General features: G+C 43.1%; 2 protein-coding genes and 1 non-coding gene across 7 annotated transcripts in view; 2 read left to right on the top strand and 1 right to left on the bottom strand.

The window, feature by feature from the left end:
* LOC109687292 (tripartite motif-containing protein 26-like) overlaps window positions 1–4,807 on the bottom strand; it is a 12,286-nt gene extending 7,479 nt beyond the window's left edge. The window contains exons 1-3 of one of the 2 annotated variants that reach the window (XM_020165123.1): window positions 4,367–4,807; window positions 1,044–1,139; window positions 598–828 (exon numbers count right to left, since the gene is read on the bottom strand). In XM_020165123.1, the coding sequence (XP_020020712.1) occupies window positions 598–828; window positions 1,044–1,139; window positions 4,367–4,807 (768 nt within the window). Of the gene's footprint in view, window positions 1–597; window positions 829–1,043; window positions 1,140–4,366 lie in introns of those variants that run through there. The other variant, XR_012450474.1, reaches the window with a different exon arrangement.
* A 10,132-nt stretch (window positions 4,808–14,939) lies between these two features.
* LOC141426058 (U6 spliceosomal RNA) lies at window positions 14,940–15,046 on the top strand. The gene has a single exon (XR_012451167.1). It is a non-coding gene; the product is annotated as a U6 spliceosomal RNA (small nuclear RNA).
* A 7,832-nt stretch (window positions 15,047–22,878) lies between these two features.
* On the top strand, window positions 22,879–46,703 carry LOC109687297 (tripartite motif-containing protein 26). 4 transcript variants are annotated; one of them, XM_074082625.1, is made up of 8 exons: window positions 22,879–22,985; window positions 36,813–37,299; window positions 37,483–37,578; window positions 38,850–39,080; window positions 43,175–43,197; window positions 43,667–43,782; window positions 44,015–44,047; window positions 44,587–46,703. In XM_074082625.1, the coding sequence occupies exons 2-8, from the start codon at window positions 36,862–36,864 to the stop codon at window positions 45,267–45,269; spliced, it is 1,620 nt and encodes a 539-aa protein (XP_073938726.1). In that variant the 5' UTR covers window positions 22,879–22,985; window positions 36,813–36,861; the 3' UTR covers window positions 45,270–46,703. The 4 variants fall into 4 exon arrangements, with proteins under 4 accessions (XP_073938726.1, XP_073938727.1, XP_073938728.1 ...); XM_074082626.1 differs by having other exon boundaries at window positions 22,918–22,985; window positions 36,709–37,299; XM_074082627.1 differs by having other exon boundaries at window positions 22,950–22,985; window positions 36,701–37,299.
* The last annotated feature ends 14,245 nt before the right edge of the window (window positions 46,704–60,948 follow it).

Consider the following 60,948-nt stretch of genomic DNA (forward strand, 5'->3'; position numbering starts at 1 on the left):
GGTTTGAATAGCCACATGTACTGGCATGGGTAACAGGTGAGGGACTTTTGGGAGGTGATTGGATCCTGAGGACTCTGGTCTAACCAATGGATTAATCCCTTGCTGGATTCATAGTATGAGGCATTATTGAGAGATGGTAAAAGGTAGGAAGTGGGGCCTACTTAGAGGAAGTAGGTCACTGGGGATGTGTCCTTAGGGCTTTTACCATGCCCTCACTTCATCCTGCATTTCTCTTTCTGTCTCCTGTCTGCCATGAGGTGAGGAAGCTCCTCTGCCATCTGCTCCCATTGCCATGATGTTTTGCCCAAGCACACAGGCAAGTAAGTATGGACTGAACCCTCAGAACCAGAGCCCAAATAAATCTTTCCTCCCTTAAGGTGTTCTCTCCAGTGTGTGGTCACAGTGACTAGAAAGCTAACTAATAAAAATTCCCTGAAATTTAGGCCTTTCAACCTATTGGTTGACTGATTTAAATATTAAAGGATTCAATAGATAAGAATAAAACATTGTCTTTCCTGACTCCTGGTCAAATCTTTTGCTAATGAAGATATACTGCACCTTGAGCAAAAGATTGATGCAGTATAGTTGGTCCCTTACCTGCAAAAGTTCAAGTGCTGGCTGCTGAACCTTCTTCTCTAACTCAGAAATCAGGGTCCCAAGGCGGATCTTCTCCTCAGAGCCTTTAGTGATATGGCTGCTCCTTCCTTCTGTGAGCTCGTGCTCCAGACCCACCAGCAAGTCCAACAGGTACTGCTCCCTTTCTCTCAAGAACTGATGGCCCTGCTCAAACACTGATACAATGTCATGCCTGTGGTCCTGCAATTTTGTCTACAATAAATGCAGAAAGAGAAGGACGATTTCTTTTGGGAGGACAGAAAACACTAGAATATTTGTGAGCTCTTCTGGGAGGCGTTCAGAACTGGCATCCCTTCAGTCAACCCCCCCTCTTTCCCTGCTCCATCACACACACACACACACACACACACACACACACACACATGCATGCACGCACACCCCGATCATTCACTCAAGGTTTCTCTCACCAACAGGGCTTGAATCTCATCTTCTCCTGTAGATTGAAAATTGTGAATTCTATCCCTATCTCCCTTCAGAATCTTCAGATGGTTTAGAATTTTGCCCTATGGAAATGAACGTGAATAATGTCAAGAACAAAATGAAAATGACCTCATGAAAAGGAGATGCAAAGCAGTTCCACCAGGAAATCAAAGAGCATTTGACCCTATGTACTAAAAAAAAAAAAAAAAAAAGGCATGTGGAAGAGTTTCCATTCTAGTTAATGAAGCAGAAGCACAGTGAGAACTGTGTGGGCTTAGAACGGTTTCTTCAAAGTGAAGTAAAACAGTCTAGTATACAGAGCTGGGGCTCGGCACACGAGGTAGAGTGCTTGCCTAGCATGTGCAAGGCTCTGGTCAATCCTAGTGCCACATGTATAAAAATATCTACCTCATTAAGTATTAAGACTTATGCTATGGTTTTTAGTTATAGTCACATAATTCTTTTGCACTGAAAATAAAGATAAAATTAATTAAGAATATAGAAATTGAAAAAGAAAATCAATACAAAAAGTAAAGGAAAGTATATATGTTGTTTTAGCCCATTTCTACCACTATAACAAAGTACCTTGCAATGGGTAACTTTATAAAGAAAAGAGACTTAACAAGCTCGCAGATCTGGAAGCTAAAGGGCATGGCACTGGCATTAGCTCAGCTTTCATAGGGATCTCATGACAATGACATCACGATGTTAGGAGCACATTTGAGAGGGAGAGCTCACATCACCAGACTGGAAGCTAGAGAGCAGAAAAAGCAATTTCCTCCCCTAGGCTCCACCTCTTAAAGGTCTACACTTCCTGTCATTACCACACTGAGGATGAAGCCCCCATGCTTTTCCATGTGGCACAAACTTAAACCATACCCAAACCGTAGCACATTCAAAGAATAACTAGTTAATTTTATGATTCCCATCAGTCAAGGACAAAAGAGAAACAATGGATTGCATATTTTGTTTGTGGTGCTGGGATGTAACCCAGCACTTCACACATGCTAGGCAAGCCTGCTACCACCGAGCTCCAACCCTGGCCAGGATAATTCTTCTTAGGCACAGGAGAAAACATGCCAGTACATCAGAGGAAATAATATTTTCCCTGGTATTAAACTCTGAAAGAAAACTTATAAGGAGATTTTATACAGAATAAAATAGCGTCAAAAATATTTTTCAACAATTATATGCTGCAGGACAATCGGAAGTTATGTAGTAAGAAGGCTGGTATGCTGCGTTGCTGATTGACATGTGACTCCAATGCCTCAGAAACCATTGGGATAGACTTAGTATTACAAAAGTATGGCAACTGTTATGTTAGAATGTGTCCCTCAAACTTCATATGTTAAAAAGTCGATTCCCAATACAGCAATGTTGAGCTTGTTTTGAGGTTCTAGCAGGGAGTACACTACTTGTATACCCTTGACCAAAGAATGGTCCTCCTCTATCAGGTATGGTCAGCCTCTTCCACAAGGAGGAGAGGTAAGGGAGGAAGGAGACACTTGCCTAGCCAGCCAGATCAGAGGAGTCAACTCTGGGGATCAATGGGGTGACAGATGTCGCAGCCAGATCACCCTCACATCCTGCAGCAATGTTCAGAGGTGGCACTTTTAAGAGGTGATTAGGTCATTAAGATTCTACCCTCATGAATGGATTGATAGTGTCATCGGTGTGGGTTCCTGATAAAAAGATGAGTCTGCACTCTCCCGCACTATTGTTCCCTCCCTCTCTCTTTTCCCACCTTCCCCAAACACTGCCATTTCCCTCTCTCCCTTGTGATGGCTTATGCAGGGTTATAATGCAGCAAGAAGACCCTCTCCAGATGTTGGCGCATTCATCTTGGACTTCTCATTCTCCAGAACCATGAGCCAATAAACGTCTGTTCATTTTGATTGCCCAGACTGTGTTATTCTATTATAGCAGCACAAACAGATTCAAACAGAAATAAACCAGTTTTATCATACACATTCAAAGGATGAAGTTACCAAAACTTTCCATGCTAAAGCTTTGAACCTCACACCCATTAGAATAGCTGTTATTAAAACAAACAAGCAAACAAACAAACATTCATGAGGATGTGCAGAAAAGTGAATCCTGGTACACTGTTGGTGAGAAATAAATAAATTGACAACATCATTATGAAAAAAATGTATAGAGCTTCCTCAAAAAATTAAAAAGAAAACTGCTGTATGTCTAGCAATCCTCTACCTCCTTGAGCAATTATCCCAGGAAGAAAGTAAAATCAGGATCTCAAAGAGATATCTTCACTCCCATGTTCCTTGCAGCATTATTTATAACAGCCAAGGTATGGATCAACCTAAGATAAATGGATGAAGAAAATGTACTATATACATACAAGGGAATGTTACTCTGCCTTTACAAAAACAAGGAAATCCTGCCTTTTATTTATTTATTTTTTTGGTATGGGAGTTTGAACTCAGGGCCTACAACTTGAATTATTCCACCAACCTTGTTTTGTGTTGGGTATTTTTGAGATAGGATCTTATGAACTACTTCCCCAGTCTGGCTTCAAACTGCAATCCTTCTGATCTCTGCCTCCTGAGTAGCTAGGATTACAGGCATGAGCCACTGGCACCTGGCAAATCCTGCCATTTACAACAAGAAGGATGGATGTGGAGGACATTATGCTTAGTGAAATAGGCCAGACACAGAATGACATATATCATACAATCTCACTTGTATGAGGAATCTAACATGGTCGAACTCATATAAGCAAAGAGTAGCATGGTGGTTGACAGGGACTGGGGGAGATGGGGATGTGATGATCAAAGGGAACAAAGTTTTAGTTATGCAAGATAAATGACTTCAGGAGACCTATTGCATAGCTTCACGTCCACAGCTAACAACACTACGTGGTCTTCTTAAACTCTGCAAAAAGGAACCAGGCATGGTGCTTCACCCCTGTAATCCCAGAATTTGGGAAGCTTAAGCAGCAGGACTGTGAGTTCTTGGCCAGCTGGGGCTATGTAGTGAGATCCATATCAAAAACACTTTTTTTTGTAAAAAAGGATAACTCTTAATAAAGTTCTTACAAAACACACAATGACAACAACAACAATAATAAAGGGGATGGAAGGAAATTTGGGGCAGTGATGGATATGTGTGTAGCTCTGATGGTGGTAATGATGTCTGGGAATATATTCAGGATTTGTACACATTAAATAAGTACAGCTTTTCACATGTAAACCATATCCCAATAAAGTAGTTTAAAAATCAGACCCATCCTAAAGGAATGGCAGAACTCTTTTGGCAACAAGAACAGAGTGGGGTCCAACCAGATTCTTACCCGATAAGGCTGGGCAGCCTTCTCCAGGAGAACAGCAGTGTGGTGCCTGTGCTCTGGGGATTCCCGACACATCACACACAGCATCTGCTGGTCATCCTTGCAGTAGTAATGCAGCTTCTCCAGATGTCGCCCACACAGCTTCTCTGCTCTTTGCTCAGGTAGTCTTTCCTCTCTGGGTTGTCTTTCCTCATCCACCTTCATCCTCCAGATGTTCTCCACCAAGCTGGCCATCTGCCACACATGGCGGATATTCTCTTTCTTAAAAGCTGTCTTGCAGAGAGAACAATATAATGGCTGCCTAGAAGATTCACAGACCTTAATGATGCAGTGGTAGCAAAAGACATGGCCACAGTCAATGGTCACTGGTTCTCTCAAGTAGTCAAGGCAGATGGAGCACAGCACCTCATCCTCCAGGTTTCTCAGAGGGGAGGCAGCAGCCATGGTCACTATGCTCAGACTGCAGAGAGTTCCCTCTCCAAGTGAGGAGTCGCCTTCTAAGAAGACACAGAGATAAAAAGGAAATTGTGAGTTTAAGACGCATCCAATAGAACTATGAGAAAATACTTTTTATATCAGATTGTTCCTAACCTTTTTTCCTCAAAATTCAAAGTTCCTTCTAGAGCATTGGTCAAGATAGGTTCCAGCCTGCAGCACTAGATGGGTGTTAAAATGAGGCAGCTTGCTTGGTGTAAGCATTTCAAAGGTGCTCATAGATGTAGCTAAGTGGGGGGTATTTGAGAAGATTATGGGAAAATAAATTCCCAATAAACCTAAAGAATTGTGACTAGCTCTTAGATAATCTCAGTAAAAAAAAAATTTTGCTGTAAATAACTCAAAATAAAGAATAAAAATTACATAATTTAAGGCTGTGTTTTAAATTCATCTGAGAATATAAGACTTAGATATTAGAATCATTGATCTGTCATTCATATTCTGCCTAGGAAATCTCTTCACTATAGTTTAAAGTAATTTTTTAACATTTTTTGAAACATCACAGTAAAAATGCATTCACATTTAGTCTAATATATACACATATGTACACATACATATATACACACATGGATGCACACCAATGCACATTTCATTGAATACTGTACTATTTATTTTTAATTATTTGTAACTCATTGTGATTTTTTACTACAGCCCATTTTGAAAAATTTTATAACCTACAAAATGTCACGATACAAGCAAGGAACATATACCTTGAAAGATACTAGTGTAAACTACCACTTTATTACTAATCCTTACCTCTACCTGCAGACACAAGGGAGCTGGGAAAGCTGACTGTGTCACCATTTGAATGTAGCACTAGCATCTTACAATCACGTATTTAAATTCATTAATGTCTCTCATTCTTCTCATTCCTCAGGAATAGATAGTAAAATCTACCCACGACTCAAGACATACCACCCCCCACATCTGGTCACCAAATAAAATAACACAGTATCTTAAATAAAAATTCCACAGCATGGCCTCAAAAACAGGAGATGAGCAAGAAAAAGCATTAGTGAACTTGAGGATATGTAATGAAATTATCTAATCTAAATAAAAGAGAGAAAAACAATTAAAAAACTAGAAAACAAACTCGGTCATCTATGAAGTGATATCAAAGAGACCATATTTATGTCATTAAAGCTCTAGAGTAGCTAAAGATATTGGTGGAAAGATGAATATTTAAAGAAAAAGCATGAAATTTCCCCAAACATGGCAAAAGATATTAATGTCAAGAAGCATAGTAAATGTCAAAGAGGTGATGACTTGAAGGAAAATCACCCCTAGACACATCAAAATCAAGTTGCTACAACAAAGAAAAATCTGAAAGTAGGCAGAAGAAAAATGACATAGTACATCCAGGGGAAGAATGTCTCAAATGACTGCAGATTTCTCATCAGAAACCACAGAGGTCAGAAGACAGAGGGAAAACATCTACAAAGTGCTGGGGAAAAGGAACTGTAAACTCAGAATTCTAACCACCAAAAAATGTTCTTCAGGAATAAGAGCGAAAAAAAATATATTTTCAGGTGAAGGAGTACGAAGTAAACATGCTGTAGAAGAACTGCTAATGGAAGTTCTTCAGGCCCTCATGAAATGGTACCAGTGGGGAATCTGGAACCTCAGAAATGAAGGAAGAAGAGAAGTAGCAAACATTTGCATATGTATCATTGTCTACTTTACAGCTCATAAGTTCTTTAAATATACAGGACTGTTGGAAGCAGAAATTCTACCACTGTTGGAAAGGGGTTTGTGTATATCACAGAGCACATAGATGAGTACAGAGAAAGGGACCTATATGGTTGTAGGGCTTCTACACTTACTTAAAGTCATAAATAATTAACTCTAAATATTCCATAAAATGTTAGGTGGGTATATTGTAACACATAAGCCATCTATTAAAAACATAAGTGCCAACAGGTATAAATTAACTTGAAATACTAAAAAAAACCCAATAAACTAAGAGAATGCAAGAAAAGTGAAACAGAAAAGTAAAAAGGAAAGATTAAAAAGAAACAATAAAATTGTAAGTCTAAACTGGGTGCTCTTGGCTTATACCTGTAATCCTAGCTACTTGGGAGGCTGACATCAGAAGGATCATGGTTTGAGGTCAACCTCAAGAAATTGTTTGTGAGAACCCATCTCCAAAATAACGAGAGCAAATGGATTGGTGGCACAAGTGGGAGAGTGCCTGGTTTGCAAGCACAAAGCCCTGAGTTCACACTCCAGCCCACAAAATAGAAAAAGAAATAGTGAGCCTAAGTTCAACAGTATCCATAATCACATTTGGGTTGGGTTAGTTCAGTGATGGAGCAGATGCTTAGTATGCATGAGAACCTGAGTTCAATCTCCAGCACTGTTAATTCACATTGATTATGAGCCATTAAAACATACTCATTAGAAGACAGAGATTGTTAGACTGTTGTTGTTTTGGTAGTACTAGGGTTTGAACTCAAGTCCTAACGCTTACTAGGCAGGTGCTCTACCACTTGAGCCACTCCAGCAGCCCTTCAATATCCTTCAGATGTTAGTGTTCCTCTATCTGGTCTATTGTTTAGATGAAATTCCTACTAAAATCTCAGAATGTTAAGCTCAGCATGTTGTTTCTAAAATAGTTACAAAAAGGCAGAGAAACTAATTGCCAAGATAAGTTTGAAAAAGAATGAGTTAGAGTATTCATGCCACACGATTTCCAGGTTCCCTTCAATGCTATGTTATTCAATATAGTGTAGCGTTAAAGAAAGCATATACATAGAGGTCAGTGGGAGAGAACAGAGATTGACCCACAAGCATATACAATCAGCTGATTTTTAGCAAAAAATTCAGTAGAGAAAGGATTATGTTTTCTAAAATGGTATGAAACCAACTGGATATTAAGTGCAAAAAAAAAAAAAAAAGAACCTTGATCCTTTTCTCCATGTCATGCACAAAAACTATTACAAAATGGATCACAGATCTAAAAGTAAAACCTAAAATTATAAAATTTCTAGAAAATAACTTAAATGAAAATCTTTGTGTCCATGGCATAGGCAAAGATACTAAGAAGATATAATGACAAAAACACAATTCTTATAAAGAAATGGTAAACTGGACTTCTAATCTTTAAAAGATTAAGATTGTAAAAATTCAAGTTGCAGAATGGGAGAAAATATTTACAAATAATTTATTCAATAATGGACTTATCCAGAAAATTAATTGCTTAATAAAAAGTATAAGCAACAGTTTGAACAGATGATTCACTAAAGAATTTGAAGTGGGAGAGAAAAAAAAAGAATAAATATAAACTCAGACACACACACAAACACAAAGAGATGTTCAACATTATTGGTAATTCGGGAGATACAAAATATAACCACGAGATATCAATGTATCTGCTAAAATGACTACTATTTGAAAAACAAAAAACCAAGGGCTAGTGAGGGTGTGAAGCAAATGGAACTCTCATACAAGGCAAATGAGATTGCAAAATGGTACAGTCATCTGTAAGTGGTTCTCAACAGTTAAGCACATGCTTACCACATGAGCCACAAATGCCAGCCTTAGGAATTTACAGACTAAAATGATTACTTATGTTCACGCAAGTGTTTCTGGCAAATGTATTCCTTCAGCTAAGGAATGGATAAACAAACTGGTACATCCATGCAACAGAATATTATTTGGTAATAGAAAATGATAAACTACTGATACACAAAAACCTGAATGACTCTCAAATGCATTTAGTTATATAAAATAGGCCAGACTAAAAATTGTATGAATCCAGTTATTTGACAGTCTTGTAGGGCTGGTACATTAGGGGAGGAAAGGAGATGGATTATTGTCCTATGCTGGGGTGAACACTACCAGGGAGCACATGGGAACTGGGGAGCAAGGAGGCAGTGATGGATCAGTTCTGTATCTTTATTTTGGTGATAGTTTCATACATCTCTCAAAATTCACAGTTCTATACACTAAAAGGGTGAGTTTTAATATGTAATAAAAATGGAGGGAGACCTAAAAACTCAGGATTACATGGTTCTTCCACAGCACTATGTATAAAACCCCATCTTAAGTATTAAAATTGTTATTTACAAATGTTGCAATTGAGATTCTGAAGAATGAGAACGTTGTCTTGTTTTTGTCCCTAGCTGTTTGCAAAACTGTCCTGAATAACCTTGAGAAAACACTTTAACCCCCACATTTCTTATCCACAGGGGGACGAAAAATATTTTTTTTTTCTGAAGGGTAATATTTTTTATGCTACCATCACCGACATCTCTGAGAGACAGGCACCATCTCCATTTATTATGAGAGATAATAAAGTCAGATTGCAGAATTGTGGGAAATCAAACAGCTACTAAAGGTAGAAGCCAGGTTCTGACTTTGGATCTGTCCCTTTCCTAACTCTGGTTTAACTACTGACAAAATAAGCATGGCTTGGGACACTGAAGGAAGGAATCATCAGAGTTTTGTTCCCCCAGCTGTCATGTCTTTAACTCTTTTATCGCCACATGTAACTTTAGCAGATTTTTTTCAAATTGCCATGTTCAACTTTAAGGTGCATTTAAAAACAACACTTTTTATTGTTCCTGGGCATGATCGTCCATGTCTGTAATTCAGCCCTCATGAGGTGGAGGCAGGAGGTTCCCAAGTTCCAGGTCAGAGAGAGAGAGAGAGAGAGGTTTGAAGAAGTTTGTCAGAAATCTCTTTTGCTTTGGTGACACCTTAGCACTGAAATGTGCACAATGTGGACCCTCAGGCTCTTCGTGTGAAACTGGGAAGGCCGAGGAGGAGGTTGGGTAAAGGTAAACTTGAATCACCTCCCCAGCCCCATTAAAGGGGGTGATGTTAATGATCCCCACTGCAGAAAGCATCAAAGGAGATCAGGTAAGTAAATGAAAGTCATTCTGCAAAGCAAGATGCCCAATATTGGCTACACCAGCAACTCAGCACTAATAGTTTGTTTTTAGCTGTCACCCTGTGCCTCTGGGACCCTGTGTGGCCCTCCACTTCTCTCTCGGGGTCACCCCACCGTCGCCCTCAGGCCCGCCGCACTCACTTGGGCCGCTGTGCTTCGCGGGCCCCGCTGGCCCGGCGGCCGGACTTAGGGACAGACGTCGGTCCCGGCTCTGCGGGAGCCTCTGCGACAGCCCGGACCCCAGCCCCTCGGTTCCGCCGTTTGGGCGCTCGGGGAAGCGCTGCTCCGGGCAGCCGTTGCTCGGGGACCCGCGCGTCCGCCTCCTGCCCCTCGTGCCCGGGTCCCCTCGGCTATGCCCGGGGACTGACGGTCTTCGTGTGCCTTTACAGCGATTGCTGCTGGCTCCACGTGTGGCGCTCAACAGTCCTGTGCAGCAGGGCGCAAAGACGCCAGCACTTCCATTTCACAGATTAGTGGAGGACCCGGGGGGGCCACCGCGCGCCAAGATGGCAGCTCCGAGTGGAGCCTGCGGTTGCCCGGCAACGCCTGGCGTCTACACTGCCCTTCAGGCCTGTCTACCAGACTCCACGATGGCGAGTTTAGCCTCTATGTCGGGGTTTTACCCATGTGGTGGTAGGTGCGTTGGACCTTCTGAATGTCCCAAATGCCACCGCCTCCATACGCATACCCATTTTGGGGAGTCGTGGGGCATTGAATGAGTTTGGTGGAACTGCTCAAGAGCAAGAGCAAAATTCACAGATGGAAAACTAGGACCTGTGGTCCACCTTCGGAAACAAGGCTCATTTTCAAGCAGAAATGAAGGCCTGTGACCTACGTGGGACACAAAGGTCACAAAGACTGACTCCAAGACGTTTATATCTATTGGTGTCCTAGAATTCTTAGCCCACATTTTCCTTGGAGAGATATGAGAGGCCTTAGCAACTCTGCACAGGCTGCCAGACATCCTACTTTTTTTCCTATCAGACTAGGCATGCATGGTGGCAAAGTGCAGTGTTACATAAACAATCAGAGAAGACAGATCTGAAGTTTCCCAACTTCAAATAGGAGGTCAAAAGATGGACTGTGCTAGTCGTTGTGAAAGTGACTTTGCATGGTGGGCTTATATCACTACTGCTTCTAGGCCAGACAAGTTTTTAGGCTCATTACCTTGGAGCCCAAAGTCATTGCCTCCACAGAAGCCTCTAATGTAGTGTTTGAACACCTGGGATAATTCTCACCACCAAACATTTTTCAATGTCTAGGAACATTTTTGGTTATCACAACTAGGAGAGGAAGTGCTACTGGCATCTACTTAGTGGGTAGAGACTGGGGTGTTGCTGAACATCTCACAACCTACAGGACAGTCCTCACCCTCAGTACTGTGGGGCTGGGGAAATCCTGCTCTAATGGATACAAGGGATATAGCTCCAAGGACTTAGTTTCAACAATTATCAGCTCTTCTTTCATCTTTTCATCTATATACTCATTAACACCACCTCCTACTTCCACCAACAGTTATTTTTTTAGTATAATTTTCATTTTATTTTTTCCCAGAAGACAGTTTTACTTCAATTTTTAAGAATCCAGCTCCATACATGGGCCTTGGGGCTGCACTAGCAGGTCTAAACCAGGGTGAGGATGTTCAGTCCTTCTGAGCGTCACTGAGATTTGGATTCCTGATCACCTTGCTGTGAACGGCACAACTCATGCACTACTGCAGCTTCACATGGAGCTCGGGAAGCACGTAAGCGTTCAAGACACTCGCTTCGGAGGTGTCCCTGATGGCTGCAGCGTCTACTATGTTTCCAGTGACCCAAACTTCTTAACTGCCTTGTCCTTGGACATGCATTGGGCAGAGTTGGTGCGGCAAATAGGCTACACATAGCCATGGCTCTGTTTGGTATGACGATCGTTCCTTTCCTTTTTTTTTTTTTTAATCTTGGAAGTACAGACCACAGAAAGAATCATCATCACAATTATTTTGAAGAAAATCCAGACATCATATGTAGGCCACAGAGCCTACATTAAATATTAAATGATCACTACCATACAAAGTCTTTCCTTGCAGTACAATAGTATGGAATGAGAAATCATTAACAGAAAGAAAACTGGAAATTTCACAAATATGGGAAAACTAGAGTTTTAATCAATGATGGAAGAAATCCCAAGCAAATTAGAAAATACCTAAAGACAAATGGGGAAAAAAATTCCACAACATACCAAAGTTAATAAGATGCAATGAAAACAGTTTGGAGGGAAAATTATAGCTGTAATACCTACATTAAAAAACAAGAAGAAGAAAGAGCGCAAAGCAATAATCTAACTTTACACCTGAAGGAACTAAGAAAAGAAGAGCATACTAGATCAAAACTGGTAGAAGGGAGGAAATAACAAAGATTAGAACTGAAATAAACAAAATAGAGAATAGAAAACCAATAGAGAACTCCCCTTAATGGTGCAGGTCTGTAATACCAGAAGGATCATGAGTTTGAGGCCAGCCTGGGTTGGGCTACATAGTAGGACCCTGTGTGAAAAACAACAACAACAGCAACAAAACTAAGGTTTTTTTTTTTTATAAGATAAACAAAATTGATAAAATGTTAGCTAGGCTGATAGAGAGAGAGAGAGAGAGAGAGAGAGAAGACACAATTAACTAAAGTCAACACTGAAGAACTTTGGGAGACACTTCTCCAAACCATTGGCCAGGAGGGGAGGTTGGAGAAAGTCCTGAGAGAAGTACATGCTATGTGGCAAGGCAGAGGCTACCACATCGCCTTTGAGCAAGGAGGAATGTATTTGTTTCCTAGCCCTACACTCTCTCCAGAGGCTCTAGGAAAGATTTTATTCCTTGTCTACTCCAGCTTCCCTACCTCTATTTTTGCATTGCCTCCTCCTTTTCTCTTATTTCTCACAAGGACAGTTGTCATTGAATTTAGGGTCCACTCTGATGCAGGAAGATCTTATCTCAAGGTCCTTAATTACAACTTCAAAGACTCTTTTACCAAATAAGGAACACTCACAGGTTCTGGGAATTAGAGCATAGACATCTGGGGGAGGGAGAATACCTTTCAACCTACTACTGGGAAGACAGCCCATAATAGGATGGAGTAGTCCACTTCTGTAGACCTAGAGGGTTAAGGAATCTGAGTAGTTAAGGTTTTTGTTTGTTTGTTTGTTTGTTTGTTTTTTAGTGCATTGACCCATACATTCCCCATCCCATGCCTCAGGATTCCATTCTTTCCCAAACATGGCCCCAACATTGGCATAACAGACCTGGTAAGGCTGAGAAGTCACTCTTTCTAGAGCTCTGCTTATCTTGTAGCTAAGTCCTGGTTCTCAGCTTTTTCTACCTTCCTGCTGCAGAAGATAAGTTTCTTTGTAAGTTGCCAAGAAGGTCCTCTGGCTTTCACACTTAGTTTTTAAACACTAATTTATTACCTCCAGCCTTTCATTATCTTTTCCTAGTGCAATGATTTTTTCCCACATACAGCCATAGATTCTGTGAAAAATACTGTCTACTTTTTCTGTATTTTTCAAATGATTCATACATTTTATCCAATGCATTTCCTCCCAATGGTTCATTATGCCACTTCATCACTGCTGGAAAGTTTAACAATTCCATTCCTATCTATGTAGGAGCAGTCAATGTTTCACCAACCATCATGAATGAGGACAACCAGTGATTAGTTAATATATATCTCCCAAGTCCCATTTTAGAGTCTGCTTTCTGAGATCCCACTTTTGGTAGCCTCTTCCAGATGGGTTCTGAGTAGCAGACTCTGAAACAAAGAGAAAATTAGTAGGGAGTACTTTCAGGATCTGTAACTGGAAGAAGTGAAGGAAAAAGGATTCAGTAGAGGGAGAAGCTGGGCTGTGATACAGTCTTGACAAAGATAGTCACAACTATCTTGAGCAGCTATGGATCCGGGATGGTGCAGCAGAGTTATCCCATGTCGGGGCAAAGAGACTAGGTCTTTATAACCCCATACTGACAGTCATGACATGCAGGCTGCCCTTAGGAAAGGGGCATAACTGTGACCCAGACAGCTCTCTTTAGCATAGGGCAATCATTGGTCACAATGACTCTTAGCAGCTGGGGGAATAAGTGCTAATTTTGGAGGGGAGGAGACTCTGGAAGAACCTCTCAGCATATATTATAATGATCCATCCTGTAATATCAATTATCTTGTGCTTTAATCAGTGATCCCATTTACAAAATGGCCATGGTGGCAAGGATGAAAGTTATACCAGGCTCAAGAAAAATGTACATCTATATATTAAAAGCTCCAGCTAGTAAGCTCTCAACCTCTAAGCTAACTCTTAGCTCCCAATATAGCATCACTCCTGAGAGGGACCAGCTAAATACTGGATTATAGGTTGATTCTCTTGGACCCCTTTCTTCATGGAAGGGTGTCACTTAGATCTTGCAGGGATAGATGCTATGGTAGGAGTCCATAAGACAAGCCTCATGCTTGATGATTCACTAGAAAGACAAGAACCAAACATTGTTATGTTCACAGTTATGATTTATTAATATAATTATTGAACAAATAAATCACATTAAACAAGCTATTAATTACTTTAAACAAGTAAATCACATCCTCTCCCAGAACCAGGGGCCACTCCACCATCTTGGTACTACAAAGTCTTCCTCCCACAGTCACTATTCTCAAATGCAACCCCCACATGGCCCACAGGGGTTAATACTATTATTAATGTAATGACATACATTATTTATTATTAATTTAATGACATACAATATATTAACATAGCAAAGTAATACAAAGTAAAACAAGCAGCCAGGCATGGTGGTAAACAACTGTAATCCCAGCACTCAGGAGACTGAGGCAGAATGACTGTGAGTTCAAGGCCAGCCTGGACTATATAGTAAGACTCTGTCTCAAAACAAACAAATACAATAAAAGTAAAATCAGCAAAGGAAACTGGCATATGTAGTAAAGTCCAGAGAAAATTGGAAGTTCAAGTTTCCAAGAGTGCTCACCCAAGTACAGTCACACTGAACATGCTTAATTCCTGCAGCAACACGTGTGACAAATGTATAAAGTGTTACCAGTCAAGGAAAGTCATCTGAGCCTAGGAGTACAGGGTTTTTATTGAAGGTCAATCATACAGTGTGCCTCCAGAGGAAAAGCAACTGTCCTCTATAAAACACAGGAAAACACACATGTGCTCACTTCAGTAGCACATATATTAAAATTGGAACAATACAAAGAAAATTATCATGGCTGCTATAGAAGGATGACATGCAAATTTGTGAAGCATTGCATATTTTTAAAAAATGCAGTGTTAGTATAGACCATCCAGGCAACTGGCACAGTGCGGATCAGAATCCCAGGCATGTGTTTTGATCAACTCTTATTCACCCTGTTGGTAAGTGAGAAATCCTCACATTAGGGTTATGGGGGTGAGAAAATACACAATGCTGGAAAGAGAAGTCCATCAGCAGTTTATTAGTCACATATACACATCACCCAGGGAAAATGGACCATGCAGGGCCATATGGGAGCTGTATGTGGGAAAAGTGAATAATCAGTGGCTGTGGGAGGCAGACTTTGTAGTGTGAAGATGGTGAGATACCCTGGCTCTGTGGAAGATGTGATTTACTTGTGTGAATAATTCTTCAAGTTGTCAGGGAACTGAAACCCATTACTCAAGGACAAGTAGGAACTGTGTTGCCACTTTTGGTTAGGAAGGTCATTTGGTTAGGGGACTTTATCACAGGAGCAGGGTGGGAAAGAGAGCTTGCAGTTAGGCCATTTGAGGCCCTTCCAATTTTACCAGATGTTAAGATAGCATATAATGTTAAGCTTATAATAATTTTATAATATTAAGTATATTATTTTAAGCCTTATATCACAGCATATACAATACTCTTATCAGAACATTTCAAGCACCCAGTACCCAGGAGTTGACCCAGGACCAGTTAAAAAAACAGGCCCTTCTTGGTAATATGCAGGGTTTGAGTAGCACAGGCCTACTGAGTTAACTTTTTCCATCATGGACACTGACTCCAGGATGGATTTGCCTTCCATGGCTCATTTACTTCTATAAGCTTCTTTACAGAATGCCTTATCCATCACCATGGCATTCCATGCAGAATTACATTTTGCAAAAGCGCATCTTTTGCAGTAAAGGAAATGTGGAAGTGGTTTATGCCCATGGATTCACTGATCTTAACACATAGCCCATCACCCAAAAGAAGCTAGCTGCTTAAAATGGTGTAGATATCCTACCCAAGTTTCACAGAAGCAACTAAAAGGCAACCCGGCTATGGTTTGCACAGTAGTACCCCAAGGCCCATGCATCAAGCCCAACACTGGTCTCAGTAAGCTAAAGTTAAGGTGTTAATAGGGCTGGGAGCCTTCTGGAGGTTTTGGGATGAATCTTGTCTATTGCATTTTTCCAACATCTAGAGGCTGCCTGCATTTCTTGGCTCCTTCCTCTGTCTTCAAAGTCAACATTTCTCATCTCTCAAATTCTTCTTTCCATCAACACATTTCTCTCTCTCTCTCTCTCTGTTTCAGGTTCTCTGTTTTTAAGGACTCGTGTGATTAAATTAGGCCCACTAGGCTAATCCAGGATGAGCTCCCCATTTCAAGGTCCTGATTCTTAGTCATATCTGCAAAGTCCTTTTGTCCCCTCCCTGCAAGAGCCCACTCTTTCCTCAGAGAAACCTCTGACCCTCTGACCCACCCCCTCCCAAGCTCTAAGGAGCAAGGTTCCTCTTATCCTACAGCATCCAACCCTATTTTATATAACTTTTTATCTTAATTGACTTTTTTTTTGGTGCTGGGGATTGAACACGGGACTCAACATGAGCTCTACTGTTGTGCTACATTCCCAGCCTGGCTTTGTTTTCAATACTAGAATCAGGCAACCTTTCATTCCATAAAGAAGAATAAGTGTTCTTAAGGCTTGAGCAGAGGAGGTTGATTTTATAGACAAAGAAAGGCTTGAAGAAAGCAGAAACAATATCTGGGCATGGTGGTGCACACCTGTAATCTCATTGTAACTTTTGCCTTGTAAGGTGACATGTCTTCAAAAATCTCTTTATCCCAAGTACGCTTTATCACTCACTTGTCACAAATTGTTCACAAAAGAACAATTCACAAAAGAATTGTGAATAATGTGAATAATGATTTTTCTGCAAAATGTTGGAGAATGTTTCAAGTAGTTGAATTGTATGCTATGCAAATAGGGAAATTTTAATTGGATATTAGGTTTTCTAATACCTTTCCAATCATAAAAGTAACAAATACGCACTTGGAGATTATTGGAGAGATAGAGGAAAACCTAAAAACAATGCTTTTCAGACTTTGTTGCAGGAATGTCATGCTTGTTGAAGTGTGGAGTTCTAGGCAGCACCTCAGGAGTGGGCATCAGGAAGACTGGAGTGCTGCCTGAAAATCTGGAAGTGAGAAAAAAGGGTAGCCATCAATAGTAGTTAAAATGAATTGAGCGCCTACTCTACATCTCTGCTTGGATATTGTTACATCAACTTTCCAGGGATGTGTAAAAGAACCTGTGCCTCCCAACTGGGATGGAGGCCACAGCCCAAGAAATGACTCCAACAATTTCAGACTGAATGATTAGGTAAGGGATTACTGACAGAGCAGTGGACTGCAAAGGACAGTATTCACCCCAGGCCCATAACTCGTAGCTTCCTGAGCTGTCACCTGGACTCTTCAGAACCCCCAAACCACAGCTGCTCTCTGCAGAGCTCTAATTTATATGGCTTTAGATGGGTAGCAGAAACCTGAGCTGGAGCACCTCCTCTGTAGAACAGAAGTAACTACAGACGACACAGGACAATAGGGCACAGACCATAGGAAAGTCAGGTTTCTGAGTGCTCTGCTCTTGCTCTTTCCAGGGGTCTCTCTGACCTTGTATTAACACAAGTACCAGTAAAAAGAATGAGTTTGAACAGAGTTCAAAGGACTGAACATAGCTGGGCTGTCATCCTAGCACTTAGGAGGTTGTGGCAGGAAGATTCAGAGCTCAAGGCCAGCTTGGGCTACATAGGGAGTCCCTATCTTGAAAAACAAAAAGAATGAAAAACAAAACATAACAGAAAAAATTGAACATCAATATTGATCACTTTTCTACAAGTCAACATCTATACTTAAAGAGTATTCTACCCTAAAATAGTAAATCAAAGCAAAGATATCCAAAGAATTAGATATTAGAAAATGTTCCAGTGTCACACAGAAAGGACATACAGTCATCATTTTACCTGTTTCCAAGTTTGGGTTTTTTTTTTCTCTTAGTCCTGTGAACCTTGTTTGGATCTTAATTCTGACAATTAAACTGTAAAAAGACTTCTTTGATAAGATTCAGGGAATTTGAATATGAACTGGGTATTAAATGAAATCATGAATAATTATATGTGAATAAGATTGTGTGGCATGGTAGTGACATTTTGTTATGTAAGCAAAGTCCTTGTCTATTATAAAAACATGTGGAGCTGGGCCCTGCAGCTCACATGTGTAATCCCAGGTACTTAGGAAGCAGAGACAGGAGGATTGTGGTTGGAACCAGCCTGTGTAAAAAATTATCAAGACCCTATTTAGAAGAACAAGTTGAACATGGTGTGGTATATGTCTGTAATACCAGGTACTCAGAAGATGTAGATAGAAGGATTATAGTCTGAGGCCGGCCAGACAAAAACCATGAGATCCTATCTGAAAAATAAAGTAAAAAGGGCTGGGAGTATGGTTGAGTGCTCATCTAGTAAGTTCAAGGTGCCATGTCAAAACCCAGTACTGCCAAAAAAGAAAAGAAAAGCATATGAAGGCAATTTTATAGGTGAAGTAAAATATGCCAAGGATTTTCTTTTTAAAATACTCCAGTTACACATTTAAAATCAGGAGAAAGGAATAGCAATCAGTAAAATCTAACACAAAATGTTGATAATTGTTGAAGCCAAGTGGTTCACAATATTCTTTCTATTTCTGTATAGGTTTGAAATTTTCCACAATAATTTTAAAAAATATGAGATGACAGTATTGAATTTTGCATTCTGGAGTAACTGAAAAATCACTGTACAAGGCTTAAAGTTCTTAGAAATTTTAAAGTCAAAGGCTAATTTACCATTTTTTATAATATATTTTCACTAACTTTTGAACAAAAACTACTTAATAGTCACTAAATTTGGAATGCAAAGTATTTTAAAAGAGAAAGGCATATGAAGATTGGCTCAGCCTATGCTTTCTTTCTGACCAAAACCCAGAAGTTAATGCTATTAGTGTTCAAATACCTTTTTCTTTTTAAAAGGGACAGTTAAACCTGCCATTTTTTTTTAGCTTGCAGCCGGTTCTTAGCACAAGAGCAGTAAGTTGTTTATAGCAGAAAAGTTGTTTAGTAGTTTAAACCTCTGCTAGAAAACAAAAATATAGATTTAAAACTCAGTTTAGTTTACACAAACTTCTTTTAGAGACAGTTGTTCATTCATTCATTCACTCATTCATTCAGACCCTAATACCAGAGTGTCCTTCACAGAAAGATTCAAGCAGATTCCTTTTTGTTTTCTTTTTTGGTGGGACTGGAGTTTGAACTTGGGGCTTTGAGCTTGCAAAGCAAGAGCTCCACCACTTGAGTCACACCTCCAATCCATTTTGTTCTGGTTGTTTTGGAGATGGGAGTCTCTTGGCCTATCTGCCCCGGCTGGCTTCAAACCATGATCCTCCTGATCTCAGCCTCCTAAGCAGCTAGGATTACAGGTGTGAGCCCCTCACCTAGTTCAAACATTCTTTCCATCTTTACCAATGGGAACTCACTGATTGCCTGGAGGCCCCTTCCAAGCATTCTGGCATTCTTAAAACCTTGAGATTCTATATACCATATTTTAAGTCAATAAGCTTGTACTATGTGTAGGAGAAAAAAAGAAATGTCTTTTCCTCACTCATCACAAGGTTCATGGCTAATGCTTTTGTAACAAAAGACAGATTAACAAGAGAAAAAATATAAAAATTTATTTAGCCCAAGTTTTACACGACATGGGAGTCTTCAGAAATGAAGAGCTAAAGAATCGGGCAGATCTGTGTGTTTTCATGGACAGTCATACAGAAGTACGACTGGAGGACAAAGGGTAAACTGGAGGAAACTTGACAAGGTCTGTTCTGTTTCTTCTTGGCATTCCTTGTGGCATTGTTTCCTTCTGGGAATAGGGCAGGACACCTGACACGTGAGGGTCTTGGAAGAAGAATGTCAGAGTCACCTTCCTAGGTTTACAGCCTCATCAGGAAAAGGACAAGGGGAATCCTGGTTTCTATGTCCCACTCTAGGAGAGAGCAAACAAGAGAAGTTCAGAGGGACTTTCTGCTGTTTTCTCAATTTCTAAGGTACCATATTTTAGGGTATTGTTTCATGCACCCCATCATACGCAAACTCATTCTTAGAGAGCGGTTTCTAGTTCTTCCTCAGGTAACAACACCTGAACTGCCCAAAGAATATATCTATAATTCTTACTTGATTTAAGATTCTCATTTCAATTGCTAGTAAATATACCATCTCCTCAGCACTTACTCTACTGCTTACAGCCCTGAGTCTACTCAGCACTGTTTTTTAATCCTCACAACATCTCCATAAAGTAGATAGAATTTCCATTTCACAGAGAAAAACCTGTGACACATAGAGATGGGCAACTTGCCCAAAGTCTCATAGAACATGACAGGCAGGACAATTGAAGTCATGTAATTTAGGTTCCTCCTAAAGAGCCCTCTACACCGCCCTGAACTCCATCTGCTGTAACCACAGGACTGGACAGCAGGAGGCAGGAATCTTAACTCCCTTCTTAGAGTCTTGAGGACATCCGGGCAGCCAGAGTCAGCAGCTGGGGGGTATCCCTACATGCTGCTACAAAGGTGCCTCAACTACAAAGCAAGCCTTGGAGCCACCTTTGTTCCCAGTGTCCATTTCTATTGTCTTTATTTAGATTTGAGAAGCTGCATCCATGTGGTAGAAGAGGGGAGAGCAAAACTGAAGCCACACCAGGCAGGGCCATGCAGCGTTAGAAAAAGCTCAGAAAGCCCAAGCTGAGCTCACTCATTCAACATTCATTTACTGAGTGACAGCCCAGTGCACAGAAGATCCACCACGTCTCAACTCTCATGGGGTTTGCACTGAGAGGGAGAAGGATGGAAAATAAATATGGTGACAAAGAAACAAACAAGATGCTTTCAAATGGTGACAACTGCACAAAGAAATCAACACAGAATAATGCATGATGGGGCGTTGGAGAAAGGCCTTTCTGAAATGCTGATTGAGAAGACATGACTGACAAGAAGAGGGCAGCCGTGCAAAGGACTGCAGCAGGCCATTTCAAGACCAGGAACCAAGAGAAAAGTGGCAAAAGGGGATTGGTGAGATATGGTCAGGCCCCTAGGCCCTGAAGAGGACTTCTATGTGCTCTATGAATGTTGGGAAAGTCCTGTGTGGTAGCACCACGCTTGTTACCCCAGCACTCTGGAGACTGAGGCAGGAAATTGTGAGGTGGTGGCCAGCCTGGACTACATAGTGAGACCCTGTCTCATAACAAACAAGTAAACAGAGTGCTGAGAACATAGAGACATTTGTTATTATTATTTGCAATACTGGGGCTTATTATTTGCAATACTGGGGCTTGAACTTGGGGCTCTACTACTTGAGCCACGCTCCAGTACTTTTTTGTTTCTAATGTTTTTTCAGATAGGGTTCCGTGTTTTGTCCCTCAAGCCTTGGACGGCGATCCTCTTGCCTTTGTCTCCTGAGTAGCTGGGATTACAGAGTGAAACACCATCCCCAGCCTGAAGACAGAATTTTAATTGGGGTGGGGATGGGCTGCTAGGGCTGAAGCACCCACGGAACGGCCAGCAGGCGGGGCAGGTACCTTCTGCGGACCGGGAGAGCACAGCGCATTATTTAAGGAGCATTTCAAACCCGCCGTCTTCCCGCAACGCCAGCGAACGGAGCAGGCGGGTTTGGATAAGGTGAGACCCCGGCCAGAGCACAGCCCGCAGAGATGCGCTCCCTCGCCTTCACCAGCGCTCAGTTTTCGCTTCAAATTTCCGGCACCCCACAACGGGGAAGGGGTGGAGGGTGACAGATTTAGAGTTAGCTCGCTGAGCTCTCTCGGTCAGGCACCTTCCCCACCCCGACTATGCCGGAGCCCGCGTCTTTGCCTCATCCCACCACCCTTAGAAGTGGACTGGCAGCTCGGGAGAGCCTTGGTCGCCTCTTCCCCGCCCAGCGCAGGGGCTGAAGGACTGGGGATTTTCACGCAGCGGTGCCACCGCCGCACGGCGGTGCAGGGGAAGCCAGCGCAGGCCAGGCGACCTGGACGCCCGCAGGTGGCCCCCCAGGGCATGGGCGGCGGGAACGCGCCCGAGCCTTTGGAAAACTGCGCCACCAAGGACCCTGGGAAACCGAGTCCCCGTCCGTTTCTAAATTCAGCGCCGAGGAGCGGAAACAGCCGCACTGAGTCCGGTCCAGGCCCTAAGCCTACCGAGCCTCAGTTTTCTCGTCTGTCGAATGGGGACAATGCCCGCTACAGAATTTTTTTCGTAAAGCACCTTACGCATCATAGGCGCCTGCCATAGGAAATGGTAGTTAGTTTTTGTCAACAGGCCCCTTGATACTATTTGCTTCCTATTATCCTGTCTTGTCCTAGAGCAAATTCAAGCCACTTTGGGGGCAGAGAGCCATTTAATGTTGAGCGTCTGGCAAGCGCCACTTCGCCTCCAAGTACCAACGACCCTGATCCAGAGCGTGGGAATCCGGAAGTCGAGTCCCGGAAGGTGGGGAGGGGATTCTTGAACCCCCGTTCTACACAGGGACCTAATTAGGCCTCAGAAGTGGCTCCCTTAAAGCCCGTTAAGTGGGCACCAACATTATGCGCCAAACTCCTGCTGCGGCCGGGGTCCGCCGCCGCCCCTTCAGATTCCAGTTTCTTTTCTCTGGCCCTGCTGCCCCACCCCCCGCAGCTGCCTGGGGATTTGCCCAGTGATCAGTGACGTAGAGGAGACTAAAGTTTCCATTGGAGGACGGAGTTCGGCAGGGGCCAATCCCAGGGCTGGCCCGAGAGAAATCTCGGCGGAGGGCTCCGGGGAGCCGGGAGATTACGGGGCGGGGACGCGCTGTCGCGCTGGTTGCTCGTGGAGAAACGAGACCCGGAACAGACCGGCGCGGGAGAGCAGCGGCTCGGGCGCTGGGTTCGCGGCCCGGAGCTCGGGACTGGTGAGTGGGGGTATTGACGAGAAAAAGGTAGCGAAACAGCAGTCTCTCATACGCACCCCACGGTTGGGGCGAGCGAATGAGGCCGTCAGGCCCCGGGGCAGAACCGGGCCAGGCCGCGGGGCGGGGCGGGTCGGGGAGGGGGCAAGTTCGCTGCGTCCTCCTGACCAGCCGGATCCGTGCTGCTTGCTTTGCCCTCCATTCGCCCCTCACTCGTGAGTCTTCGTCGCTTTCTGTGTCCAGCTCAGACTCCGATCCCCCGTAGTCCCCAGAGCCAGAAGTAAGCGGGACCCGGATGACGGTCTGGTGGTTTGGAGCGTTGTGAATAGATGGCCAATCCCGCTGCACGACCAAAGTCAGGTTCCCTTTCCTTTTTTCTCATTTTTATTTTTTCTTATTTTTATCAGAGTAAGCCGATTTGGGCACCTACACTTGGACCTGTTTGGTTTTCCTCCACATTTTCTGGCTATTTAGCCTTAGGGAAAAAAAAGTGCATAAATTTAACTTTGTGAAGTAAATGGGAGGAAGACTCTTAAAAATTCCCAGTAGATTCCAGATTTTGACACCACCACCATTTGTGTGTGTTTCAAAAGAGAGAAGAATGACAATTGTTCATGCATGCCTGAACCTACTGTTTAACTGTTAGCTGAAGTCATAATCCCTAGCATATTTTCCTCCAAGTTAAAAAAGAGAAAACACCATTTCTAAAAACAGGTTTTCTTTAATGTTCCCAAAATTTCTATTTTTAATATACTTTATTTTTTAGAATGATTTTAGATTTACAGAAAAATTGAGAAAATAGTTCAAAGTTCCCATATAGCTCAAACCTGTTTCTTCCTTTGACATTTTACAACGATCTGGTACATTTATTGCAATTAATGAACCAACAGTGGTTCATTATTACTGCCAAAGCCCACAGTGTATTTGAATTTCCTTTTTCCCTAAGTACTTTTCCTGCATGATCCCACCCAGGTTACCACATTGCATTTAATTATCATGTCTCTTTACGTTCCTCTTGGCTGTGGCAATTTCTCTGACTTTATTTTGATGACCTTGACTGTTTTGAAGAATATTAGTGTGTTAGTCACCTTTCCTTCATTGCAATAAATACCTGAGATAATTAACTTACAAAAAGAAAAAGTTTACTTTGGCTCACAGTTTTGGAGGTTTCAGTCCAGTACTGATTGACCTTTGTTCATTTGGGCCTGTGGGCAGGCAGCTTAGCATGGTGGGAAGCACATAGCAGAACAAAACCACTCACCTCATATGCCCAGGAAGTTAAAGAGAGAGAAAGGAATTGACTGGGGTCCCACAGTCCTCTTCTAAGGCACTCTCCCAGTGACTTAAGTACCTCCCACTAATCTCTACCTCTTAAACTTTCCACTGCCTCCCAATAGTACCAAGGTGAGGAGTGAACCTTTACCACATGTGCTTTTGGGGGATATTTAACATCCAAACTGTAGCAAGTTGATGTTTATATTGTAGAGTGCCCCTCTATCAGGATTTGTCTCATGTTTTCCTCCTGAGACTGGGCTTACAGATCATCCAAAGGAAACCACAGAAGTAGATTGCCACATTCATCACATCCTATCTAGGGTATCATGCCATTCTTGTGATTTATGACTTGATGTTGATCTTGATCACCTGGCTCAGAGTGTTTGTCAGATTTCTCTACTGTGAAGTTACACACTATGTTTTTCTCTCTTTGCATACTGGATTCTTTGGAAGTTACTGTGTTCATTCCATGCCTAAGAGTGGGGAGTTATGTTTCTCTGCCCCTGAGGACAAGTATCTCCATATTTGATTTCACGAGATTCTTCTTCATGGGAGATTTGTCTCATCTCCCCTAATTATCCAGTCATTTGTTTGTATCAGTATGGCTTCATAGATATTTTATACTTTAGGTTATAATTCTGTAGTAGATTATTTTCTTGCTCAAATTGTTGCAGTTTTAGCCATTGGGAGTTCTTTCAAGTTGGCTCCTGTGGTCCTATTTTAATTGTGGTTTTTTGCAATAGCAGAAACATTTTTACTTATGTGACTGACCTCTCCTGAGCTTCAGACCGGCTGATGAACTTGACAAAAAATTTTCTTGTTAAAAAGTAAGGAAATTGAGGTCCAAGAGCAGTGGGAGACTTCTGAGATAGTCACTTGTACAGGAGAATAATGGGCAGTACTTAGACTGGGTCAGACGTCACAGAAGACACTGCAAACTTCAGGTATAGCTTCTGAATTGAGACTTCTTCAGGTAACTTCAAACTTAGATCCCCAGGATGAGAATAGAAAATACATGGAAAATGGGAAGAAGTTATTTTTGGAAAATGAGGCTTAATTTGGCTGGAATCTAGGATGAAATAGAACTTGCCAACTTGGTAGAAATGGATTATTGACATTCCCCGCAAAATTTGTGTGTGTGTGTGTGTGTGTGTGTGTGTGTAAGGAGGCCCAGGGAGACCTGGGTGATTGTAGCAAAGAATATCTAACCCTCAGAACCTGATGCTGAGTCAAGTCTGTGAAGTGGGAAAGGGGAATGTGGTAAAGGTGGGGAGAGAGGGAAGGGGAGACAGTAGAGTGGTTCTGATTGAGAGGATGACATTAATTTCAACAACAGTTACCTAACAACAGACTTTTACTTTGGGCCAGATACTCGAAATAAAAAAAAAGAAGTAAAAGTCAATGAGGCATGACCTTTGGCTTACATGCTGGTTGGGTTAGAAGACAGGTAAAAATACCTATTATGGAGCCAGGTACTGGTAGCTCACGCCTATAATCCTAGCTACTCAGGAGGCAGAGGTCAGGGGGATTGTGGTTTGAAGCCAGGCCCAGGCAGATTGTTCAAGAGACCCTATCTCAAAAATACCCAACACAAAACAGAGCTGGTGGAGCGGCTCAAATGGTAGAGTGCCTGCATAACAAGTGTGAGACCCTGAGTTCAAACCCCAGTACCACCAGGATACATATTTATCAATTATGAAGCAGTGCGATAGTGCTATCATAAATATACGGTGTTCAGAACTACAGGGGCAAACTGAAGGAGGGACACAGGAAGGACCTCACAGATAAGGAGACCAGTCCTGTTCAGGCCTTCAAGGCTAAGCTGGGCCTGAGAGTCAGGTGAGGAGAGTGGGAAGGTGAGGGGGCTGTCTTCCCTTTACACCTAGCTGTGGAGCATTAGGCAGGGTGAGGCCACATTGTGTGAGGGGGCTTGTGTGCCCTGCTGTACAGTTTTGACCTCAGCTAAGAGTTTTGAAGCAGGAGAATAACAGCAAGAATAACAGCATGAGATCAATGTGTTAGAAAGATAATCTTGGCAACACTCTTAGGAGATAGGCCACACCTCACCAAGTCTGAAGTGCCATCAGATACTCCATGTGCCTTTAGTTTATGTTTCATGTGAAAAAAATATTTTTCCAGTTAAATTCTCATGGGCCATTGATCACATTTCAGAGACACTGAGACGCGATTGCATGGGTAGCTCAACATTGATGAAAAATCGTAACTCCTTGGCTGCTGGCTTAGATGACTCTTGCCTGGATATGAGTAGTTAGAATATCTATCTCACTAAACCATTCATGTTGAGTTTTCTGGCTTCACTTGCCATCTTAACACTAAATTTGATATGCTGGTCTTTTCCTGCCTGATAGCCAAATTGTCAAAAATTGGCACCACAACATCAGGGATTTCTGACCCAAAGATTTCAGCTAAGTATATTCTACTTTGGTTGCTTTTGATAACAGCAGTAACTTTATGTTGCACATTGAATATTGTGGTGTACCTGCCAAACACTACTTTTAGTTTGTTCTGTGAATGGCCTTTATATTCTCCCCACCTTTGTTTCTTCATGGTGTTTTGAGACCCAGAAAGGTCAAGAATCTAGCCCTGGGCTACACAGCAGAGTAGCTGAGGCTGGCTGAAAATCCAGGTGTTTGAGCCTTGACATAGGACTCTTTGCTGCAGACTTTGGGTTAGAATGACAGCTGAAGGTGGAAGAAGATTCTGCTGTGTTTTCTTAGAAGTTCTAAGAGCTGTGGGGAGGGACCATGGTGGCTGAGAGCAGGTTGGAGGTCTGTCATGTCCTAGCAAGTTGTGTCATATCTGTGAGGACCAGGGAGAGAAATGCCACTTGCAAAACCTCTGTCTACCTCAGTTGGCTGATGCTTCTGAACAAGCTATTTGTGTATTTCAGCCTAATAAGATTCAGTAACTTCTCTGCTGTATCAAGATCCTTTTTTCACAGGTTAACAGACGAGTTCAAGCTGTTTGGGCAGAGAGTTTACTGACTCACAGGACTGAAAAGTTCAAGGGTAGGCCTAGCTTCAGGCAGATACTGACACAGTTTGAAAAGCTGCCATCGGGACCTGCTTTCTTTCACTTCATCTCCCTAGGTTGGCTTCATTCTCAGAGACTAAACTGGTTAGCAAGATTGCTGTAATAGCTTCGAGCCAAACTACCTTACCTCTTTTTTTTTTTTTTGTGGCAGTACTGGGGTTTGAATTCAGGGCCTCATGCTTGCTAGGCAGGTGCTCTTACTCCTTGAGCCACTGCACCAGCCCCTACCTCACCTTTTGCAAGTTCTTAAGAAACTAGAAGAATTCCCTCCCCACCTTCCCATCTAGCTCTCCTTGTGATTGCCTGTAATGGAGTCCTATTTTCCCCTGAAGCAAAGTGGGGTGATGGGGGAGGTCATTAATGGGCTTAAAACTGATTCCTTTGCTTCACACTGGAGCTGAGGGAAAGCTCAGAGGGAATTCTGAAAGGAATTGGGCAAAGGAAGGAAAAATGGAAGCCCTTTTCCTCTCCCCCACAAAACACTCACTGTAACTTACTAGTTGGATCATCGAGTGCAGTATCCTCCACTGCTGCAGGATTCTGTAACCAGGCCTCTCTCACTTTGGTTTTTTTTCCTTTGTTTGTTTCTTCTTTTTTTAGTGTTAAACATGTATACACAATGGGATTCTATTTCCATTCATCAGATTGGTGAGAATTACCAGGTGTTGGCAAGGCTGGGGAGCAACTCAAGCACTCCTTGCCTGCTGGTGAGAGCACTCCTTGCCTGCAGTCACTTTGGAAGCAGTTTGGCCTGTTCTAGTCAAGTTGAGGATACCTCCATTTGCCTGTATGTGCAGACTCATGGGAGCAGTGTTTGTAATGGTCCCAAACTGGAAATAACCCAGATGGCCATGGCATAAAGAATTGGAGTCATAGAGCAGCAATGAAAGTGAACAAAATCAATCATATGAATGAATGTCATCAACATGATGTTAATAGTAAAAACAAAATGAACAAACAAACAAAAAATACCATGCAATATGATTCTACTCATTTGAGACTGAAAATCAGACTGAAATTCCCTGAATGTGCCCGATCTTTTCTCATCTAGGAAGCTAAGTAGGGTCCGGCCTGGTTAGTACTTGGATAGGAGACTGAAAATCAATATGGTGTGAATGCATACTTACGGCAAAGACTCAAGAAAAGGGATGGAGTGTTCACCACCAATATAGTTTATGCCACCACAACTATTTTTGTCAGACATAGCCTTTTCTGTACTTGTTTTTCTACCTTCTTGGAGCCAACCTTAGATACCATGACCTGATGATGGTGTGTTCTTCTGTTCTTTGTTGTCTGTAGCTAGTAATTGCTGGAGAGAGAGAATGGGAGCTACAATTGCTCGCATTCCTTCAGCAGACACTTGAGAAGCACCTTTGCTCCAGACATGCTCTGCCCATGCTGTATGTCTTGGCTTCCTTGGCCAATTTTCATATTATTACATTAGGACTTGGAATTGCAGAGACATACAGGGTGCAACGTGGGGTCCTTTCAAGGTTGTATGAGGGGAGCACAGTGTCCCCCAGTTTGACAAGTTAGGAAAGAGTAACCAGAGGAGATGGTGTTCAGCTGAGAACTCAAGCTGAAAGAGAAATTTGCTAAGTGGAAAAAGGATGGTGTCCTAGGTGGAAGGAACAGCGTTTTCAGAGAGGTTGGCTGGGGAAGAGCTTAGCACTTTTTTTAGGGCCTGGAGAGGGGTTTGGTTTGGCTGTGGGTTGAGATGGAATTGGAGGGGAGGAATGGCAGGAAATGAGCAGGGAGACAGGGTCAGGCCTACATTATCTGGGGACTCCCAGAGGAAAGGAAGGAAAGGAGTTTTGACTTTATCCCTGGGCACTAGAAAGCCATTTAGGGGTTTTAACCAGGGTTGTTGTGATCATACTGCCATTTTATATCCGGGCTTGTGGGGAGGTCTAAGTACATCGAGAAACCCTTGAGGGTTTGATAATCCCCACTGTTGGATCCATCAAAGCTCTGAAGGATACTCGGTTATCTGTGGAATGGCAGAAACTTTGTCATTATTTAACCTATTTTAAAAATTTTTTAAAATTTTTTGGCAGTACTGGGGTTTAAACCATGGCCTCATGCTTGTTAGGCAGATGCTTTACTACTTGAATCACCCTCCGTCCCAGACTTTTCCAGTTTTATTCCTGCTGTGACCTTAGTACCTGGCACATAATAGCTACCCAATAAATACCTTTTAATTGTTGAATGAATTGACACCCTCCTGTTTCAAACCCTCAGTGGCTTCACAGGGCTGTTAGGATAAAGTCCAGAGTTTTTATCAGGGCCCCCCAGTCTTGCATACTTTTTTCCTCCTATTTCAAGCCCTGATAGTTTATCCCTCCACATCTTCCTCCACCTCTGACCAGTCCAGTCAGTTTCTCAACCTGCTGCCACACTCTCCCTCCTGACAGCTGTATCTCTCTGCCTGTGAGACTCTCATCTACATCACTCCGTAGGGGTGAGGGAAGTTTCATTTTTCAGGCACCAAAATCTAGTGGAGAGAGGCTTCTCTTACCATCTCTGCTATCCGGCAAACCAAGGCAAGGCTCTGACCTTCACAAGTGGTTTGTTGTCCTGCCTAGACATTAGAGTCACCTGGAGAGTTTTTGTTTGATTTGAAATACCAAAGCCTGGATCCACCTTCAGAGACTCTGATTCTGTTGGTCTGGCTATGTGTGAAGCCATCCCAGGTGATTCTCATGTGTTGTCAGGGTTTTGAACCTTTCTGTCAGATGATAAAGAATTCCTTCTTACATTTGCTGGTGCTGAGCACCAGACAATTCTTGGGACTATTGTAGGCAAGAGAGAACTTGGTTCATGATTCAACATTTGGTGGATGTTCAGGCATAAACACTCAGCAAAAACTGAGAGCTCTCAGTTTTTTCCCAAGGCTGGACTGCGCAGCAGGTCAGTGGCAGGACAAGACCACTTTAAAGCCTTGTCTCACCCACCTCCTGTGGTGGCTGTCTCTGAACACTGTGGGAATTTCCACTGTTCAGAACATTACAGAGCATGTCTGGAGCCTAGCCCTGGTGGTGCATGTGGCCTGTTCTGCCTTCAGAGCACCATTGTTGCTTGGCCTGTGAGAGAAAGTGAAACTCAAATGGGACCACAGAAGTGCACTGTACAGTTACTAGGATCTCTTGGGACAGCCTGGTGGCCAGTCCTCAGCCATGGCCAGGGTTATAAGATTAAGGAGCCCCAGCCTTTAACCTCGTAAGCAGGGTATAGCCATTCCTCTAGTTTGCATATCCAGATCACTTGCTTTTTTGCTTTGAATTCTGTCCTCTCTAGGTTCATGAGAGGTGTCTCTCAGAATTTTACCTCTAGGAGGATTTACTTATTTCAGATTAAGAAATGGCCTTAATCTGGGGTCCCAAGCATCCTTAAATGGGGTTTTCACAGGGGTTGGAGTCCTGGCATGACAGGAAAAATGGCTGTTATTTAGAGGCCAAGGTGCATGCTTGAGAAGCAGCCTGGGGAAATCAAAAGAACCTTGAGCCTCTAGCCTGGAAACCTGGGTGCAAACACACACCTTCACACTTTCTTTTCTGGGCCTCAGAGTTAACATCTAGAACTCAGTGTCTTTTACCATACCTTTCTGAGGCATGTCAGAGTCCAAGGCAGCAAGAAGCAGGGATGGAGGCACTAGATGTGCTGCAGAAAAAGCCACAGAACATGGAGGAGTTGTTCAGCACGCATAGGAGAATTTGGTTGCTATTGAAATGTGGAGCCAGACCGTGGACCCTTTCCCTGTGGAATTGGGCCAGAGCAGGGTTGGATGCAGGGAGTGTGAGTGTCTGCATACAAAGTGTGGACGTTCATAGTAACTTTCCTCAGCTAGTTTTTGCAGTTTGCAGTGATTCTCACAGCCAAGAATTGGTGCCCAGCATCCACATGCTGAAATGTACTGCCAGGAATTACAGTGTCACCTGCCAGTCTGTGAACAAATACGGGTTAGGTATTTATGCAGTCCCTCGACTTTGTAGGAGAGAGGTGCATTACTGGGAGAGGGGAAGTCAGTAAAAGATACACATGTCCGTAGTTCACAGAACACCTCAGGCCTTGTCTTTCCGAGCATTTTCATGGTTTTGCAGAAATGCAACTAGCTTCTGCCCTTTTTTTTTTTTTTTTCCTCAGTACTGGAGCTTGAACCAAGGGACTTGTACTCGCTAGGCAGGTGCTTACTACCCCTTGAGCCACACCTCCAGCCCAGCTTCTGGCTTATTGAAGGGACAAACTGCTTCATGGGGCGGTGGTATTTGACCTTAGGTACAGTATAATTCAAGAAGTGGCTTCCTCAGTGTTCAGAATTCTCATTTGAGTGAAAGGGAGTGGAGGTGGACCATGCTCTGCCTTCTATAGCTTCTGTCTGTACAAAAGCCAGGAATGGAGGGGAGAGAAGTACTTTTACCCCTTCTTGTAGAAACCTGTGGAGATAATCAGAGAGAATATGCTGAAGGCAAAAATGATAAAAGGGGGAAATCATAGGGGAACATTGTAAGTGTGGGGAGAATTTTTGGAAGCTGTGTGTGGTGGTGCATGTCTGTAATCCTAGCACTTGGGAGGTTGAGGTACGAGGAGCTAGAGTTCAAAGCCAGCCTGGGTTATAGCAAGAACCCATCTCATAAAACAGAAACAAACAAAAAGAGTTTTTGGAGAAGTTGAATTTTGCATTGCACCTGATAGAGTGTGGGGAAAGGTTTGGATGCAGTTTGCCCACGTCTCTCATACTCAACTGCATTTTCTCCAATACTGAAATCTTGAGAGTCCTCCTTCCATCACGAAAAAGGAAAAAGTGCTATCCAACAGGAATGCCGTATGGTACAGATTGTGATAGGAGAGGCTAGGGTGCTTTCAGTTAGTATCAGCAGAACTTATGCCTCTTTTCTTTTGCCAGCACTACCCAGCTTACAGAGCCTTCCATGCAGATGACCTCACAAGAGCATCCTACCAAAGGAACTGGTATTAGACCCCATTTTACAGGGTACTTGGGTAGGAAAGGGAGTGTGATGGATTGGGCTGAGGTGTTGGCACTAGGCATTGCTTCCTACCCATGTGCCCTGGGGCAAGTTGCTTAACCCCACTGAGCCTCAGTCTTCTCAGGAAAGTATTCCAAGCATGAAGTTACCCTAAGATTCATAAATTGCAGATATCAGCTCGGTACTGGCATTTAATCCTAGCTACTTGGGACGCTGTTATCAGAGGATTGTGGTTTGAGGCCAGCCCAGGCAAATAGTTCAGAAGACCCCCATCTCCAAAATAACCAAAGCAAAAAGGACTGGAGGTGTGGCTCAAGCAGTAGAATGTCTGCTTTGTGAGTGTGAAGCCCTGAGTTCAAATTTCAGTTATATATATATGACAGATGCCATTGTCAGGAAGTTGTTAGTTATCTGGTTATTGGGTTGCAGAGCCTAAAGTTAAACCTGGGTTGTTCAAGTGCTGGATTTATACTTCGAGTCTTAGCCATACTCCTTTTCTCAATATACATGCTAAAACATCCATGAGAGGATAGGCTCTCAAATACAAATGGCTATATAATTAGCATTGTTTTCATTTCCTCTGAATCCATTCATTTGTTCAGTACATGTTTATTGGAGCATCTACAAGATTTCAAGCACTCTTATGTATGGCAGTGATTTAAACAATTTAAACCATTTTTAGAACATGGTAGAGCAGGTGCTAGTAGCTCATGCCTGTTATCCTAGATGCTCAGGAGGCAGAGAACAGGAGAATCATGGTTCAAAGCCAGCCCTGGGTTTGTGAGCCCCTCCCTTGAAAAAACCCATCACAAAAAAAAGGGCTGGTGGAGTGGCTCAAGTAGTAAGAGCGCCTGTCTAGCAAGCACAAAGTCCTAAGTTCAAAGTCCAGTACTGTCAAAAAGTTTTCAAAAAAAAAAGATATGGTACAAAACTATAGTCCCTTACCCTACAAAATGTTTCTCTTTCTTTTTGAACCATTTCAAAGTAGGTTGTAGTCATAAAGTTCTAACTATTGCAGTATCCACTGCTAAAAATACAGACATTCTCATACTTAGTCTTAATAAACGTCATTAAGAAAATAATTTCCCAATGTATTTTGATGTATCTGTTAATAATCCCAAAACTATTTTTATAATTTTTTAAAACCAGGATCCGGTCAAGAATTATGTTTTGCATTCAGTTGTTATTTCTCTTTTATGTCAATAACTTTTTAAAAGACCAGACCAGTTGTCTTATGGAATGTCCTACATTCTGGATTTATCTGATTGCTTCCTCATGATGTGGTTTAACTCCTTTATCAGCACTTTTTTTGTGGTAACAACATCCCTCATATTATCTATAAACTTGAAGTGAGTTCTAAAAGCTTGATTGGTTTCATTCAAGTCAAACATTTTTGGCAAGAAAATTTCACAGGTGATGCTGTGTAATTCATATTGAGGCTTCATCAGGAAACGTGTGCCTGCTTGCCTGTCTGTTATTGATGCTGGCTTTGGTCACTTGGTTAAGGTGACCACTGGACTTCTTTCTCATCAAGGTACATTAGGAAGTAATCCATTGGGTGGTACTTTGGCACCAGGGGAACTATCTTGTTCCCCAAAACCTTTCACCTAGTGGTTTTAGCATCTTTTGATGATCTTTGTGTTATAACGGCAATTTTAAAATGTTTTTTTGTTGTTGTTGTCAGGTGTTTTATTTTTTTTCAGTAGTGGAGATTGAACCCAGGGCCTTTACTTGCTAAGCAAGTACACTTATCTCTTGAGCTACATCCCCAGCTCAAAATGGTGATTTTCTTTCCTCTCTCTCTTTTTTTGGGTGGTGGTAGTGGTGTTTGTTGCTGAGGTCAAACTCAGGACCCCATGCATATGAAGCACATGTTTACCACTGAGCTACACCATCAGTCCAAAACAATGTATAATTCTGTTATTCCTCTTCTTACTAGCTAATGTTCTTCATAATTTTTTTGGTGGTACTGGGGTTTGAATTTACAGTCTTACACTTGCTAGGCAGGTAGTCAACCACTTGAGCCATACTTCCAGCCTCCTCCTGACAGTTTTATTTAATACATATGGAGTAATTTGTATACAGTTTCAAGAGCGCTAAAGACCCACTGAAGCCCAGTATGGAGCCTGGGTTAAGGTTGACGCTGAGTGGTGAAGGTGTCATATTTTGTGTGGAAGAGCACCTGTAACTGAGCTCCCATAATCCCTTTATTCTTATAATAAATTTCAAGATAAATTCCCATCCTTAAAAGATTACACTTTCTGTTCCTCAACTTTTAAACTTTCAGGCCATTCAACAAATTGATATGAAAAAGGGATCCCAAGGCTGGCAGAGTGACTCAAGTGGTGGAGCACCTGCCTAGCAAGCATGAACCTTTGAGTTCAAACCCCACCACTGCCATTAAAAAAAAGGAAAAGAAAAAGGGCTCCAAAGACCAGCAAATTCACCCAGTGGCATTTCCTTTTCTTCTTTTTTTTTTTTTTGGTGGGTATGTGCACGTGTGTTGGGATTGAACCTTCTTCAAACCCTTCACAGTATGTTACAAGTAAAAGAATGCTGAGCTACCCTTATTTCTCAAGCGTAAAACCAAGAAATTGGGTCAAGGCAACTCCTAACGTTTCCACCAGCCTTACTAACATTCTAGGGACTTAATATTACCTTCATTTGTCAGTTAAATTTCTCAGTCCCTTCATTTGAGCTTTGACATACATGTTTTTTCACATTCATTACCACTCTTAAAGTCACACATATCTAAATCCATGAGTGCTTCCAATTGGAATTTACCCTCAACAGTATAATAATCCCTTACATTTATGTAGTGCTTTGACTTTATAAAGAACTTTTTATATATTATCACATTAGATCCTCAAGGAATAGACATTATGTTCCTGCTTTGTTCTCTCTTTGGGTCTTACATAGTAGGGGGTTTATTTCTATGCTGTTAGTGACACTATTGACAAAGGCCACTGAACTCTGTTGTGATGGACTTTCATTATACATACCAATAATAGTTCTGATTTGCCTGTGGTTCCAATTGCCTCATTCCAGCCTTGCAGTTACCTTTGTACCCTGTTGGCTGACTTCCCAGCCATGGCTTTCTTTCCTTCCATGAATCTATAGCAGAGCCACCCTCCTACCCATGCCCCACCCCAAGAGGACCTTGTTTACTGTAACTGTGAAGCACATATGGCACTTCGACTGGTTCTCCTCATTTATGCTCTTGCTGCTACTTTCAGTTTGAACTCTCTCTTTGTGATTTGGGTACTCACTGCGTTTGAGAGCCAAAGATCTGGGTTTTTACCTAGATTTCTTTCTGTGTACCACTCTTAATGCTGAGAACTTTCAACATAATTCTTTCATATAACCTGCTTAGAAACCCTTGAAGGGGGCTGATGGAGTGGCTCAAGTGGTAGAGTGCCTGTCTAACAAGCTGGAGATCCTGAGTTCAATCTCTAGTACTACCATAAATAATTAATTAATAAATAAATGAATCAAGCAAGCAAGCAAGAAACCCTTGAAGGTAAGTATCACTCCCTTTGTTTTGTAGATGGATAAACTGAGGCCCAGAGTATTTAGATGACTTCTCTGTTGTTACAGAGCCAGAGGCAGGAGCAGGTATTGGGTCAGATGCACTGAGCCTTGTAACCTTGGTCAGAACTGGGTTAGGGCTACAGAGGTTAACAGGACTGACCAGGGTCCTATCTGGCTTGATCTTCTGTGATCCCTGGAAGGGCCATCCTTCCAGCAGCCTCAGTCAGCCAAGGGTTCCTCCCATACTGGCTCCTCTTGTGAGCTCAGCTGTGACAGTCCACCCTTGATACCAGCAGAGCAGCCATGCCGGGTCAAAGGCGAGTCAGAGCTGAGAATCTATCAAGTATGCCCAGGCTGTGCTCTGCTAATGGGCTGAGTTTAGATAAAATCCAGTTCCTAGAGAGAGTAAACTGAGCCAAAGTCATAGAACAGCCCAGGGAAATACTCCCACAGGAAGACATCAGCATGCAGGCTCTTAAATGCTTTTTGTTTTGATCAAGAATCTCAGTGCTCTTAATCCTTCATACCTGAAACCTAGAGAAGCAAACAAAAGGAGGCTCTTGCTCTGTTGGGACCCCAGTGGATGGATGTGCAGCTTATGTACTGAGGGAGTGCCATGTACATGGTAGACATTGTAGATTTACATGTTCATTATAACCATTTTTCAGCAGTAGTGATCAATAGTTCTGTTATAGTTGATTATTAGAGCAACTTCTTGAGGCAGGACTTGCTCTCCCAATAACAAGGTCTGGGCTAGTAGCATCGCTGCTCTTTACTCTACCACACCATTCTCTCTGTGCCTCAGTTTTCTCATCTATGAAATGAGGGGTCTGGATTAGATTGGTAAGGATCCTTTTTCTCTGACATTGTGAGTCTTGTAGGAGCTGGTGGTACCAACTGAGTACTGGAACTGTCAGCCCTGTGCAAGGGTGCTACCCCTGCCCCTTTTGTGTGCCTGACCTTGACTCCATGTCTGGTCTCCAAGGAGGCGAAGCCCCACCAGTGAACAGAGACCCTCCTGAGCTAAGGGCACCATGGCCACATCAGCCCCCTTGCGGAGCCTGGAAGAGGAGGTGACCTGTTCCATCTGCCTCGATTACCTGCGGGACCCTGTGACCATTGACTGTGGCCATGTCTTCTGCCGAAGCTGCACCACTGATGTCCGCCCCATCTCAGGGAACCGCCCTGTCTGCCCACTGTGCAAGAAGCCTTTCAAGAAGGAGAACATCCGGCCCGTATGGCAGCTGGCCAGCCTGGTAGAGAACATCGAACGCCTGAAGGTGGACAAGGGCAGGCAGCCAGGAGAGGTGGCCCAGGAACAGCAGGACATGAAGCTGTGTGAGCGGCATCAGGAGAAACTGCATTACTACTGCGAGGATGATGGGAAGCTGCTGTGCGTGATGTGCCGGGAGTCCCGGGAGCACCGGCCCCACACGGCCGTCCTTGTGGAGAAGGCTGCTCTGCCCCAGAGGGTAAGCCCTCCTCACCTGCGGAGGGAGCCCTGCCACCTTCCTTGGGAACTCTGCCCTGCAGACCTCAGGAGGCCTGGCTAAGGCCCCTCTGAAGGGTTCTTACTGGCTGAGGACTCAGGCTGAATTCTCCCTCCTGCCCCAGCCCAGAGCATCGATCTGTCTTCACTGCTTGTCTTTCCACAGGAAAAAATCCTGAACCACCTGAGCACCCTAAGGAGAGACAGAGACAAAATTCAGGGCTTTCAGGCAAAGGGAGAGGCTGATATCATGGCTGCGCTGGTAAGTGAGCTGTTAGGGAGCCGTGAGATGGTTCACCTGTGCAGGGCAGGGAGAGCCGGGCAAATAGATGGCAGCTGGGAGGGATTTCTAGGAGTGGCTTGTGGGAGGAAGGGTGTCAGCTGGTAGCTGGCAGACCTAGGCTTTAGCTCAAGCTCTGTTCATATGAGCTAGCTGTATGCCTCAGGCTTTGGGTCTGCTTCTTATTTGACAGGTGAGTGGGTCGTTTAGCTGGCAGCTGGGATGTCTTCTTTCCCCTGTGATTCTCACCTCAGCTGCAGGGCCCATGTGTGGCAGCTGTGGCTCTTCTGCTAGGGCACTGAGGAAGGCCTGGCTTTACTCTCACTTTGAAGGGGTTGGGGAAAGATACGACTTCCTGAGTGGAGAGCAGCCAGAGGGTTTGGAAGGAAGGAGCTGACTGCAGGGTAGGAACTAAGGGAAAGGTTAAGGAAGGCTTCACTAGCTCTGACTGATGCCCTGTCTAGTCAGGCCCAGGCCCTTGGTTGGCAGTGAGTAGAAGACAGGCAGCATGTCATGTGTTTGATTAGAGATGGAGTTAAGAGGAAAAGAACTGATAAAATGGTTCCAGTTTTTTTGGGGGTAGTGTGTGTGCTGGGAAAGTGGGCAGTGGAGGGATGTTGGGGCCAGGCCCAGCAGCAAGGGACTAGGCCCTGGGAGGGGGAAAGAGGGTAAAACTGGAGAAAGCTCAAGCCTAAGGAACACCTCCAGGCCCCAGTGTGCATGGGCATCTGCAGCCCAGCATCAGCCAGATCTCTGAATTGGCAAGGGGATTTGGAGACAGGAAAGCACATGTCCCTGAGTACGCACAGTCCAGTTTCACTGAGGAAACAGGGTGCAGTCCTGCACAGCAGGGATCCTTTATACATAATATAGGGTGCTGGAAGGAGTGTTGATCAGGCTTGGATGGCATTAATCAAGCAAAACTTCCTGGAAGAGGCAGCATAGAAATTTTGTGTTGGCTTATGAAGCGTGGGGTTCCTTTGACATCCCCAAAACACACTGAGTCACCTAGAAGATAGTGGCTGACCAATCAGCAGTCAGTAGCAGTAGTGGAGGGAACTGAACCAATTCACTAATCAAATCTCCTTTGAGAAGAGAAGGGTGGACCAGGGGCACCTGATGGCTTCTCCCATCTCAAGGGCTGTAGAATTCATGAATGGCAGTCATCGGGGGTAAGAGCCAGTCTGGGATCCTGGAGGCATCCTACACACCTAGGCAGAGACATCACCCTTTTCCCCTTCCTGCCCCTGCAGAAGAAGCTGCAGGAACAGAGGCAGTACATCGTGGCAGAGTTTAAGCAGGGCCATCAGTTCCTGAAGAAGCGGGAGCAGCATCTGCTGGACCAGCTGGCCACCCTGGAGCAGCTGCTCACAGAGGGCAGGGAGAAGTTCAAGACCCGGGGCGTTGGGGAGCTCGCCCGGCTGGCTGTAGTCATATCTGAGCTGGAGGGCAAGGCACGGCAGCCGGCTGCAGAGCTCATGCAGGTGAGAGACCAAGCCAGACCGGGGCTGGGAGATCCAGGGTAGGACCCAGCGCGCACTCCTTTATAACAGCTTGTGAGAGTCACATCCTCTTGGGGCCTCAGTTTTGTTACCTGAAACGTGAGTTTGATAGTCTTACCGTTCTCTCTTATTACAGGGGTTGCATGGGCAAGTAAGTTAACTGACGTGTCAATTCGAAAAATAAATCATATACAAAAAAGTATTTAGAAAATTAAAAAGTGCTGTAAAAATAGAAGGGAAGGTTCTTAAGATGGTAATTACCACTTCCATCCTCATCACTATCACCATGACCCTTCCTTGTAACATATTAGATACTTTGGTGGAAGCTTTATGTGGTTCTGGAGATGAAGAAAGGTGTTGTGACTGGGATGACCAAGGGAAGGCTGAATGGTGGCTCTTGTCAAGGGCCATGGTGTCTGGAAGGGATGAGCAAATGGGCAAGGGAGATGGATATCGGGATGTTTTCTCTGGGACCATGAGATTATCCCCAGGGAACAAGATGGGAGACTTGCAGGTAAGCTGCCTCAGGATACTTCCTGGATCAATAACTTTGATGCTGAGACCAAGTTGTCAGTTTGAAATGACACCATATTGCCTTCATCCTGGTGCTTGAACCAGGCACCACCCTGAATAAGGCTGAGCAGCCTTTAAAAGGGGAACCAGGACAGGGGCTATCCAATGGTCTCCCCCACTTGCAGACTTTACGGTAGCTGGACCTATCTCTAGAAATGGATCCCAGGGTAGTGGCAAGGCAAATCAATACCAGGAGTAAGATATTGCAAGGGTATTCCCCGCTTATGTATGCCAAGATAGGCCATGTGGGCAGGAGGCCTCTGCCTGCCTTCTCATCATGGATTCAGATGCATGGAAGAAAACTGGCAGGGTTTTACTCTTCTACTCCGGTCCCTATCCATGAAGTTACTGAGGTCCAGAGCATGGGAGGGATATGTCTCAAGTCTTGGGTCAGGTCAAGTATAAAAGTTGGGACTCAAGCCAGGCGTCCTGACTCCCTGGCCGTAGGCTTTTGTTCTTTCCTCTCACTTTGTCCAAGATGTGTCCTGGCCCCTCCTTTTCCTCAGATGTCATCGGTTGCCCTAACTTTCTCTCATCAGACTCTTTGACTGGGTTACTTGCTCCCTCTCCTCTCCTCCTTCCCCTTCAGGGATGCAGTGTATGGATGTACAGTTGTGTGGGAGCAGAGAGGCACATGGCCCAGCATGCTGGTGGGGCTGACACCAGTGTGTCTGCCTAGAGGGGCCTTTTCCTAATCACCTGGGAGTTGTCTGAAGGAAGAGGGACTGCCTTCTGTGACTCAGAGCTCTTAGACTGAAGCTCCTCTGGAAATGTGGGGGTGGGGGGAAACCGAGAGAAGGGAGAGAAAGGGGGTATCTGCTTAAAACCAGTACATGACGTGTTGGTACTGGTTAGTTTTGTTGGTGTTTGTTCAGGTTTGACTTGACTGCAAGGAAACTGGAGAACTAACTCCGTGATTATTGTTAGTATTTTTCCGGAGATTATTTAGGTGTCACAGACTGTTAAGAAAGAGGCCCCAAATAGGGTCCTGAAGTCTGAGAGGGAAGCAGAAGTGAGAGAGAAGCAGAACAAAGAATTCTGCCTTTTTGATAAAGGGGGTAGAAAAGGAAAGAGAGGCCTAGTGGCACTTGCTATAATCCCAGCCCTGGGGAGGCTGAGGCAGGAGCATTGCAAATTTGAGGCTAGCCTGAGCTGTATAACAAGACCCTGTCTCAAACAAAAAAGAAAAAAGAAAAGAACGAGAGACTTGGGCTGGAAGTGTCAAGAAAATGACAACAAAGAGACATGAACGTCCTCCTGAGGCTGGTCCCGGGCTGGTCCCAGGCTAGCCCTGGGCCCACCTACAGGAGGCAGGTCTGCATCTCTGCCTCTCCCACTGTTGGGAAGAGTTTTCCTGAGTTTACTCTGTTAATAACCAGAATGTCCCACACCAGAGATTGCTGTGATTCATGGTACTAGCTTTACTGCTTTCCCTGATTGCTTGCCAAAAGAGTGATCAGGGTTCTCCAGGAGCCGTGGGCAGGTGTCTCCCTCCTAAGGCCCTGTGTGCAGCTGCAGATGGACCTCTAGTCTTCTTTCCCCTTCTCTTGGCTGCTTACAAGCTTTAATCCTTAAATGACCCCTCTCCTGTATTCTTTTCTTTTCCATTCTAGCAACTTGCATGTTACAAAATGTGCCTGCTTGGCCCACATCACCCACCCTGGTACTGCCCCCTTCATTTGTTCTTCTTTACCACCTTTTTTAAGCTGAGTTGTCAGCACACACTGCCTGTTTTGTCACCCCATCATCTGAAACTGTCTGGGACTTGCTTGTTTTGAAGGACAGATTAGAAAGATTTGCTATAAACTCAGCCTATCTCTGGCCAGTTACTTTTTAGGGGTGGAGCAGATGTATCGCTTGACTTTTCTTGTCTACCTTGGAGCAAAGCCCTGCAGTTCTTCTTGAACCTTCTGAAACTATCCCTTGCAGCCACAATTTGGTGATTCTATTTGTTTCCCAAATCTCACCCTCCTGTCAGTCTATGGCCATACCACCTTGAACACACCCGATCTTATCTAAGGAAGTCAACCTGCCCTCTCCCCATCCCCTTTACTCTCTTTTTTTCCATAGTGCTTATTGTTGACTAACATAATATGTCATTATATTTGTTATGTTGTTTATTGTCTGCTCCTCACTGCTAGGATGTCAGCTCTGCACAGGTAGGGATTTATGTCTCTCTTTTTTTTTTTTTTACTGCTGTCTCCCATGCTTCTAGATCAATGCTTGGTACATGGGAATAACTTAATAAAGATTTGTGAAATGAGTGAAAGGAAGGCAAAAATGAATTAATACAGAGTACTATGGAGGCTTTAGATTCACAAAAGAAGATCTACATAGCATCTCAAAAGAACCACCTTCCACTCACCCTGTCCATCTACCTGTCTTCCCCTCACACAGACAGCACTACTCTCCTCCCTGTTGCTCGAGCCATGGCCTGTCCTTGATTACCCTTGGCCAGTATGTCCCCTTGTGTCTGTCTTCAAAACATTCCTGGAATGTGCAGCTTCTCTCCTATCTCCATTGCCACCACCCTACTTCAGGACATCTTCATCTTCCTGGCCCACAGCAGCCACTTCCAAACTGGCTACACCATGGTCACATTGCATACCTTCTTCCATTTTCTTCAGGGTATCTCAACTGCTTGGTCACTTAGGATTTTGACCAATTTCTGTGCAGAAGTTTATTTCTGTCTCAGTAGTGGTTCAGAGGCAGAGGATCTAGAGACGTTCATGAATGAGGTTATCCAGGAAGCTGGGTTACTTCCATTTGATTGTTCCCAGCTTCTGGAGATGTTGTCCTCAGCTTTGTGGTGAAGTCGGGCTCATTACCATGATTTCCAAAATTCAGCCAAGGAGAAAAGACTAGGAAGCTTTTTTTTTTTTTTAAAGGACAAGACCCCTCATTCCATAGTCCCAAGGCTGTAACCCGTTCATGAGTAGAACTGGTTATAGGGAACCTGGGAAATGTAGTTTCCTGTATGGCCACATGCCCAGCTCTAATTCTAGGGGTTCTGTTACTAAAAAGGAGAGAACAAGACCTGGAGATACTTAGCAGTGTCAGCCTCATATAAAGCAGATCACATACATCATTCCCCTGCTTGAAATCCTTTGGTGGCTTTCCACTGTACATGAAATAAAATTCAAACTCCTACCACTCATATGCAGGCTTAGGCAATCTGGCCCTGCCTCCTTCTCCAAGGCCTTTCCCATTTCTTATGGCCAGTCTTCACCTCGACAGTACTTTCTCATTCTTCAAACCTTGACCCAAGTGTCTCCATAGAGAGGTTAGCTCTGTGTCTCCCACTTCCAGTTGCTTCTGTCCTTATGATCATTTTGTTTGTTTTCTTGTTGTTTTATCCATTGCCCCACTAGAATGTCAGCTCCCTAAGGGAGAGACCATATTTCTTTTGCTCACTGTTGTGTCCCTGCCTCTGATACAGTGTTGGGCATACATGAATGCAGTCTTACTGGTTCATATTAATGCTGTGCTTTCTTTCCTTCCAGGACACTAGAGACATCATCAACAGGTAAAAGAACTTCCTTTCACAGCATACCTCATTCTGTGTTCCCTCCCTTCTTCCCTGACTGTGGTCCATGTTGGTGAATTGGGAGTGGAATGGTATCAAAAATGCCTGCAGCCCTGGTTCATCCTCTGGCCTTCTGGGAAGGATGTTTAAGAACATCCCTACAGAATGGAGACTGCTGTCCCCTGAGCACATTTTTTGTATGACCCCAGCTCCTAGGCCCACTGTCCTTGCTTGAGGCAGAGCAAAGTGGGGAGGGGAGAAGCCTGACTTACTAGATAAAAGCACTTACAGGTAGAGTCTGCTGATGGTCTTAAGTCCTGGCTCAGCCTCAGCTAGTGTCTTGGGCCCCTCTTTTTCTATCTCCTGAGTGGATATCAAACCTTTCCTGCCCCCTTCGCAATTGTCATGAATATTGGGAGAAAAGCAAGAAGAGCCAAGTAATAGGTTGTTATGTCTGTCATTTTCTCAGGTATCCACGGAAGAAGTTCTGGATTGGGAAACCCATCCCTCACATGGTTAAAAGAAAGACTGGAGAATTTTCAGATAAACTCCTCTCTCTGCAGCGAGGCCTGAGGCAATTCCAAGGTAAAGATGGGGAAAGTGTCAGGGCAGGAGTCAGGATGGGACTGAGAGAGGGTACCTGGCTTTTCAGTGTCATATTCTCCAATCTCACTGTTCTGAAGGGTTCCTAGTTGCTGTCTCTTTTCTTCTTGAGGTCTCGGGGATAGGGCTTTGTCACAAAATACCGCCCAAGTAAGAAATGGGCCCATAAATTTGCTGGATTTGAAGGTCATTGCTGTCCTTTTTTCCTCCCCAGGAAAGCTGCTGAGAGACTTAGAATATAAGACAGGTAAGTGTACAAAGGGTTGTTCCCATATTTACTCCAAATAAAGTAAACTTCCCTAAGGAAATTCTCACTGACCCACTCTGCTCCCAGGTAGCCCTTCTCTTTTGCAGCAGGAAGAATTTCCTAGCTTCAAACCTGAAGCCTCACCCCCTTGCATTTTCTGACCAATCTCTTACTCTTGAGTCTACAGAAGACTTCTGCTTGGTGGTCTGACCCTTCTCTACACCATGTTATGTTACTTGATCCTCGCAAGTCCTGCCACCAGTCCTTTTCCTTCTTATCTGCCAATGTGGTCCTGTATTTGGAGCAAATAGCAATGGCCACCTAAGGCCAGAGGCTATCCCTGCCCAAGTCCCCTGCTGTGCTCCCTCAGCCCAACTGCTGGGTTGTTCACTGTGTACCTCCAAAGGACACTGTACTTATAGGCCAGGATGTGAATAGCATCCCTTGGATTATGCAGTGTGGCAGCCCTGCCATGAGCCCCATGGAGACTAATGTTCTCTTTCCAGCTTGCCAATGACACTGTTATCTTGTCCCTGCAGTAAATGTCACCCTGGACCCACAGTCAGCCAGTGGGTACCTGCAGCTGTCGGAGGACTGGAAGTGTGTGACCTACAGCAGCCTGTACCAGAGTACCTCCCTGCACCCCCAGCAGTTTGATTGTGAGCCAGGGGTGCTAGGCAGCAAGGGCTTCACCTGGGGCAAGGTGTACTGGGAAGTAGAGGTGGAGAGGGAAGGCTGGTCTGAGGATGAAGAGGAGGGGGAGGAGGAGGAAGAGGGGGAAGAAGAGGAGGAGGAAGAGGAACCCGGCTATGAAGATGGATACGATGAGTGGGAAACGGATGAGGATGAGGAATCACTGGGGGATGAAGAGGAAGAGGAGGAGGAAGAGGAGGAGGAAGTTCTGGAAAGCTGCATGGTGGGGGTGGCCAGAGACTCTGTGAAGAGGAAGGGAGACCTCTCCCTGCGGCCAGAGGATGGAGTGTGGGCACTGCGCCTCTCTTCCTCCGGTATCTGGGCCAACACCAGCCCTGAGGCCCAGCTGTTCCCGGCGCTGCGGCCTCGGAGAGTGGGCATCGCCCTGGATTATGAAGGGGGCACCGTGACTTTCACTAATGCAGAGTCGCAGGAACTCATTTACACCTTCACTGCCACCTTCACCCGGCGCCTGGTCCCTTTTCTGTGGCTCAAGTGGCCAGGAACACGTCTCCTTCTCAGACCTTGAGCCCCAACACCTGCCTGGGCCCCATACTCACAGAAGCTTCACTTCTCTAGCTTCTGGAACTCTGTGACAGGGGAGGGATGTCTGGCTAGAGCACCTGGAGCAGGGAAGAGGAGGAACCCTATTTCTATTGCCACCTGCTTCCCCATGGCAGGTGGCCTAAGACCTCACTCAGTGCTGTTTGTAGTGCCCTAATTGGGCTCTTTCCCCCCATCTACTGACTTCCTGGGAGACCTTCTGTTCCTGAAGTCCACAAGGACTCCCTTCCTCCTTTGCCCCAGTTATCTTTTTTGAATAAGGGTTCAAGGCAGGATTTTCTGTCCCAATATGGCATCCTATGCCACTGGTCTTAGGAAAGAGCATTGATTATACCTGGGGCCATTTTGTTGTCCTCACACGCTTATAGATTCCCTTTGCCCAAATTTGCTCTGTTGCCCATCTTCCCTGACATTTTAAACAGACCTCCTACCCCCAACTCGAGTTAAACATATGTGAAAATGCTGAAAATCCACTGAATGAAAATCCGCTGAGGCCTCCCAGGCCATTTAAGTTGGCCACCTGAAGTGCCATGGGAATTATCTCCTGATGAAGCACGGAGGGGACCCAGGTGGAACCAGGGCTGAGCATGAGAGTTTTCCATAGCTAAGGAGATGGGACTCACTGGAGCCCTCTGGTCTTGGGGGAAGGATCTAGATACATGTGGCTCTGGAGTAACAGCAGCTATCTATAAATTACCACTGCAGTTGATGCTTGTGAAGGGAGTTTTTAAAAGAATCCAGAACATCTTGATCTGTGCATCTAAAAACACCAGATCAAAACTTCTCCAAGAGAGCAAAACCTCCCTGGCTTTGGGAGCTCTGACAGTTCCTCCAGGAGGACATTAGACTTCTGCCACTGCCCTCCTCAGTGGCCACACTCACTCTCCAGGAGAGGAAATAGGAAGGGGAAGACAAGGCCTTGTGAGGAGAGGGAAGGTAGAGAAGTCCATAACAAGCCAGCACTTCACTGTCAGGAGAGATCATGAAGTATCTCCTCCTCACTGTGGATCCAATTCCAAGTCCCAACCCAGTTCAGTCACTTGTAGTGCCCACAGTTTTAACTCAAGCTTCCTGCTCCAAAGTGACATCCCAGTTTTGCCCTTACCCACTGCAAGTACTCCACCAGTCCTCTGCTTATCCAAGTGTTAACTCCTTCCCTCTCTCAGAGAGAAACTGTTCCTAACCACTCATCTCAGTGGTCTCTTAGCACCACACTGCCCTGGAGCTGCCCACGTTGTGTATATCACATGCTGCCTGAGTCCATGTGCATCTTATTTCCCGCCTCTAGTTTTGTAAGCTCCTGGAGAATGGATGCCATCTCTTAATACTTGTGTTCTCCATGGCACCTAGTGCAGTGCTGGGCGCAGAGTAGGTGCTCAATAAAGACTTGTTCAATGAATGGCCTAGAGACTATGTTTTTACTGCAATTCTGATGTCACCAGACTTCAGTCTAAGAGGTTCATTCTATTGATGCCAGTAGCCCAGGGTTTTCCTTTTGTCTCTAAACTCTGGCATTGCTTTCTATCCTCTGTTTGCACACATGCTGCCCTTTCTGGAAGTCCTGAGAGAAGAGCCTCCTATGGACACAGACCAGCCAGCACCAAGGCTCCACCTTGCTCTCCTGCAGTGGTTTGCTGAGCTGAGGTCCCACACTTTGGGAGCAGGTGATGACCAGATTCCTTCAGAAGGACTCATCAGCTAGCACACCATGTTCCTTTGGAAAATAAGTGTCCCAAAGGAATCCATCCACAGCAATTCAGTCTGTCTCCCAACACATCAGCTGTCTAACCATTTCTTGTCCTGATTATTTTGAAATTGCCATCTTAAGAAAGGAAAAGAGGACTGGAGGTGTCACTCAGGTGGTAGAGTGCCTGCTTCGCAAGTGTGAAGCCCTGAGTTCAAATCCCAGTCCCACCAAGGGAAAAAAAAAAAGGAAGAGAGAACTACCCCTAAGACTGTACCAGTGGCAAAGATCATATTTCTTCCTTGTATTTCCATTTGTGGATATAAATTTCCCTTTTATTTTTTAAATCTTTATAGTTTGTAGTTTTTTTATGAACTGTACCTGCACATAGTCAACTATTTCTACATTTGTCTCAAGAAACCCAGCTCACACTTTTTAGCAGACTATTGGTATTTACCTTCATTTTTCCTAAATAGCTTGAGGGTGGGGCATTACCCTCTGATTTCCCATCATGAGGACGGAGGATTTAGCTCTCCCCTCCCTGTCCCTTACTATACACTCTCTCCCCCTCCATCCCTGCCCTTCAGTGTGGTTCTAATATTGAATAAATAAGTATGTAGTGTGTTCGGTCTATGTAAAAAGCTATTTACACCTTGGGTCCTGCACAATCTTTTGTTTTCCCTGGAATTAGTACTTGTCCTTCCCTTCGGGTGCCAGTGGCTCACACCTGTAATGATAGCTACTCAGGAGGCAGAGATCAGGAGGATCAGGTTCAAGGCCCGCCCTGGCAAATAGTCCTTGAGACACTATCTCAAAAATACCCAACACAAAAAAGGTCTGGTGAGGTGGATCAAGTGGTAGAATGCCTGCTTGGCAAGTGGGAGGCCCTAAGTTCAAACCTCAGTAACATCAAAAATAAAAAAAAAAAACTGCCCTTCCCTTCCCACCCCCTCACTTCGTTTTCTATGGCCTTCTTATCAGTTGCACCCCAAACTATTCCTGAGTTGTCAAAAATTTCAAGATGCTCAGTCATCAGGTACTCAGCATTCTTGTCTTGATGCATCTCTTCTGAAGCCTTCTAACCTTGAATCTGGGGTTGTTGCTACCTTGCCTGTTCATAGCTTCCTGGATCTCCCTTTGCCATCAGTCTATCAGTCTGGGAATCCTGGGTTGATTCTATTTCTTTTTTCTTTCTTACCTTTTTTTGGTACTGGGGTTGAATTCAGGTCTTCATGCTTGCTAGACAGGCATTCTACCATTTGAGCTACTCCGCCAGCCCTTTTTTGTGTTGGATATTTTAGAGACTTGTGAACTATTTGCCTGGGCTGGCTTTGAACCATGATCCTCCTTAACTTTGCCTCCTGAGTAACTAGGATTACAGGCGTGAGCCACCAGCCCCCAGCTCAGGAGCACTTTTGAATAAAAGCAGATTGATAAAATGACAGAGATTGTGACAGATTTTTTTCTTTCCATTTTTATTAGGATATATTCATTGTACAAGGAGGACTTAAATTGTGACAATTCTGAAGAGCCTTACATTGTACGTTGGTTAACTCTTTCCCACCATCTCCACCCCACACACAACCCCGCAAACCCTTCTCCACTCCACTTAAAGCAATTGCAAGAGGTTTCTTCATTCTATTTTGTATATGTTTATGAAGCCCATCAACCATATTCCTTCACCTTCATTTCTTCAGTTCTCCCTCTCACAAGTATAACCTATGTTATAGTCCTGTCTTTCACCATTAATTCCAAAGTCAGTGTTCAAGAGGTTTAGCAAAGCATCCCTGCTGTGAGTGTACTTTACTTTGGTCAATTCGTCCCCTAACCCCTTCCCTTTCCCCCTCCCTCACACTCCCCATTATTCAACAGCTTTCAGAACATATCCTATGTCCTCTACCTGCACAGATGTAATGTATTTCAGTATTTTTCTTGACTATCATTTTCTTTTTGTTTCCCTCCCCCGCCAAGTTCCATAGAGTAGTTCCACTGTTAGAAACATGTTCTACATATAAGTCTGTATATGATCATGTTTATTTTTCATATTTTTTCTCTCATCTCAATATTTATACTTATTATTTCTCTTTATTTAATTACATAGGACCCCCAGTGCAGGATTGACTGGAAGCCAGGATGGCATGTCACCTTGTTCTTCATTTTTAAAAGGATGTTTCTATTTATAGTTGGAATTATTAAGTATGTTCAGTTTGATGTATAATTTTGTAATAAGTTCTTTATAGGGTAAGAAGATTCAGCTAACAACTATTAGTTGTTTTTTGTTTGTTTTTGTTTTTTGGTACTGGGGTTTGAACTCAGGGCCTCACACTTGCTAAGTAGGTACTCTATCTCTTGAACCACTCTGCTAGCTCAGTTACTAGTTTCAGCATTTTTAAGAATGAGTATTGAGCCAGGCACCAATGGCTCATGCCTGTAATCCTAGTTACTTGGGAGACAGATTGAGAGGATCACAGTTAGAGGCCAGCCAGGGCAAATAGTTCATGAGACCCGTCTCCAAAAATAACCAGAGCAAAATGGACTGGAGGTGTGTCTCAGGTAGTAGAACACCCATTTTGGAAGTGTGAAACTCTTGAATTCAAACCCCAGTCCCACTTCACAAAAAAAAATGAGTATTGAATTATATCACATGCTTTTCTATTTTTATCAAAATGTTTTCCTCTCCTTTATTAATGAATGACTAATGAATTTTCATGTTAAGTCAATTTTCCATTCTTAAGGAAACTTTTTCTGCTCATTCTGCAGGATTTTAATGTCTATGTTCATAAGTGAGATTGGCCCTCAAGTTTATATTAGGCTCATAGAATTAGTTGGGAAGCCTTTCCTCTGTTTTCTGTAATACTTCATTTATGATGGGAACCAATCATCAATATTTATTTATTTGCAGTACTGGGGTTTGAACTCAGGGTCTTATGCTTACTAGGCAGGTGTTCTTACTGCTTGAGCCACTTCACCAGCCCATTCTTTTGTGTTGGGTATTTTTGAGATAAGGGCCTCACTTTTTGCCTGGGCTGGTCTCAAACCAAGATTTTTCTGATCTCTCTCTCCTAATCTCTAAGATTATAGGAGTAGGCCACCAGCACCCAGCCTTTTTTAAAAAGGTTTTTTACAAAAACTTATAAATGGACCTGATATTTATTTTTGTTGTGTAAGAAGGGTCTTAAAATTTAATTTCTAATTTGAATTAATAAATGACTATAGACATATTTGTGATTTTCCATGTCATTAGGAGTCTGCTATGGCAAGTTATATTTTATATAAAATTGTCCATAAGCTCTTGAGAGCTCTCTCATGACCTCTTGTTCTAGAAACCTAACTGGGAGCAACTGGAGATGCAGAAAGGACAAAGGATAGAAGACAGATATGCAGAAAGTTGGGGTCAGGTGTGTTGGGTGCTTGGATGGAGACACACAACAGCCTTGTTACTTCTTTTCTCTTTTATTCTCTTCTTTTACTTTGCTTCTTTTTTTCTCTATTCTTACTTCTGAAGTCTTTCTTTAAAACCTTGCTTCTTTTCTATTCTTTAAAGTTTCTGTCCTGAGACTTGCTCTGTCCCATGTTTTCTTTAATCTCTCTTAAAGTCTTGGCCCTCAGACTTGCACTGTCCCATGTTCTCTCTTAAAGTCTCGGTGCTCAGACTTGCAAACAACAGCCACGTCTAAAAACTGCATTAGCGTAACTCTTAAAGTCTCAGTCCTTAGACTTGCACTGTCCCATGTTCTCTTTAGCTTTTCTTTAGCTTAGCTTTTCTAAAGCCTATGTATAAAGTTCTCAGTGCAGAAAGCTGCTCTGGTGGAGACACACAACAGCCAGCCAATCAGAAAATCCCCCATCCTCCTTCAGCAAGTCTTTTATATCCAGTGGTAAACAAGGAGGTGAAGCAACAGTTCTTGGGGAGGGATGTGACATTGTAACAAAAGAAGCCTGCTCTCTACTTCTTTCTCTGAACATAAACAATTTAGGAAAAGTAGCTGTGCTGCATTTTGCCTTTGCCCCCTTCTGCAGCTGGGACTGTGCCAAACTCAGCCTGCAGATTATTGAGCACAACTGTGCTTATGTCACGGTCTCATAGGCTTCTCATAATCCACTTTCCACAATAAGCCTCTATTTTCAAAGACAGTAACATAAAGTTTTCCAGTACAGTACTTTGCTCCTGTTTTTCATTCTAATATTGTTTATTTGTAATTTTTACTTTTTCTTGGTCAGTCTCGCTGAATATTTGCTCTGTTAGTAGTCTTTTCAAAGAACAAGCTTTCAGCATTGTTTAATATTTTTATTCTGTTCCATTTACTTTTGCTCTTATGTCCCTTTCTTTTACTTTTTTTAGCCTTACTCCATTCTTTTTTAACTTGCTGATTTTCACAGTTTAATTTGTATCTTTTTTTTCTCTATGCATCTAAAAGTAAATTTTAGCTTAAGTAAATGCCACAGTGGATTTAAAGCTATGTCCACAAATTATTTTGATGATCTTCCTTTCAAGAGTAGAGGGGTGAGATGATAGGGGTGATCTAACCAATCTACAATGTAAGCCTATTTGGAATTGTCACTATGAATTCTCTTCCCCCCTCCCACAAAATGAATAAATCTTAACCAAAAAAATGTATAATAAATAAGTAAGTAAATTCTTCTTTTAACCTTGCATTAAAAAAAAAAAGAGTAGAGGGGCTGGGTTGTAGCTCACTGGGAGAGCTTGCACTTGCATATGTGAAGCCCTGGGTTTGAGTCTCAGCACCAAAACCAACCAACCAAACAGGTAATGCTTAATTCCTCTTTCCTTGAGTATGGGTTGGACTTAGTGACTCATTCCTAACAAATAGCATACTGTTGTAGAAATGGCATGTGAACTTGTGTTTTAAAGTCTTATAAATGTATAGGCTTCTAAATTATCTTTGATTTTTTTGTGGCACTAGGGTTTGAACTCAGGGCTTTGTGCTAGCACAGCAGGCACTCTTCCCACTTGAGTCACACCTCTAGTCCATTTTGCTCTGGATATTTTGGACATGAGGGTCTGGGGAACTCTTTGCCCAGACTGGCCTTGAACTGTGATCCTCCCGATCTCAGCCTCTCAAGTAGCTAGGATTACAGACATGAGCCACCAGCAACCAATTTTTTATTTTTAATTTTATTACATGATGTTCAGAGATCGTTGTCTGCATGATTCACAAGATGAAAATCATTCAGACTAATTGTTTTATTTTTTAAAAAGAGCTCTGTCAGTTATGACTTTCTTATGCCATTATGCACCATTACACATGAAGGGCAATTGGTACTTTTCAAAACCGACTAAGCAAGATATTTTACAATTTAAACTATTAGAAAACATTTTTTGAGGTATTGGGGATTCAACTCAGTACCTCAAGCTTGCTAGGCAGGCTCTCTACCACTTGAGCCACTCCACCAGCCCTTTTTTGTGTTGGGTATTTTCAAGATAGGGTCTCACAAACTACTTGCCTGGGCTGGCTTTGAACTGAGCTCCTTCTGATCTCTGCCTCCTGAGCAGCTAGGATTACAGGCACAAGTCACCGGTGCCTGGCAGAAAACATGTTTATTCAAATATTATTACCAGAGCAGTTATTATCAAGCCAGAAAATTCTTTAATGAAGCAGACACTTCTACCAGATTCTAGAGTATTGACAATATCTGGAGTTGAGGAATCTTGAAGGTCTTATTACAAATAACACTTGCAAGAACCATTTTATGACAACACAAAACAGAATAGGGTGTGTTATAGTTACAAGTTGCCACACAACTCTATACCCAGATCTGTGATATTCTTATCAGTGCTCTCTGCTGGACACCTTATCAGAACACAGGTGAGACAACATCACTCCCTATTTCTTTCTAATACTCTGTCAGTAGCTGCTATTGAGCAGAGCCAACTTTCCCAAGAGAGTAAGGACAGGGATTTTACTGGTTAATGGCAGGAGAAAACAACAGGCTAGAAGTTTAAAAGTATAACACAAGGCAGAAGAAAATGGAAGACAATTTTAAACAAACAATATGGAGCATGCTTTATTTTGACTGTATTGATTGTTTTGCCTTTGGGTGGGGCAGTACTAAGGTTTGAACTTAGGGCCTTACACTTACTAGACAGGTGCTCTACCACTTCAGCCACTCTGCCAGCCTTTTTTGTATTGGGTATTTTCAAGATAGGATCTCCTAAACCATTTGCCTGGGCTGCCTTTGAACTGTGATCCTCCTGATCTCTACCCAAGAAGCTAGGATACAGGGAATGTTTTGCTTTCACAACTAGGTCTTGATTATTATTTTTCTAAATGTTCCACGAGGGCTCAAAAAGACTATATTTCCACTGGTAAGTTCAAGGTTCTACATATGCCCATTAGATGATTCTTTTTTAATGCAAATATGCTATATCTTTATTGGAAGAATTTGGTCTCATGGCTCAAATATTTTATATCCCTTCTAATTTTTTTTGGCCATTAAGTATCAATAAATAAAAGAAAACCAGCAACTACAATTGTTGATGTATCCAGTTCTTTTTGTAACTCTGTCAATGAATTCTTAGACTCATCAGACCTTTGAATTGTTTCGGTTTCCAGATAAATTGTTCCTTTTACCATAACATTGTGTCCTTCTTTCTCTTACCTCATAATACTCCTTTCATTAAAGTATATTTTTCTCTAGTGTTGATATAGCGACATCAACTTTCCAGATAAATTGTTCCCAAACAATACAAGACCTTGGCTGGCTTTAATCTCTTCATATGGTGTGACATGATTATTCACAGCTTTGTTACACACTGTGTTGTTTCATTTCCTGGTACAACAATGTTGCTAAGACCAGTTCTTCATTCCTCCCACGGCACACACTGGAGCTTCCCTAGAATACACAAAAGAGTGAAATTGTGGGTCAGGGCGTTGTGTTTTCACCTTCACCAGGCAATGCTAAACTTTTTGAAAGTGGTGGAACCAACTGGCACTTCACCTGTGGGGTATGATCCTTCTCATTGCTTTTCACTTTTAGTAATCTCCATCTTGTAAACATCTGCCTGTCTGGTTGAGATGGGTATTAGGATCTCACTGTGGTTATAATTTGCATTGCCCTGGTTGCTGAGGAGGGTTTGGTCATCTGTACATAGAATTGCTTTTGAATTTCCTCTGTTGTTGGTGCCTGCTCAAGTCTTTTATTCACTTTTCTCTCAGATTGTCTAATATCTGTGGATTCGGGTCTTCTGTCAGTTATATATGTATTGCTAATATCTTTTCCCAGCTTGTGGCTGTCTTTTCATTCTGTTTTTGGTATCTTGGTTTTCAGAAGTTAATGCTGGAGACCTACTTTTTCATATTACTTAAGAGATCCTTCCTGGGCTGGAAGCATGGCTGAATACATAGAGCTCCTGCCTAGCAAGTGTGAGGCCCTGAGTTCAAACCCCAATATCATACACACACACACACACACACACAAAGAGATCCTTACTTCAAGGTCATAAAGATATTCAAGATACTCTCCTATTATACCTGTTAGAAGGTATTATTTGACATTTTTATAGTTAACATTATAATATAAAGTTTAAACAGGTTAAAATATCAGTTTTACAGGTAAGCTTTTATAATTTCCCCTTGCAAGCTGAACTTCTCAAGTTGAACCTAAGCGCAGCTTGTTCATCTGCAATTAGTTGCTGCTGCTGTTGTTCCTTAGAGTTAATGGCTTCTGTACATTACTCACGCTTGTCAGTTTCTTCAGTCTTTTTTTGATAGTTAAGGTTCTTGGGGTTGTAATTCTCCAGTTTGTGTCTCCTGATGGGGAAGAGGGTCATTTCTTCATGTGTGTGGGGTGGCTTTGTTTTTGTGTCAAGCACCTGCTGTACCACTGGGCACGCCACCACCCTGGCCCCTCTTCATGTGTTTTCAATACCTTATTGTGAGCTCATCTTTAGCAGGGTGTTCTACAGGCATGCCAGTCAACCCAGGTACAGTACCAGTTATGTTTGTTTTTTTGGTTGGGAGATTCTGTACCACAAACAAAACCATATCCATTTACTAGGTCAGCAATTCTGTTTCCCCAAAAAAGTCTAAGGAAAAGCTCCCCCTCTGTCTCCTCGGATGCTGAGGGGTCTTTCTGCCACCTGTCCTTTCTGAATGTGCATCCCCATAGGGCCTGGCCTCATGCCAGCCTCAGCTGTAATTGCTTGTGACTGGTCCAAGGCTTCAGGTGCTCCTGAGGCGTAAGAGTCTGATACAAGGAAGATGTCATACTCGCTGCAGTCTTGACTCTCACAGACTCAAAACTTAAATGCTGTGTTTGACAGCTTTCCCTTGCTGTGACAACATGCCTGAGAAAATCAGCTTATAAGGAGGAAGGATTTATTTTGGCCAGGGTCTCATAAGTTTCAGTTCATTGTCACTTGGCCCTGTTGCTTTTAGGCTTGTGGAGAGATAGCACATCATGACAAAAGCATGTGACAGAGGAAAGTGATCATCTTGTGGCAGTCAGAAAGCAGAGAGAGAGAGAAAGAAAAGGCCAGGGTCTCAATATCCCCTTCATGGGTCCACCCTGAATGACCTACTTCCTTCCACTAGGAAGGGTTCCACCATCTCCTGATAGTGACATCATTTGGGATCATCCTTCAACATATGAGCCTCTGGGGGACATTTAAAACCCAAACCATAGCGAATGCTGAAAATTTTTCAGTATGGCTGTGGTGCTAACCTAGATTTTTATATAAAACTGCGAAAGTCAGGCACAGTGGCTCATGCCTGTAATCCTAGCTACTCTGGAGGCAGAGATCAGGAGGATCGTGGTTCAAAGCCAGCCTGGGAAAATAGTTTGTGAGAACCTATCTTGAAAAAACCCATCACATAAAAGGGCTGGTGTAGTGGCTCAAGGTATAGGCCCAGAGTTCAAGCCCCAAAACCACAAAAACAAACAAAAAAATGAAAAAATGTTGGCCACTTAACTCATAGTGCCTCTGGCAGAATGCTTTTTTCACACAATGGTTAGCTTACAGAGTGTTGAAACGCAGGCAGTTATTCTCTTCAGCTGTAAATCTGATTCAAGATACAAACTTCAAAACTACTATAGCAAGTCTTCAGAGACTCTGTGAAGTTGCCCTAGAAGACAGCGTAACAAAGGAGATTATGTGATCCCAGAACATCTACAGATGAGAGAACGAAGCCTGTAAGGAACATGTAGCACCTGATTACGCTTGACCTTTTAAAAAAAGAGATACTGCTTTTTCTCCCTAGGTCTCACTGATCAGAAGAAATAATCCATTTTCCTCATTACTTAAACTTTCTGCTTTAGTTGCCTTTTGTGCCTTTAGGGTACAAAGCCCTAGCACAGACATCATTAGGCTACTGTCCAAAGGCAGGCAGGCACCTGAGCATCTGCTGAGGCTCTTCCTAATTCATCTTCACTGAGTGCCTGCACTGTGCCAGACACTGTACATGTGCAGTCTCATCCACTCCTTACGACAATCCTAAGGTAGGTTCTTGTTCCCAACTCTCAGACCAGTAATCTAAAGGCTTAGGGAGATTAAGTAAACCTCACAAGGTCACACAATTAAAACATGAGTTAGGATTTGAACCAGGGTCTTCCTGTTTTTAGAGCCCATGCTTTTCACATTGACCAAAAAGGTGAGAGGCCGTTACTTTCCCAATAGACCTAGAAGAAAGTACATGAAGTTGGCACCCAGTCCTATGAGAAACAAAGGGATATGTAGAGGGTACGGCTTGTTTAAGCAGAAGTTAAGTCACAAGGCCCCAGAGTTGGAAGGAGTCCTATATGATCTTTAGGCCCTGGACACATGGTATTGAAACCAGAGCCCCCTCTATGCCAAATAAAGAAACGTGATGAAGAACAAAGAAAGGAGATTTATTTTATTTTATTTTATTTTGGCAGTACTGGGGTTTGAACTTAGTGCTTCAGCTTTGCTAGGCAGGTATCCTACTACTTGAGCTACTCTGCCAGCCCTGTTTTGTGTTGCGTATTTTCAAGAGAGAGTCTTGTGAACTGTTTCCCCAGGCTGGCCTTAAACCTTGATCCTCATGATCTCTACCTTCTGAGTAGCTAGGATTACAAACATGAGCTTTCAGTGCCCAGATAGGAGATTTATTACATGGCCAGGATATGCCATGGGAAGATTGGCAAAATAAGCCCTCAGCCCATCTTCAGCCATCTTCAGTGTATAGACATAAGCTTTAACTTTAAATGGACAAAGACGTATAAAAAGTATGCATAAACAGTCTCAGTCACTGGCATGTTCCAGTGGTTGAGTGGGGCCTGGTTGACCGTTGTCTCAGTCCTTGTTCTTTGAGGGTTCTGGAAAAGATGCTATCGCTGTCATCACTTGAGGGGAGCAACCTGGTTCCCAAGACATGATTGCTCCTGCTCTAGGGTGCAGCCTCATCATTATAGGTAATTGTCCTCATTAGGAGGGGTGGTCTGTCCTGCAAGGCTGCACTGTTCCTTAAGGAACAGTGCAAGTTTCAGTCCCTTGTCATAAAGATATTATCTATCATTCCTGTCCTTTCTTGATTCCAAGGTGGCTGCAGAATTAAATTTTTTGTTCTGTGAATATGAATCCTACACTTCTCTTCAAATTCTGGGGACACCCAGCTTTAGAGATGCAGAGAAAGTTGGCTGTGACTAGAGGCCAGCCCTGATCATGAACTCTGCTGTTATCTCTGTCTTAGAGTATTGGACTGGATTTACCCAGGTGCCAAGCTTTTCTCCTGGTTTTAGTTAATTTGTGGTCCCAAGCAAGGAGTCAGTGCTTTTCAGCAAAAGCAGTTTAAGCACCTTAACAGGTATGATTTTCCCAAGGTCAAAGTCATTGCCAGAGCCAAGACTAGAAGAGGCTTTCACATCCTCAGGGTGAGGCACCTCGACTTGTTTGTATTAATGGTTCGTTAATGGTGCATAGTTCTTGGGACCACTTGCTCAGTCTCAAATTCCTCTACAAAGAGACTCTTGTCAGGGGATGATACTGGTGGCAAAAGCTTTATTGTCATGATGAGGACAATTAGCTCTTTGTCTTTTTTCTAATGGGAATGGGAGGGAGGATATTTACAAAGATAATGTTGGCTGATGATAACCCAAAGTCCTTCAGTAAAGATAATACATATGGCAATTCTCATGAATTAAATTTTTTGTTCTGTGAATTTGAATCCTACACTTCTCTTCAAATTCTGGGGACACCCAGCTTTAGAGATGCAGAGAAAGTTGGCTGTGACTAGAGGCCAGCCCTGTTGTTACTCCTTCCTTCACCTGTGAGTCTGATCATGAACTCTGCTGTTATCTCTGTCTTAGAGTATTGGACTGGATTTACCCAGGTTTAGACCTGAACACAAACTTCTTAATGACATGCGAAAAGAATGGATGAGTGAAGATTGTCCCACTGTTAATTAGGTTGGGATTTCCATCAGTTTTATTCTGACTCTGCAAGCCGGTCCTGATAAGCATCAGTCACTCCTTACTTGGGCCTATGATTTAACTAAAAGCAGGAGAAAAGCATGGCATCTCTCCTTCATTTTGTATTTGTTTTTTCTCTAATCCATTCTCTCTGCAGTCACTTTGCAAACACCTTGCATTCCAGGAAAGACAGAACTGATAACATCTTCATGACAAGGGATGGAACTACATAAGAGAAAGGGACGAGGCTGTTCAACACAGTGTTTACTTGTTGTCATTGGCAGATGAAGGTAATCTACATGTTCTTTTCAAAAGAAGATATAATAAATACCATAGATGTGTACTACAGGATACTATTTGGCAATTAGAAGCCACAAACTGGATGTATGCACAGCCATATGACTAGATCTTTATTTATTTATTTATTTATATTCATATGTGCACACAATGTTTGAGTCATTTCTCCCAACTCCCCCCACTCCCTCCCTCTCACCCCCCAACCCCCTCGCTACCTGGCAGAAAATATTTTGCCCTTATCTCTAATTTTGTTGAAGAGAGAGTATAAGCAATAATAGGAAGGAACAAGGGTTTTTGCTGGTTGAGATAAGGATAGCTATACAGGGAGTTGACTCACATTAATTTCCTGTGTGTGTGTGTTACCTTCTAGGTTAATTCTTCTTGATATAAACTTTTCTCTAGTTCCTAGTCCCCTTTTCCTATTGGCCTCAGTTGCTTTTAAGGTATCTGCTTTAGTTTCTCTGCATTGAGGGTAACAAATGCTAACTAATTTTTTAGGTGTCTTACTTATCCTCATATCTCCCTTGTGTGCTCTCGCCTTTATCATGTGCTCAAAGTCCAATTCCCTTGTTGTGCTTGCCCTTGATCTAATGTCCACATAAGAGGGAGAATATATGATTTTTGGTCTTTTGGGCCAGCTAACCTCACTCAGAATGATGTTCTCCAATTCCATCCATTTACCTGCGAATGATAATATTTCATTCTTCTTCATGACTGCATAAAATTCCATTGTGTATAGATACCACATTTTCTTAATCCATTCGTCAGTAGTGGGGCATCTTGGCTGTTTCCATAACTTGGCTATTGTGAATAGTGCTGCAATAAACATGGGTGTGCAGGTGCCTCTGGAGTAACCTGTGTCACAGTCTTTTGGGTATATCCCCAAGAGCAATATTCCTGGATCATATGGTAGATCAATGTTTAGCTTTTTAAGTAGCCTACAAATTTTTTTCCAGAGTGGTTGTACTAGTTTACATTCCCAACAACAGTGTAAGAGGGTTCCTTTGTCCCCCGCATCCTCGCCAACACCTGTTGTTAGTGGTGTTGCTAATGATGGCTATTCTAACAGGGGTGAGAAGGAATCTTAGTGTGGTTTTAATTTGCATTTCCTTTATTGCTAGAGATAGTGAGCATGTTTCCATGTGCTTTTGGCCATTTGAATTTCTTCTTTTGAGAAAGTTCTGTTTAGTTCACGTGCCCATTTCTTTATTGGTTCATTAGTTTTGGGAGAATTTAGTTTTTTAAGTTCCCTATATATTCTGGTTATCAGTCCTTTGTCTGATGTATAATTGGCAAATATTTTCTCCCACTCTGTGGGTGTTCTCTTCAGTTTAGAGACCATTTCTTTTGTTGAGCAGAAGCTTTTTAGTTTTATGAAGTCCCATTTATCTATGCTATCTCTTAGTTGCTGTGCTGCTGGGGTTCCATTGAGAAAGTTCTTACCTATACCTACTAATTCCAGAGTATTTCCTACTCTTTCTTGTATCAACTTAAGAGTTTGTGGTCTGATATTAAGATCTTTGATTCATTTTGAGTTAATATTGGTATAGAGTGAGATACATGGATCTAGTTTCAGTTTTTTGCAGACTGCCAACCAGTTTTCCCAGCAGTTTTTGTTGAAGAGGCTGCTTTTTCTCCATCGTATATTTTTACCACCTTTGTCAAAGACAAGTTGGTTATAGTTGTATGGCTTCATATCTGGGTCCTCTGGTCTTCATGTCTGTTTTTGTGCCAGTACCATGCTCTTTTATTGTTATTGCTTTGTAATATAGTTTGAAGTCAGGTATTGTGATACCTCCAGCATTGTTCTTTTTACTGAGTATTGCCTTGGCTATTCATGGCCTCTTGTGTTTCCATATAAATTTAACGGTAGATTTTTCAATCTCTTTAATGAATGTCATTGGAATTTTGATGGGAATTGCATTAAACATGTAGATTACTTTTGGGAGTATAGACATTTTTACTATGTTGATTCTGCCAATCCATGAGCATGGGAGATCTCTCCACTTTCTGTAGTCTTCCTCAATCTCTTTCTTCAGAAGTGTGTAGTTTTCCTTGTAGAGGTCGTTCACATCCTTTGTTAGGTTTATACCTAGGTATTTGATTTTTTTGAGGCTATTGTAAATGGAATTGTTTTCATATATTCTTTTTCAGTTTGTTCATTATTAGAGAAATAGAAATGCTAATGATTGTTATATGTTGATTTTATATCCTGCTACCTTGCTATAGCTATTGATGATGTCTAGAAGCTTCTGAGTAGAGTTTTTTGGGTCTT

This window comes from Castor canadensis, chromosome 8, assembly GCF_047511655.1.
Source record: "Castor canadensis chromosome 8, mCasCan1.hap1v2, whole genome shotgun sequence".
NCBI lineage: Eukaryota > Metazoa > Chordata > Mammalia > Rodentia > Castoridae > Castor > Castor canadensis.

What these genes read in the sequence shown, in the direction of transcription:
- LOC109687297 (XM_074082625.1), top strand. Translation starts at nt 36,862, where the DNA reads ATGGCCACATCAGCCCCCTTGCGGAGCCTGGAAGAGGAGGTGACCTGT. An exon ending in AGGCTGCTCTGCCCCAGAGG is followed by an intron (nt 37,300 to 37,482) that starts GTAAGCCCTCCT and finishes GTCTTTCCACAG; the next exon opens with GAAAAAATCCTGAACCACCT. An exon ending in ACTAGAGACATCATCAACAG is followed by an intron (nt 43,198 to 43,666) that starts GTAAAAGAACTT and finishes TCATTTTCTCAG; the next exon opens with GTATCCACGGAAGAAGTTCT.